This window comes from Psammomys obesus, unplaced genomic scaffold (assembly GCF_907164565.1).
Source record: "Psammomys obesus unplaced genomic scaffold, mPsaObe1.curated_primary_1811, whole genome shotgun sequence".
Classification (NCBI taxonomy): domain Eukaryota; kingdom Metazoa; phylum Chordata; class Mammalia; order Rodentia; family Muridae; genus Psammomys; species Psammomys obesus.
Window position 1 is genome coordinate 1,158,810 of NW_026592710.1, and position 67,323 is coordinate 1,226,132.

The window sequence follows — 67,323 nt, forward strand, 5'->3', positions numbered from 1 at the left end:
GACGGAATCCCCTGGCATCTGCCTCCCTGCTCTCCCTCTGTTGCCAGTGCTAGTCTGTTTTCCTCAGTGACCTCCTATGCCCTGTACATCTGGGAGCACGGGGTGCTTGGGTTCTCTGCAGGGACAGAGCACCCACCGTGACCCTCCTGTGGCTTTCCTCGTCCTGAGTGTCCCACTCCTCTGCACCCTATTTTCTGCACTTGTCCACTCCAGGCCCCACGCCCCCATCCCAGGTGCCCGCCCCAGGCCAGAACAGGAGTAATCTCAGTGTGTGGAGTCCAGCTGTCTGCGCTCTAAGGGGGCCCTGAGGGTACAGCCTGGTGCAACCAACCCTTTGGGGCCTGTAGCCACACAGTGAGTGGGTCCTGCTGGGCCCAGCACTGACTCTCCTGTGGCACCACGAGCCCAGAGGCACTACAGCTGTCCTATCCTCTGCCACCACCCATGGTCTCTCCTGTGCCAGCCTGTCTCTGAGGGCCACGGGCTGGGTAGGCCCTGCTCTGGCCACCACGGCCACCTCACCTGCCTTCACCCTGTCTCTTTGGTCTTGCAGTGGGCTTCTCTATGTCCCAAGTCTACTTTTAGAAGCTCAGCCTTGTTAGGAGTCTCAAAGGTACCCGGCGCCGCGGGACGGTGTAACCCGCCGCCCCACCTGCATGCCAGGCCGCGCCATTAGCATCCGTGATTCTTGGTAGCATTTTGGAGACTGTCAGCTCATGTGACATGGATCATGACACGGTTCTGGGATCCCCTGGGCCATCCTCAGCCAGAGAGTGGCATTTATGGGGCAGATCCAGGATTCAGCCACAGCCAAGGTCCTGTCCTACTGGTCCTCTGCCCTTCCCCAAGACTGTAGCTCTCTCTCTGCACAGCCTTGTGGCTCCGTCCTGTGCGTCTCTCCCCTCTGCCTGTCTACACTGCCAGTTCTTGGCCCCTCTAGCTCTCTCCTCAGTATATACCAGGGTCTGAGTTGGGGTGGGGGTGGGGTGCCCAGCGGGCATTCTAGCTCGAATCCTGGATCTCCTTCTAAATGGCTCTCCAACCACATTGACCAAATTGCACTGGATTTGGGATCTTGAATCAGGGAGCTGATTCAAGTGTGTTCGCAGAAGGGCCCCTGGCCGCCAGGCCCTGGGCTGCTCCAGCGCACGAGCACGGCCCATCTTGGGGGAATGGTGGATGTTGCTGGTGGGATGCAAGGGTATGTGGCATGTGAGGGCCCCTGTGACCTCTGCCATCGTAAGAGGCAGCCGCAGATCCCCTCCAGCAGGGATCTATGCAGAGGGGAATGCAGGAGGGCACTGGGCGGAAGCTGGCTGCGGCCTGACACCCGTCAGAGGTTGAGCCAGCTGAGGGCCAGAGTGCAAGCCAGCCTGGTGGGGTCAGCCTGGGGGAGTTCAAGGCAGTTTTCTAGAAAGGCAGCCCCCTAGGAGGCAGGAGGGGAAGGTGGGCAGTAAGGAGGCAGAGCCCAGGCCTTCCTGGCTGCTGCACAGGGCAGGGCGAGTGTGCACCACGGTGATGACAGATCCCAGCTTTTATTTCTCCCCAGAGCTGGAGCTACAGTCCTCAGTTCCTCCAGGCTGGGACGAGAGGGTGGCCAGGGTGTAGGGACGGAGGTCGCCCTTGCGATAACACGGGGAAGGTTCTCCAGATTCCACCTCAAGTTTGGGAAGGGGTAGGTTTTAGTCTGGTAGAGTTGCCAGGAGACCCTGTTTCCTGTATGTAGCATTCCAACATGCTCTTAAGGGAGTCCATGGCACCACGGGCTCAGAATGCCACTCCTCCACTGCAGCCACACCTGGGCCAGGTGGGCCAGGCACCAGCTATGTGGGCTCCTTTTCTTGCAGGTCAAGCAGACTCTGGGTCTAAAAGGTCTCTTCCTCCGCGGCCCAAAGCCAGGCTCACTGGACAGTCATGCTGCTGGGCAGCCCCCGCCCCGGCCCTCCGTTAGCCAGAGGCTGCTGCGGCGCACGGCCAGTGCCCCAACCAAAAGCCAGAAGCCAAGTCGCAAGGGCTTCCCAGAGCTGGCCCTGGGCACACAGGACGCAGGCTCCGAGGGGGCAGCCGACGACGTGGCACCCCCTAACCCCAACCCAGCTCTGGAGGCCCCTGCTCAAGAGAGGTCAGGAAGCAACAGTCCCCGAGGTAAGGCAGCGGCAGGAGAAGCAACAGAAGAGAGAATCCCGGCACAGGTGCGGTCCCTGCATGCCCCCGAAGGCCCTGGGCCTGCAGGGATGGCCGCCACGTGCATGAAGTGTGTAGTGGGTTCCTGCACCGGTGTGGACCTTGAGGGCCTGCGAAGGGAGCAGCCACCCAGCCCTGGGCCTGTGGGCGGCCACACGGCCATCAGCCATCAGCCCAGGGCCCGGGTAGAGTCACTGGGGGGCCCTTGCTGCAGCCTGAGTTCTAGGGCTCGGGCGCAGGGTCCAGGCATCGGCTCTGTGTCCTTGGACTCCAGCAGCCCAGACAGCCCAGGCAGCCCCAAGGTGGCCCCCTGCCAGCCAGAGGGTGCTCACAGGCAGCAGGGGGCGCTGCAGGGAGAGATGAACGCCTTGTTCGTTCAAAAGCTGGAGGAGATCAGGAGTCATTCCCCCATGTTCTCCACGGGTAAGGCCTGCCATTCCTCCGCATCCTGTGCCTTATACACCTGGCATGCCTAGGCAGTCCATGCCTGCTGTGCTCTCTTGGCTCCGCTTCATTCGCTCCATCAGCTTAACCTGTGGCCTGTCTGCCTTGGACCCCTCCCGTCTGCCCAGATGGCCCTGCACTTCGGAGGGATGGGGGAAGAAGGGAGTTTGAGTTTGGCATTGTTTCTGAGAGCTGTATGCTGGGAACTCAAGGATACCCAGCCAGCCCTCAGGAAGGCCTTCCCTGGTGTCCTGCTGGCTGCCCTAATTGGCTTCTCTGATGACCTGAGCTCTGAAAAAGTTCCAGCTCTTAGCCCTGCCTCCCTCCAGGGCCAGATTCAAGAACTGCTCTGCCCCGCAGTCCCTTCAGGAGCCTGCTGTCAGTTGTGGTGGTTCCAAAGGTCTCCCCCTTGGAGGCTCCTCAGAGACCAGGGTAGAAGGTGCTTGGAGGTCAGGGCCTCAGAGCGCATGGTGCTTAGAGTAGCTGCTCCCAGGCGCCTGCGTAGCCCAAGGCACTTAGCCATTGTCTGACCACCCAGACAGTTCCTGGCCCACACCTTGTCAGCAGGAGTGTGAGGAAACTGGACTGAGCTGGTTTACCTGTGCTCTAGCCTGGGTGGGAGGGGGGCGTCTGCCTGCTTCCATTGTGCTCCTCCCGCTCCTGCCCAGCCTCATTGTCTGCCTGTCCATCTGCCAGCCTGCCCGACACTGACCATGTTCTCCTTTCTGTCCCTGCTCCCTGTGCTGCTCCCATAGTTAGGGACTGAGACCTGCCAGCGCCAGGTAACAGGCCCAGCGTCTGTGTGTCCCCTTGCTGCCCCAGTCCAAAGAGGGTCAGGCCTGGCCTGCCTGTTGCCCTATGGACCTGCGTGAGGCCCAGGCACCACTCCTCCAATGTTAGCGTGTGCGGGGGTGGGGGTACTCTGAGTGTGAATAAATGGAGAAGCCTAGTTGCTGGGATGCCCTGGGCTGGGTTGGCCCCTACACTTGAGGAACCAGCACTCGTTGATGAGATTCATATTTATATTCTCTCTCTCTCTGCCTCCCTCCCTCTTTCCTTCCCTCCTTCTTTGATTCCTACACTTGTTTTTAATCTGTCTCCCTGTCTCCGTCCCTCCCTCCGTCCCTCCCTCTCTGCTTCTTGCCTCTCATCCCTTTCCCCACAGATACTCGCCTCTTTCCCCTGCAGCGGCCCACCTCCCCCCTGTGCAGCCTGGAACCCATTGCTGAGGAACCAGCCCTGGGCCCTGGCCCCCCACTACAGGCAGCTGTCCCCACAGGTCCTTCTCAGCAAGGGCCCCAGGGCCCTGTAGAGCTGGAGGCCAAAGTGACCAGCGCCCAGCAGGCATCTCTGGGAGCTTTTGGAACCGTCCAGCTCAGGACTGGGGTCAGCAATAGGAATGACGAAGAGGCGCCCCCAAAACCACACAATGGTGGGATCCCCAGTGGGACACGTGAGGGGGCCTCTGGCAGACAGACAGATGGCAAGAACCCCTCCTGGGCCCTGGGCCACCTGCCGGTGGTCAGAAGGGCCAAGAGTGAGGGCCAGGTGCCCTCGGAGCCTTCTCCCACACCTGCGGTCTACTCAGATGCTACTGGCACAGACAGGTTGTGGCAACGGCTAGACCCAGGGAGTCATCGGGATAGCGTGTCCTCATCCTCCAGTGTGTCGTCCAGCGACACTGTCATAGACCTGTCACTGCCCAGCCTGGGCCTCCGCCACAGCCGGGACAGCATCCCAGGGCTCTGTCTCGGACGCCTGACCCCACGGCCCTGCTTGGCCTCAGCTGCCCGTCCCGACCTGCCTCCTGTGACCAAGAGCAAATCCAACCCCAACCTACGGGTTGCGGGTGGGCTGCCTCCTGCACCCGACGAGCTACAGCCCAGGCCTCTTGCCCCGCGGCCGACCGGCCCCCACCCGCGGCCACCCTGGCGTCACCTCACCCTGGTGGGCCTGCGGGACTGCCCAGTGTCTGCGAAGTCCAAGAGCCTGGGAGACCTCACAGCTGACGACTTCGCCCCCAGCTTTCAGGGCAGCGCCGGCAGCTTGAGCTGTGGCCTGGGCCCCCTGGGTGTGGTGCCTCAGGTGCTGGAGCCGGCAGTGCGGAGAGACACTCTCACAGAGCAGCTACGCTGGCTCACTGGCTTCCAGCAGGCCGGGGACATCACATCACCCACCAGCTTGGGCCCAGCTGGGGATGGGGCTGCAGGGGCAGCTGGCTTCCTGAGGCGTTCCTCCTCTCGAAGCCAGAGCCGTGTGCGTGCTATTGCCAGCCGGGCCCGCCAAGCTCAGGAGCGCCAGCAGCGGCTGAGGGGCCTGGGCTCACGGGGTCCCCCAGAGGAGGAGCGGGGCACCCCCGAGGGCGCCTGCTCTGTAGGCCATGAGGGCTGTGTCGATGTGCCAATGCCAAGCAAGGGAGCCCCTGAGCAGGCGTGTGGTGCTGCCGCTGATGGCCGGCTGCTGCTCAGGCTCTGACCCTTCCCTGTAACTGCCTGCACGGGAGGCTGGCCTCAATCCAGCCTTTGCTCAGGAAATGAAGCCACTGGGTCCCCAAAGCTGTTATGCCCCGCTCACTGTCAGCAGCACCCAGTAGCCTCCCCTTCAACCTTAGCTGTCCTCTTGTCTCTGACCCTGGGAAGCAAGGAACAGCATTCTCCACCAATCCCAGTGCGCATTCTCCACGTTTTAAACTATAGGTGTTTAACTTTTTAGACCCAAAACTTAATACAACAGTAAAATGATTCTGAGCCCTTTCCCACTGTTGTACCTGGTGTCTGGCCCTGTGATGTGTGCTGGGTGCTTTCTGCCACCTGCTGTGTGCTCATACCCAGAATGCCTGTGAAACACCCACAACTGCTAGGATGTTTGTCCCTGTCCCCTACCCCACTGTGTACCTAGCTTGTTTTGAACAAACAGCCCAGCAATTGTGTAAACATGGGAACACAACTCCAATAAACGCATCAGATCTGTTCTGTGTGGGCTCAGCTGCTGCCTGTTCCTTCTGGGCCACTCCCTGCTGCTGTTGCTGCTGCTGTGGCAATAGTTCTGTCCTCTAGGGCAGAGTGGAGTCTTCTGGGGTGCTCCTAGCCAACCTCAAGGGAGCATGCTTATGCCCCTGCCAAAGGCCTGCACGGTGGATGCTGCGCCCATGGAGCTTCCAGACAGGGGTTTCTGGGCCTGCTCATCTCCTGGAGAGCTGTGGTGCCACCATGGGTGAGACCTTATGTTCTCCTGGGACCTTTCAAACCTCTGTTGAGGGAGATGACTCCACCCAGCCCTGCCAGGAAAGGTGTGTCCCCGGGGAGGACTAGTCTGCTCTCACTGTTCTGGCATGGGCAGGGCTTCTATCAAACTATTTGAGCTCAGCAAGGCTGGGGAGGGGGTGCCTGCTTGTCTCCTCTTCCTTAACCTACTGTAAGCAGACACGAGGGCGCTGTGGCCTTCCTGCCTAGGGCCAGGGAGAGGGCTCCGCCTGAAGAATCGCAGTGCCAGCTTGGTAACCCATGTCTCACAGTGGGGTAGAGCCCATGTGCATGGCGGGGCCAAAGGCAACGGCAGGGTCATAGGCCTGACCTCACTCAGAATGAAGTATACTTTCTGAGAGGGGGATTGAGGTTGCAGGTTGGGGCTGTTGGTGGGAGGTGACAAGGACTGGCCACAGGCTGCTCTCCTCCCCATAGTAAAGGTAGCTGAGGAAGGGACATAGGCAGGCCCCCAGGGGAAAGACACGCTAGGCACACAGAGCCCTAGCACTAACCACCTTCTGCTCATCTCTTCTCAAGGCCCAGCTAAGGCAAATGGGAGATCAGGGGCCACTGTGACCCTGCCCAAGGTGGGCCTGGAGTTACCCAAGCCGGGGATGGAAACTAGACCATCTTCCCAGTTCAGACAGTTCTAAGACCCAGCCAGCCCTGCCAGCCTGAAGCTCAGGAAAAGCAGGCCTAATCAAGCAGGGCTTTCCCACCTGAGCTGGGACCAAGGAACACACCCCAGTCCAGGAATGGGGACTTCTAGACATTAGAGCCCTGGCTTGCGCCCAACAGCCACCCAAGCTGATGACTTGAGGTAGGCTGGAAGGGGGAAATGGGCCCTGGCCTCAAAGACTAACGTTTGTAGGACTACTGTGGCACCTGCTGCCCTCTGGTGGCTATGGGAGGGCCAGACCTCAGTTCTTCCTGTCTACAGGCACCACATAATGCCCGGTCCGCAAGGGAATGGCTGCCACCACACAAATCTTAGGTGTTACGACCCACCTGAGCATCCAGGGCAGATAAAGACATCAGGTAGGGCCTGAAATGGCCCCTGAAAACCCCTGGGGGCAGGGAAAATAGGTGGGTAAGTCTAGACGACCCTGGGTGTAGGCCCCAATCACATCGCTTTACCCAGGCTGTCACTTCATGGGCCCATACCTGTGTGTGCCCGGCCACTGGCGGTCTCGGTGGGGAAGAGGAAGGCAGAGCAGCAGCTGCCACCACGACAGGTAACACTCAGCCGACCTGCTTCTCTCCACCTGCCGGGCCAGCGTTGGCCTCAGGCACCAAGAACACGGCCCTGCTGTGGGAACTGGCGCGCAGGACCCCACCAGCACTCCTGGGAACACACCTACCTGTGTAGCTCTACATGCCCTCACTGCACGTCAGGTCAGGAAGGGCCAACAGCCTGGCTCTCCCAGCACTCCCAGATGCCAAGCCCCACGGCTTGATTCCACGGCCTGGAATCAAAGCCGCAGGAACAAACCCACACAGGTTGCCGGGCTCTGCCCAGCTCCCTCAAGAGCCCTTGAGGGTCCTCCATGACAAAGCTCCCTCTCCACCAGCTCTTGACACAGGAGTGCTGCTCAGCGTTCCGTGCTGTCCTGAGGAGCTGTGGGGCCGGGGGCTGGCTCAGCGCACAGACACGCTGACGCTTGCTCCCGAGTCAGGAAGCAGGGAGGGGGGAAACACTGAGACCCAGCGGCGATGGGACAGGACTGGCAGGTCAGCACTCAGTAGCTCCAGAGGTGCCTCAGGTGGTCAGTTGGGGCTGCCACAGTCCACTCAGGGCTGTGGGCATCTTCTCAGCAGCACAGAGAAAATGGATCTGGTCTCCGGGAGACCCGCTGTGTCAGGCACTTTTCTCACCAGATGAATGTGTGTATTTATATATATATATGTATATGTATATGTATATATATATAAAAGATTATTTAACAGTTAAATACATTCCAACACAAGTGCCCCACAGGACAAGGCTGGGTTGGGCGGCTCTGGTACACACACTGTCACAGAAGCACAGTATCAATGCTCTGGTGTGAACACGGGCCCCTCGCAGTAAATCACACTCCTGACGAGGGACAGGCAGGCAGAGCTGGCCTCTCAGTTGGTCGGAACCTCGTATTTGAAGATGACACTGAAGAGCTGGCCACCTAGCCGCTCAGCCAGCCAGGCGTTCTTCACCACTGCCAGCTTGAGACTCTCACAGCGCAGCGATGCATGATAGTTGGTGTGGATGGCGCGGCCCATCCCCTCGATGACCACCAGGTCGGCACCGCGCTCCCGCACCAGCACGGCCAGCCCCTTGTCTAGGCGGCTTCGGGGAAGGAGGGGACAGTGAGGTTAAGCAAGGGACCGGCTACAACCTGCACTGAACACCCTTGCATGGACACCAACCCCGTTCTCTTGCTGGATGGCATCTCTGCTCAGCAGCCCCTGCTAACTGAGGCCTCCCCGCAGTGGCCTTCCGCTGCCGCCAGGAACCCCACCTACAGCACTGCCAGGGTTTCCCAGTGCCCACGTTTCTGTCACCTCCTTTGTCTAGTACTGTGCAGCTCTTTGCAGGAAGCACTGAGAGGTGTGGCCAGGAAGATGGCTCAGTGGGTTTAGTAGCCTTGGCTGTCCTGGCCTCACTTTATAGACCGGACTGGCCTTGAACTCAGAGACCCGCCTGCTTCTGCCTGAGCGCTGGGATCAAGGGCGTGCACACCAGGCCCAACTTGGCTTTAGGCACTTTTCTACCAGCCTGATGACTTGAGTTTGTTCCGTAGAACCCACATGGTGAAAAGCAAAGGCAAGTCCTGCAAGTAGTCCTCTGGCCGTTACACAAGCTGCGGCCTCACACACACAGTAAGTAAACGACATGTAAATCAATGTTTAAAAAGCAGTGGAGGCCACTGACGGCCTGTGGAGACGATGGGGTGGCGCTCCCTGCTACAGGAATGCCCAAGGCCTAGAGCCTGCCTCAGCTGCCCATCTGCACTGCAGGCCACAGGAAGGAGTGGCTACATGGGCCACAAGCCAGCAAGCAGCGGCTTGGCTGGTTTGGCACAGAGCGGGAGGAAGGAAGCTGGGTTACCTGAGATCCAGGCACGGGGAGCTGGAACCGGTCTGCACCAGCAGCAGCCTATCTTCTCTGAGTGCCGAGCTGTAGAAAAGCAGGTGTTCAGGGCCCGGGAGAGGCCCTCTGAGAAGAACCCTCAGAACCCTTCTTTGCGAATCTCTCAGTAGCTGTCAGGCCCACCCCTGCATGAGCCCACATGGGTAGCCAGAACCTACCAGATGATAGGGTCCATGGCCGCAATGCGTTCTGCCACGATGAGGGACTCGCTGTACGTCACGTCATTCAGGGCAGGGCCTGAGTTGCATGCCAAGATGACCTATGGTGGGGGAGGGGCAGCAGCTCTTTAGAACAGGGCTGTGGCCAAAACTCACCACCGCGCCAACTGCTGGGCAGCAGGGCCCTGAACAATCCCAGAGCTCTGTGGCTTCTGAGAGGCGGGCTGTGCTTGGAGCAAGCTTTATTGCCTCCCATCCCATCCTCTGCCTGCCTCCTGAATCAGGAGAACCTTTCACGTATTCCCAAGTCTTGGAAATTGCCTCTCCAGGAAACAGGAAGCAGACGGAACCCAGACCTTAAACTACAGCCCACACCCAACAGGCCCAGGTGCTCCATGGCCTCACCTGCACTCACCTGCCACAAATGTAGGAGCTCTGACCACCGCCAGAAGCCCAGGGCGACGCCAACCCCACCAACAGCAGATAGCCCAGGGGAAGGGTCCCACCCACCCAGCCTTTTCACTCACCTCAGTCCCTCTAAAGAGTAGCTCCCTGACAAAGGGGAAGACTCCCAAAATGATGTCTATTCCACTGTTATCTGCGAAAATTAAGGCACATTTATGAGGGGGCCCCTGTAAGACAAAACCAGGACGTTCAGTTGGGAACAGATGCATTCAAGCGTTTCACACACCACTGTACTCTACACCACCAGCCCCCTTTGGGGGCTGGGTCAGGGCACAGGGTCTCAGAGTGGGGCAGGCAATGGGGACAGGCCAGGTGACCTGGCCAGTGGTCACTGCAAGAGGTCATGCAAGGAATGAGGACATCTTTTTTCCTGTGGCACTGAGGATGGAACCCAGAACCTCATACCCGAGTCACACCTGACTTTAGACTTTAGAGTCTCAGCTGGGAGCTTGTGAGCTCTGCATGCTGGGCTACAGGTCATACCTGTGTCCCGGGCCACTGGAGGGGAGGGGGTACTACACCAGGTCACAGGAAGCCTAATGCCTTCGGTGGCCACCCTCTTTGGCTAGGTCCAGACTCTGTGCTCCAACCCCCAAGGGCAGAAGAAGAGGCGCCTTACATACCTTTAACCTCTGGAGCCACTTGGTGTAGGAATCCACCAGCCAGGGCCGTTCTGTGAGGAGATAGAACTCTAGTCAGGAAAGCTGAGGCACAGAGTCAGTGCTTGTTTCAACAAGGGGAGGCTGTGCTCATCCCCTCAGCCCTCATGGTTAGCAGCACCCAGGGGTTGGCCCTGCCCTGGTGCCTAACTTCTGCAGAGCCAACCACCCACCCTCCCAGGGCACCAAGCATCCGTGGTGTCCATACCTTGCAATTTTCTCTTTGCTTCTTCAAACCCAAACTGGGGGTCCGATTCGAGGACACTGTGCAGAGAAGAAAACATTGAAATGAAGCAAGAAACACACACCACATTCCAGCCCAAAGCAGCTGGTAGGTGTCTCTGAGCTGGGCTGCGCCGGCCTGGCAGCACCTACACTCAGCTCAAGGCAGAGCAGCGGAAATCCCTTCAGTGTCAGAGCTCAGAGCTACGCAGAGCAGCAGAGGGCTCCTTCTGTGACTGGCAGCCTCAGCTACGTGGCCACACTGGGGCCTCCCATGGACAGCCGTGCTGAGAGTGGGGCGTAAACAAGCCTTTTCAATGTGGCCTCACGCCAGCCAAGTGGCATGGTCACCCAGCGAGGCTCAGGCCTAGGGTGACCCAGCGTGGAGATGGCAACTCGACAGCTGCTCCAGGAGAGGAGCCTTGATGCTTCTTAGAAACACGCTTGTCCCAGTGTGCAGCGGGTGCCAGCGCCTTTGCAAGGTGTCTTGGCCACAGCAGACGCTACATGTCAACAATCCCTGCTGTATTTAGTAACAATGAATTTGGACTTTCACCCTGAAAATGTCAGCTCTAAAGCTCAACTCTACCTCACCATGATCTGTGCCTGCCCAGAAAACCTCCAGTAGTACAAAGACCTGTGGCTCTGGGCCCTTGCCCATCACTGTTAATGCAGGGCCAACCCAAAACAAGCTGGGTGTGGGTCTAGACAGCCTGGTGGCAGAATGGCATCTGTCAGCCACAGAATGAACCAGTTCAGGCCACCTCAGGAGAGAAGGAAGGGACTCGGTGCGCAGGCCTCAGACACGTACTCAGACACGGCCTTGGCTCCCCAGTCGAACACGTTCCCGGCTAACAGCCCCTTCACCAGGGCCAGCTGCCGCTCTTCCCAGCCTAGGGAGTCCAGGGAGCGCGTCACACTCTGAAAGCACTTTAGCGCGAGGCCATTTTCTTTCTGCTTCACCTGTGGGGAAGACACACAAACATTGCTTTACTGGTGCTCACCCTGAAGTGTACTCTCTCCACTCCTTGTGGCCTCAAAGGTGGTCTCTGCAGGCCGGTGATAAAGAAGGCTCACTGAGGATGCAAGCCTGACTGCCCTGGGAGAAGGGGATGCTGGCTGTCACGCTCCTGAGAGGGCTGAGCCCCTGGAGCACCAGCTTACTTACTGGTTTGGGGCAGCCCTCATGTCTTCATGGTGTTGGGTGAGACACACTTTGACCCACAAGATTAAACGGAGTCAGGAGGGCACAAGGGCAGGCACCCCCAGAGACCCCTGTGCACTGGGTAGGTGGGAAAGGGACAAGAGGCCTGACAAGAAGGAGACAAGGGGCCTCTAGCTCCTAGCGAAGACCTGAGGAGTGCTAACACACGGGCCTACGGTGGCTGGCCCCCAGCTCCTGGCCCCCAGCTCCTGAGGACAGCTGTCTGCTGAGAACCAGGCAGTGTGGGCTCAGACCTCCTGGCTGTGGGCGCCCAAGCTGTGGTCCAAGCGGCTCACCTTGGAGTACGGGTCTGGGAAGTTGAACTCATTCAGACAATGCTCCCGTGTGTCCAGCAGGCTGCGCACAGTCAGGGTCCCGTAAGCACTGGGGACAAAAGCAGAATGGAGTGCAGCTGAAGAAGACAGGCCTCCCAGAGCCCAGGAGAGCCCAGTGAGAGTCCTGCCCCATCCACAGCACCTGGCTTCATCTCCCACCAGGCCGGTTGGTCCCCACGACAAGAGGGGACACCTCCGTGAGGAGCCCATAGGCAGAGGCTAGCCTGGTCATGGGACTCACAAGGGCTGCTGCCGCAGCGTCTGCAGCTTTCCCCAGTACTTCTGCCGGAACTTCTCTGCCCTCTCAGCTGCGTCTATGGATTCTGGCTGGCTGGCCACAGCTCGCTTCACCACCTGCCAACAGCAGAGGGTCAAAGAAGCTCTGCCCTGGCCCTGGGCAAATTCCTCCGAGGCAGGCACAGCTCTAGGCAGGCACAGGCTGGTGGGACCTTGCCCAGCTGTGCCGGAGCACATGTGTGCAGCTAGAACCACAGGAATGGTGAGAGCCTTTTGTGCTTCAGCTTTTAAAGACGACACCCACGACAAGCATCCTGCTGCTGCTCTGGGAGGCAGGAGACAGGAGGCTCTGACTTACATCCACCAAGAGGACATAAGGGTTCAGGCTGTGACCCTCACTCAGTGTATACCCAGATGTCTGAAAGAGGGTTGAACATCCTACTGTGGCCACAACCTTCCAGCGTGCCTGAGCTCAAAGTTTACCAGCTGCAGGCCGACGCCTCCCAGAAGCTGGCTCCCCCATACACAGTGCTGGCTTTGGGAAGGGTAGAAGATGCACAAGGGAAAAGTGGCCCAAAACAGGCTTTGTACTGAAGGCTTAGTCCCTGATGCAAGCAACATTCAGAGGGGGCCTTTGGAAGGCAAAAAGAGCTTGTCATTGACAGACTGAAGATACTGAGGCTGTTGGGAAGTAGAACAAGGGAGGTGGAGCCTGCCTGAGGGAGTGGTCACTAGGGGCTTGCCTTGAAGTGTGTGTGTGCATACATACATATTTATCAAGATCTTACTATGTAGCCCTGGTTGGCTTTGAACTCCCTATGGAGACCAGACTGGCCTCAGGCTCATGAAGATCTGCCTATCTCTGCCTCCTGAGTGCTGGGAGCAAAGTATGTACCACCACACCAGCCCTGGCCCCTCCCAACCCCTCCTCTGCTTCTTGGTGCCACAGAGAGAACAGCTTTGCTCAACTGTGCCCTGTCTCAGCAATGCTCTGCCTCACCACAGGTCTACAGGGGGCTTTGTGGTGAGGCAGGGCATAGGCTGAAATCTCTGAAGGTGTGAGCGAAAAGAAGCTCTTCCTACTCTGTCAGGTCCCTACACAGAGACAGAAAACAATGAACAGAGGAGAGGTCCCACAAGGCAACACATAATCCTTTTCATGCCAAAATCAGAACAGGTGCCTGGCTTGGTGGCACAGGCCTCTATAATCCCAGCACTCAGAAGCTGAGGAGAAGGAGCTTGAGTCGAGGCAAGCCTGGGCTACACAGTGAATTTCAACAGCCTGGGCTACAGAGTAAGACCCTTTCTCTAAAGACATGCCAAAAGCAAACAGGTGTGTGTGACGGTAGACGGTAAACGGTAACGGCGTGTGCTGCTCAGCAGAAGCTTCTCGCTAAAACACGCCCTCACCCCAACACACTCCTCCGGGACAGAAATATTCTTTACTTGCTAAGACCACAAGACTCTGGAAGGTATCCCTGCCCCTTTCCGCCTTCATTCCCCCGGTGGCCCTCACAGGCATGGAGCCGGGGAAGCGCTGCAGCAGCCCAGGTGCTTGGGCGACCACGTGGTCTCCACCAGCTACAGCTTGGAGCCTCACCCCGTCCAGGGCCTCCTCAAAGCATGTGAGCCAGTACTGGCGGGCCAGAGCGTCATCTGTCAGGTCCACCGTGTCAGGCACGTAGGAGGATGGGTCCAGAAGGAGGGGCAGGTTGACCAGTGGCCTCTCGAGCCGGTCCATCTCCAGGAGGTCAAACTAGGACAGAAAAGAGGTTGATGGAAACATTACTGTCAGAAAAGACCACAAGCCCGGTGTAAGCTCTGGCTTTCAACACGAATGAAATAGCTCCCACCTGCCTCGTTTTGGAGCCTCTTCTCGAAGCCACCAGCCAGACCTCCTGGATTCAGCCCACTGCTTGGCTGTGAAGTGGGTCTCCTCTTAAGAGCTTCAGATCGGCCCCATCTCTCCCTGACGCTCCCTCTGCTGCTCCGAACCAGCTCCTGCTGTTTTCCTCCCAACACTCAGCCTGAGCTACAGGTCTAGTTCTCAATCAGCCCTACTCCTGCTGCTCAGTGTGCGTGTGTGTGAGAATGTATGTATGTATCTGTACACATGCATTACAAAGCTAAGAGCCCAGTGCTCCTGAGGCTTTCAGTTCTGCCTGCCCAGCTCACTGCCCACTCATGCCCTGGCCTCCGTCCTGTCCAGCTGACAAGTCTGAACCGCACTACAGGGCTGCTCCTCATACTCTGGCCCTGAGGCAACCAGCAAGACAGGACGTTAGGCAGCCACATGTGCCCACAGGCACAGCAGCAAGCCTGTGAGTGTGTCTGCAGCCACGGCTTAAGGTGAGAGCAGCAGAAACAGCATATGCACAGCAGTGAGGCAAGGCCGAGCTATTTATGCCCAGCAGCAGCTCTGGGCCCGGAAACTATCAAAAGACAGAGGCAGCCTAAGTGTGACCTCTGCTCCAAGGCCAGCTCTCTGTGACCTCAGGTGTCTCTCAGCCACACCACAGCCCTGAAGTCAAGCCCCTTCAGCCAGGGGGTTTCAGCTGTAATGACTGAGCATGAATTCTGAGTTAAGGCTCACAGTACCACAGGGACAAATGCTTGTAAAACCCGGGAACACATACAGGTGGCAAGGTTTCAAGAAAGGCCTGGGAAATTCCAAAATGACCAGAAATGGGCAGGGGTTGCCGCTATTAACCATGGCTCCACCGAGCACCCCAGCCTTAGTGCTCTCTACACACAGGGATGCACAGCACTCCAGGCTCCGTGTTCCTGGTTAATACACAACCACATTCCCACTCCATAGGTCTTGCCATTGCCAAGGCATCAGTTGGCTTTCCTAGCAGAGACTCCCAGGCCTACTTCTATCTCTCTTGGCAATATAAGCCTCAACCGACTGCCCATTGCCTGCGTGTTGGCTGTCTCTGTGCCGTGTGACCAGCACAAGCTATGCAGCCCCAGCTGTGGAACAGGTGAGCCAGTGCCAATCACCTGCTCTATGAAGGGAAACGTGGCCACCTTCCAGGACAGACACAGGATGGTTTTGTGTGCCATCGTCTCCCTTCATTTTGGAATCCCCGTGGCAGGTCTCAGCCACTTGATGGATTAAAAACTAAGGGGGGAAGATGTTCACTTCTGAGCAGCAGCTCCCCGAGTAGCCTGGCCATTGACATGTACACAGAACATGTAGCATGTGCTTGCTGGGAGGCCTGGGCTCACGACAAGGTAGGCTGCACCCACAATGAAAAGCCACTTCCACCAGTGCTGACAACCTTGTCCTGACGGTGGTGGCCTCTTCCTGCCTCAGGTAGCGGCCTTCATGCCAGCTCTTTCCTAGACGTCCATGGTATCACTCCATGGCCAGTCATCAGACGGCCAAAAGCTGGTAAAATGGCAGCTACGTCACTGTGGGCATTCAGCCGCCACATGCCTGTCAGGAGACCACACCAAGAGGGCTCACTAAGCTAATGGTCTCCTAACTCCGCAGCTCCACAGTGCTCAGCCTGGCTCTGAGCAGGTAAGCCAAATGTCTACAGTCACGGTGGGTTTCACCCTATGTGGTAAGTTGAGAAACGGGTCTAGGACATTCCAGGGAGAACAGACTTAACAAGAAACTCAAAGCTGTCGGCAGCAAGCCGAGACCAAAGCCCTACTCTTCCCTTTTGCTGCTGGTTCGCCTGTAGCTGCCAGCTCAGTGCTAAGCACAGGCCACCAGCCTCTCAGGCCTCCTGCCTTCAACATAAAACCAGCGTGTACGCTGAGAGGCCACAGCGGAGACGGCCGGGCAGGCTGTGCCGGAAGGGCCTGCTACTCACTGTGCCGCTCCTCGCCCGCTGTGTCGGGCACAGCTCGGGCGACGTGCTCATCAGCCCGGAGCTGGCTGCGTAGTTCTCACCCCAGCTGTACTGGTTAGGATCTGGAAAAACGAGAAGCTGGTCACCGTGTCAGCCTCGCCCTTGATTCAAAGGGGAAAGTAGAGGAGGAAAAGGGATAAAATCACTGGTCTATTTACACGCTAAGGGGTTACCCGCTCTGCGACTTCTCATGCCCCACCCCCTGGTCCCCACTCTCCCACCCAGATGCCCGGAGCAGGGCACAGGCCACTTCCTGCACAGCCTGCCACTGCTCAGTGCAGTGACTCTACTCACTGTCTTGCTCGGCTCCTTTTAAAAACGCCCCGATGGCTCCCAGGTAGCCTTCATGTCTCAGAAAGAGCGCCTGGACTTCACCCTGCCCCAGCCCACAGGTAACTGGTCAGTGTCTGGTCAGATCCACTCTGGACCCACCACACCAGCGCACCAACTTCTGCCTGATACCCTGCCAATGGATGGTACCTGCATGCCACAGGGTGGCCTGCTGGCTGAGAAACCTAAGGGAAGACTGACTACATAAGGCCACCTTGACCTTACAACTACCTAATCCTGAGCGCCAATCTGGAGCACCCCGCCGGCCCAGATACCTCATGAAAGGACAGTCCCTGATTGCCCTTCATTCTAACAGGCTTACACTCAATGCACAGAATGCCTAAGTGACCAGGAGGAAGGTACAGTTGACCAGAAGGTCTGGGTGGGTAGGAGGGCCAGTGGCCTGTGGAGGTTTATCTTCCCAAGGAGCCTGGTGGCAAGGAACTGTGACTGTCCCATCCCAGAGCCTTACATGTGCCCCTTGGGCATGAAATGAATTTTGGCCAGCATGTCGCCATTTTGGGAGACCTTCAGGGGTATGTTGGAGCAAGGGGGAAGAGCTGACCCCACACCAGCACCCAGGGACAGGAAATGGCTGCGGTCACCTTGGAGAAGAAGTTAATGCTGTAGGTGATGGTACGCATGGTCACAGGGTGGCCCCGGATGAAGAAGCCCCCAAAGTAGACCCTGTCTAAGCCGTGAAGCTTGGCGTAGAGGCAGGCGAGCTGCCCAATGTCATTGCTGATCATGTGCAGCAGGCTCTTGGCCATGTCTTCTTTGGAGAACTCTGAGAGGGAAATGAAAACAAAGCCAGGTATGGGGTTATGTCAACGAGTGACAGACAGCTGGAGGAGGAAGGGCACAGAGCTATGGGATGGGAGGTAAGACTCAATTCTGAATGAACAAGTCTTTGTTTTCAAGAGAAAACAATGTCCTAACTGCTCTTCCTAGCTTATATTTTCTTGGGAGCAGGGGCTGAGGAAGTCATCTGGCATCATTCTGATGAATTAAAGCAGGATTCTGGGAGGGTGAGCCCCAAAGGCTAGCAAGAACAGTCTTAGGGGTTCTGTGAGACCTGTCTCTCCACACCAATGGGCAGAGTGAGGCCCTGGGCACTGAAACTGGCCAGGCCTGGGTCACTGTGAAGGGCAGATCTCAGCACTTACCTCTGTCAGCAGTGGCCGACTTCCCAAAACTGCTTGCGATGAGGTTGCCACTCAGCCCTAGGGTCTGGTGGGCCCCACCATAAATGTCCTGTACCAGCATGTCAACATTGGCATGCCGGCCTCTGGAGGCCAGTTGCAGCAGCTCATCAAACTTCTGTGGAGGCAGAGCAGAGCGGGGCAGTGAGGGGCCTGGCAGCTGGGAGACCCTCACCACCCTGGATATCAAAGAGGAGCCAGCTAGGTCAGATGTGAATGACCCTCCCCCAGCACAGGGGGAAAGGGCAGGGGTTGGCAAGCGGGATGCTCTACCACTGAGCTGGCAGAGCTCCAGTGGTTCCGAGCGCTTGTCCTTCAGAGGGCAAACAGCTCAGTCTCGGGAGTCTAAGCCCTCTCTCGAGAGCCAGGACAGAGGCTGGGGAGCAGCTTTTGCAGACTTGCAGCGAGGGCCTTCTGCACGAAGCGGAGGCTCTGCAGAGAATACCTTTGTCTTGGTGAGCAGAGCCCCGAGCCCCCAGAAGGTGCCTCCTCCAATGGAGCTTCCACCAACCCACTCGAACCGGTCCTCTGTCTCCACCTGAGGAAGAGCAGGGCAGGTGTATCAGGCGCCGGGCTGCAGGCCACAGAGGCTGCTAGGGAGTTTCGGTCAGGGCCACCACGCCCTCCCCAGGAGCTTCTGCCGTACTCTTCCAATTGAGCCCAGGGCGGCACTGACGCAGCGTCAGACCCGTCCCTCTGCCCGTGGCGGCTGTGGCACAGCATGTACATAGCTAGCGGGTGTGGAGTCATTCGGCTCTCTTTCTGTGGACTCACCTTCACAATGGAGACTCCGGAGCCAATGTTGACCAGCAGGTAGGGGAAGATGTTGGGATGATTTATCTGAAATCGGAATTCTGGGTCTGAGTCTTTCTGGTACATGAAGGCCTCATGTGGGATGTTCTTCAGCACGAAGTTGCACCCCTTAATCAAGCAGGTCATTACATCCTCTTTGTCCACCCTGCAAATGAAGGAACTGAGTCACAAGAGTCAACCACGTGCACTTGCTGGGACACAGCACAGAGCAGCCAGACTGTGTCCACGTGGTCCTCGGCATGGCCAAGCTTTAGCTTCTATTCTTGACAGGCTTGACGCTTGCAATGACACCAAGGCAACACACACACACAGCAGCAGTGTGCAGGGCCTCCCCCCACAACAAGGTACCACAGGTGAGGTTCCACACACTTGAGGCGCAGCTTCTGCTCAATGAGGTCCTTGAACTTGTAGGCTCCGCCCCCGGTGGCCTGGATGACCTTGGTCTCAGTATTAACAAGGTGGTCTCTGATGAAGTCCAGGCAGGCCTCCATGTAGGCATTCTCAAACTTGATGAAGTGCAGGCGTGCTGTGATCTCCTCCTGAACTGAGACCTCATAGGGAGGCTCGTGGTCCTGCTCCATGTCCTGGAAAGAGTTCAAAAGTCTTCAAGAGGCAAGGAGGGCCCTGAGCAGCCTGGCCAGCATATCAGGCATTCACTGCCTGTGACATGCAAAATACCTGATGTGAGCTTGGGCCAAGGCAGACACAGCAGACAGGGGAAAGAGGCCTCGGTAGCCCAGACCCTTAGAGAAGGGCACTGAACAAGGAACAGCGGAAGGGGAGGTGAGCCCTCCAAGGGTAGGAAAACTACACACAAGTCAGGGAAGAGCAATCATCTCCAGGAACACAGTGCTGACATGTGTCAACAGCAGGGGACAACAAACGAAAGTGACAGCATGAGGTCCGAGGCCAGAGGGAAGCAGCCACCCTGACTACCTCCACTGGCACACCATCCTACCCACCTCGTGGGGCTCACCTTTCCTGGGTGGTCAAACGACCTCACTTTGGCCACTTTGTGTTGTACAGTGGAATAGTATGCCAACTTGGTCAATGATCCACCTACAAGGAGAAGACAAAAACCAGGCAAAGTTCAGAAGAGGACAAAGGAGACCTTGACTCCACCTCCTGTGAGCTCGCAGGAGGCCCTCTCATGCTTCCACAAATAGCCTTCTCCTTGAACACTGAGTCTGTGGACTTAGTGCTATGTGAACTTAAGATCCCAGTGGGCACAGATGAGCACAGATACAAATCACCCTGTGGGAGCATTTTTTCTTCACAGGTTCTATGGCCCTGCAGATTCTTAACTGATCTGAGTTCAAGGTTTCCCTTCCCATAGTCACAAAGCCCTAAAGCAGAAAGGGAGCCAATCTGCCTCCAAGTGCACTCAGCTGTTGCCAGCTTTTAAGAAAATTTAGTTTTTAAGGGCTGAGGAGGGGCTCAGTTGATAAAGCATTAGCCTTGCAACTGTGAGGGGCTGAATTCAGACCCCCAAAACCCATGGGGTGGTAGTATTTGCTTATTATCCCAGTGATCACAAAATGGGAGGAAAAGGCAGACAAATGTCTAGGGCTCCCTTACCAGCCAGTCTTGCCTACTTGGTAAAGCTCCAGGCCAATTAGAGACAAAAGGCGGAAGGGCCTGAACAGCCTGAGGTCATTCTCTGACCACTTCTCTCCAAATACTCAGTTACACAGCCAGGCCTGCTGGTACAGACCCATAATCCCAGGTAACTGGAGGCAGAGGCAGGAGGATCACAAGTATAAGGCTAGCTCAGGCAGCTGAGTGAGCTCCTGCCTCACAGTGAAAAATAAAATGTGGGCTGAGGGACAGAGGACAAGTTGAAAATGTGTATACTTATACATGGAATTTTTTTTTCCAGCCATAAGAAGAATGAAGTATGTCATTTGCAGGAAAATGGAAACAAATGGAGATGATTGTATGAGACACATTAAGGCAGTCTCAGAAAGACAAATTTGTACTCCTCTTATTTATGATTCCTAGGTTTTACATAAGTACTATAACATATATGTACATATGCAGACAACATGAGAGAAGTAACACCATCTACAGAGACAAAGGCCAATGAAAGGCAGGAGGGGCATAAGGGGGAACATGTGGGGAAGTATCATATACAAGATATATGTACGAGGAGTTGAAAGTCATTCTACACCAGCGGGCTCGGATGCAGCTCTGCCGCACTGGCCTGCACATGCGGGGTCCAGCACTGAACACCAACCACGCAGTCTCAAGCCCCAACCCTGACAGGCTCCAAGTAAACTGACTGACCACACCTGACCTCCCATCTTAACACAGCAGGCGGGCAACACACGGCAGCGCCGAGACACCAGGGTCAGAGCGTGGGCCTTGGCCTCCAGGACTCTCCGGGCTGATGGAGGAGCCAACACGCCAGAAGCAGCCAGAGGAGGTCAAAGGCTCACACCAGGCCCAGGCTCTTTTCTTTGCTGACTTTTAAAGATTTTATTTTTATGTCTTTTTTAATTTTTGAGATTTCCTTTTAACTTTATGTGTATGTCTTTTTTTAGTTTAGTTTATGTCTTGCCTAAATAAATGCCTGGGCACCATATCCATGCAGTGTGGAGGCCAGAAGAAGGCACCTGATCCCCGTGTAAATGGAGTTACAGACGGTTGCTAGCCACCGTACGTGCTTGGAACTGAACCTGGGTCCCTTTAAAGAACAGTCAGTGCTCTGTCTATCCATTTCCTTCAGTGTTTGAGGCAGGGTCTCACTATGTAGCCTTGACTGTCCTGGAACTCACTATGTAGCCCAAGCTGGCCTTGAACCTGGAGATCCACCTGCTTCTGCCTCCCAAGTGCTGGGATTAAGGGTGTGCATCAATCACACACCTGGAGTCAGGCAGGCTCTTGACACCTTCCCAGAGCCCTGCACCCGAAGAACGCTGCACACAGCCAGCCTCTGTTCTCCAGGAATGGCATAAAGCCTCTGTCCACGTGAGCCATACACTCCAGGGAAATCTGCCCAGAGTTCCAAATGGCAGGGACAAGCCCCTGCAGGCAGAAAAGGCACTTTCCAGCTTGTAGTTGCAGCTGCCCTCAAGTGACACCTGGGGAACTGGAATCTCAGCACACCACTGCTGCACCTCTCAGAGGCCTGACCAGGCAGCAGGCTCTAGGTAGCACAGTAAGATGGCTAAGTTATCTCCAAGCGTTAGCTGTGAGGAATCCTCCAGGACTACTAGAGAGCAGACACTCAAATTTACAGACATGCAGACCAGGATGCCTGGAGGCCAGAGCTCTCCCCTCAGTGAAACTGACACACTGAAGTCTGTCCTGTCCCAGCAAGATGACTATCATGGAGCCTTGCTTTGTCAGGGCACAGAGAGGCGTGTTTGTTTTAGTGAGTGTATGAGCTTACTCTCATCCCTGGCCGTAGTCCCAAGCCTCCTGATCCCTCTTTCCTGCCCTCAATCCTAGCTTGTCTTCAGGCTTGTCTGATTCTAGATGCTTGTCTAATTCACCTCTGAGGATGCACTGTTTCCTAGAGGACAAGACTGTGCAAATGGACAGAGACATATTTTAAGCAATTCATCAGAAATTAGTGGGAGCCGGTGAGATGGGTCAGGGAGGAACAGTGCTTGCTGTCAATGTGAGGACTTAAATTTGATCCCCAGGACCCACCCGGTGGAAGAAGACTCCCATCAAGCTGTCCTCTGACTTTCACATGCATACCACAGCATCAGGGAAGGGCAAGACAGCCCAGCATTTACTACTTCCAGTCTCTTCGGACCTGTGTGCCCTTCCCATTGCCTGTGTGTCCAGAAGTGAATCAACCCGGCTGACATCGGTGTCCCCATCCAAGAAAGGAAAGGACCTGGCCAACAACACAGAACAGCTGAGGCTGCCTGGATCCAGAGACATAGTGAGCAGAGAGGAAACAGGAGAAGTCTGTTTTTAACCACACTGACAAGTTTTGTAGGTGTCTGAGCTGTTGACCCCATCTGGAGTTGTGATCTCCCATCAGAAGGTGGAGGGGAGGATGGGGGGGGGGTCTGTCCACAGGGACAATAAGCATGTCCTACATTCAGATCCTGGACGCAGGCTGGCGGAAGCGAAACCAACACTGAACATACCCCTGCAGTGCCCTTTCATCAAGGTGGCCTGTGTCTGGTCTCAGTGCCTTTGGTGTGACGGCACCCCTCCACTACAGCTCATGCCTTACGGCTATTGGTTAAATGGTCTCTGGGAGCCACATAGATTATCCAAGGTGAACCCTATTTTCTCAACTGCCTGATGGATGTTTAAAAATCAATTTCAATTGCTTTCAAGACATATTTAATTTTGCTCTCTTCCCAACGAACCAGTGAAAGAGCACAGGACAAAGCACAAAACCTAGCCCTGCAGTGAAGGTTTCAGAAGCCTAGGAACAGCTACCTTAGAGCCTTTGGAGAAGTCGGGTAGTGGCCAGCCCCCACCGCTGGGCCCGCAAGCTCTCCACTCCCAGCCCAACACACAGCCAGTCATTAAGTCATCTCAAGTGTTACTCGAAAATGCTGGTACCTACGCCCCATCAGCAGCCTACACTGACCCCTTGATAAAGTCGGGGCGCAGAGCAGGCCATCGTTGCTTTATCCACTGTCCATTCCCCACAAGAAAAAGCACCTCAGAGAGACAACCCAAAAGCACGCGGGCAATGAACATATTCAACAGAGAATCTTGCCGGCAGCACGCTCACACATTCACAGAGGTAAGTCCAAGACAGCGGATGCTGCCCTGCTTGCTGTGTGGGGCCGCATGGACCACGCTGCCATCAAAAGGCACACAGGCAAAACGCCAGCAAGCAGATGGGTGCAAGGCTCCCCAATGATAGGATGCACAGCAGAGTGCTTGGGGGTTAGGCAGCTGCCGTCCTAGCTCTGCTATCTACAGATCGAAAGACCCCGGAGAAAACTAGCCGTTTTTCTGTGTCTTGGTCTCCACGTCTGAACACAGGGGCTATGACAGAACCTCCCCGCGGACTTGTTAGGGGCAGGAGGCAGCCCAACGCGGGCCTGTAGAGGGTTGGCAGGGAGGTCAACCACCAGGCACGCGGGAGGCGGCGGCCGTAGGAGACAGTTGCGGGCGCCCAAAGCCACGGAGCACGCTGAGCTCCAGGCCCCAGTCTCGATCGCTGCCTGGGAAGCGGGAGCGCCGGCGGACTGTGCCGCAGGGCCATGCCCGGCCAAACCTCCGGGGATTCTGAGCAAACTAGGACCCCCGAGACAATTCGCCCTTCCCGTTCCCCCACGAACCCCTCACAATCGGCCGGCGCTGCGCGGACTACGAGGCCCGACGTGCCCCGCTCCACCCGCGCGGCGCCTACCGGGAGCTGAAGTCCGAAAGCCGGCTCGATCCCACAACTCGACGCTGCACACACTACAAGTCCCAGGCGGCTGTGCGGCGACCCGTGAGGCTGTGCGCATGGCCCGTGCCCCCGCCCTTCGTCCTTCCCGCCACCCCCGCTGGTTGCCCGCGCCCGCTGCTCTGGCCGCCCGCTCGGATACCGAGTGCGTGGCTACCTATATCAATGGCGAAGCGCTTGGCGTTCTCCAGGTTGCGGAAGATCTCGTCGGGGGGCAGCGTGATGCTCTTGTCCAGACTGTCCCCGCCACTCCCGCCGCCACTCGCTCCACGCTCCGCCATTTTGAAAGTGCCCGGCCAGCCTCATCAGCCATGGAGATATATGCGCATATAATTGACTGCTAAACGATCGCGTGCATAAATTATGCTAATAAGACACCGCCCCCTCCGCCTGTGCTGGAGCTCGTGCCCCGTGACCATCCCAGCCGAGTGTCCTAGAAGCGGGACTGCGGGAGGAAGGGCTGTTTTCTCCAAACTACCAATACAAAGCTTCTGGAATGTCGTTCTTTCTCTGAGCTGGCTAGTTGTGTTGAGCCTGCGGATCCCGCTTTCAGACCGCCTGGGTCTGGCGCCCTCCTCCTGTGAGGTTGGTTCTGCGGTGATTCCTGCTAGGGTGACCCAGCATCCTGGTTTTCCACAGACGTAGGACCTTCAATGCTAACACTCCCATGTGAATTGGAGTGGTTTTAAGGACCCTACACTCGAAGAGTGCCCAGCCAAGGGGGAGGGGATATGTGGGGGAGGTATGTGTCTGCGGGGGGGGGGATGGGCACTGTAAAGGCAATCTGCAGGAAGAACAGGGGGAAAGGAGGAAAGGGTTCCTGGAAGAGGGGCCAGGGCTCCAAAGCAGAGGTGATCTGGAATGACTGCTGACTCAAGTCCCTTGAGAGCAAGCGCTGTGTCCCCAAGAAGCCCATCTTGTAACTTAATATCTGCTCTCCGGTTCTGCCTGTAGGCGGCCGCTTGCACACTGGCAAGCTCCTGGAGCACAGGGTTGAGGCACAGGCTCAGCAGCCTTGTATTTGGATCCATTCAGGGAGGAGGCAGCCTTTTCCGTGCCTGCCGACAGGGTGGACATGCTCCTGGTGGGAGAGCCTGCCCCAGGGTGGCAGGGCTCCTCCTGAGAGTGACACAGCAGCTCGGCCCTGTCAGTGGGGTATGCCTGGCCTGTGTTTAGAGGGGCACTCGGAAAGGGCAGTTGGCCTCCTCCCCTATTCACAAATGTGCTGCTCCTGTGGTGAGCAACATGAGTAGAGACGGAGGTTCTGTGTCCTTGCTTGTTCTATCTGGGGGCTCAGCAGGGTCCTCTTCACGTGGCCACTGGCAGAGGAGATGGAAAGGGATGAGAGGAGGCCTTGATGAGAACTGCCGAGGGGGAAAGGCCAGGGTCAGGGCGACTTGTAGACACACACAGCGCCTTCCCCCTCCTTGCTCCATGGATGTTGCCTTTGGGGCACCGGGAAACTGTGGTTCTGGGGCCCTGTGATCTCGACCAGCCTGCCATGGAGCCCTGTCTGAGACAATGGCCATACCTACCAGGTTCACTGAATAGAATGGGTGGGCCACCCGGTGGGAGGGAGGGCGTTTCCGAATTAGCTGGACAGGTGCACAAGGGTGGCAGAAGCTGGGCAGGCACTGTCTCAGGCTTTACGGCCAAGGCTTGCTGCGGTAGGAGAGCCGCTGCGGCTTAGGCTTCCTCTCAGCGGCAGGAGGGCTGCAGTTGTCCCGACCCCTCCCTTCGGAGGCAGCTCTGTGTGCCTCTCCTCTTCACCTCCTGCCGCTGGCCTCCCCTTTTCTCTGTCAGAGAACCGCCAGCAAGCACCCTCCTGATCCCTCTCCGTGAACGTTCCACCCCCATCATGGGGCAGGGTGCCCCATGGCTGCCAAGGACAGGGGACACGCACGCACAGAGGGCTGGAAGTTTTATTAGAAGCCTTCAGAGCAGCCTGTGGTCTCCCACATGAGGAAGCATTGAAATTCTAAGTACAAAACTGTGCCCACACGCACCCACCCACGCAAAGGAATCCTTTAAGGATCATCATGGAGACCCTACCCTCCCAGACAGCCCACTATGAGCGTGTATCAGACAGCTAAGGCCACGTGGACCTTTAGGTGAGGTCCCATTGGCCTATGTCCACGCAGGCTGAGTGCTTTCCTATGAGGAAACACCTGTTGTTCCGCCTTCACAAAAGGCAAGTGTGCCCAGGGCACGGCCCGCCTGCAGGGTGCTGGCCCAGCAGCAGCGGGCCCCGAAGAAAGTCCTCTACGGGCTGGGGTGAGCCACCCCTGACTACAAATGTCATAGAACTCCCGGTGACAGGGAACTTCCCAGAAGTCACTTGCTGAAATGCAAACACAAAACAACCCCACAGGGTCGGACGCGCGGCAGAGGGCGGGCCCCGACTGTCCCTGAATGACAACTCTGCACACACATTCTCTGAAGAATGAGCCTCCTGCTGGCCAGCCAGCCTGGGGAGGGAGCCTTCGCAAGAAGGTGCGGCCAACCTGGGGCTGAGCGGCGGCTGGGGAGAGAGGAGCGAGAGGAGCGCGCCCCTCCTCCGCTCCGCTCCGGGCCCCGCGGGGTCACCAGGGCCGCCAGAGGCCGCAGGCGGGTTGGCGCGAGGTGGAGACGGCGGCGGCGGCCTTCGCGGAGGAGCGCGCCGGCAGGGGCGCGGCGCCGGGCGCCTGGGGCTCCTTGGCCGGCGCGGCGGGAGCGGGGGGCCGCTGGAAGTGGTACAGCAGCTTCATCTGCGTGTCGCTGGCGGCGTGCAGGGTCAGGAACTGCACGGCCTCCTGCAGGCACCACGAGTAGCCCTCGCTGAAGTCCTGGTGCAGGCTCTTGGGGCCGGCGGCCGCGGCGAACGCTGTGAGGAAAGGCGGGCGGCGTGAGTGGGGCGCGCGCGGGGCGCGCGGCGGGAGCGGGGCGCGCGGGGCGGCGGGGCGGGCGCGGGGCTCACCTTTGCTGTGCTTCAGGTAGCTGACGGCCATCTCCAGGATGTCGGCCTTCTCCAGCTTGGAGTTGGGCTGGTGCCGCGCGAACTCCTGCTCCAGCAGCAGCTTCAGCTGCTCTATGCTGCTGTTGATGCGGTCCCGGCGCATCTTCTCCACCACCGGCTTGCGCAGCTGCGGGAGGAGAGGCGTCAGGCGGGCGGCGGACGCCGGAGGCCCCGGGGGAACGGGACGGCGAGCGCTGGGCGCGCGGCACTTACTCGGTTTTTCTCCTTGGGGCTGAGCATCTCCACCGCCACGGTGCTTGGGGCCATGCCTGGCGCTCTGGAGGCGATGGGGAACGGAGCGGAGCGGGCAAAGCCAGGCGTCCCGGGCTGGCGCGGCCCCGAGCCCCGCGCGCCAGCCCTATATAGGCGCGGGCAGTGGCCCGGCGCCTGGGGTCCGGGCGCCGCGGCCGTTCCCACACTCGGCGGCCAATGGCGGCGCCGGCCGCACAAAGGCGCCGGCCCATTAGCGCACGCTAAATTGCCTGTGAATTGGCGCGGGCACAATGGTCGCTCCCCGAGGAGCAGGTGGGCCGCGCGGCACAATGTCCGGGCTGTGGGAACGCGCTCGCCCTCATTAGCATCCCGGGGCCTGATGCTGAGAGCCCCGCGCCTCAATATGCTGCCTTTTCCCAGGCCGCAGGGAGGTGGGGAGGGCAGGAAGGAGTGCCCCCTCCTACTCCCCAGCGGCTCCCCACCGCTGGCTGGCAGAGGCCACAGGCGCAGAAAAATGAGTTTTACAATTAACAGACAGCGGCTTCCAGAGGAGTGGGTTCTCTCCCCAGCTGGGACCTGTTGCCCACGGGCATAGTGGGTTAAAGTAGGCCACACTCCCCCCAAAAGGTGCCGCTGTCATGCTGTCTACAGGTAGAGGGTGAGAGAGACACGTAGGATTTAAGACAGAGGTTCCGTATTGCCAGCTCCCAAACTGTCCCTTGGGAGGAGTGGCTTCTCCAGAGCTAGAAATGGCTAGATATTACTCAGCGTGTGGAGCCTGCCCGGCGTACTTCCGGGCTACCTGAACTTGCTGTGGCTGGTGGCCAGTACGAAGCCCCTGCCCAGGAAGCCTGCGGGAACCCCTGTGCCCACCCGGATCTGCACTGCTTGGGCCAGCGGGTACCACAGCACGTCTTCATGCTGCCAGGAAGCCTTAGCTGTCCTTAACTCCTCTCGCAGCCACCCCCACCCTGTGTGTGAGTGTACGCGCCCACGAGAGTGCACCAGCACCTGTGTGCTCCTGCTTTCCTCAGCACTGGCTGTGTGTATACCAGGTGCAGACCGGAGACTAGGATACAGGGTGAATGCTGTGCCAGCACGGATGGGTCCCTCTGGGTGATGCCAGGCCACCTTACTAGTCCCACCTGGACCCCTGGGAGATGGCCCTGGCATCGCCCCTCCATCTGGAACCTGTACTGTTTCTCCCATACTCTGCAGGGGCTGAGGGAGGGCATGAGGCCTGTGCTTCCTCCCAGGAACAACCTAAGACCTAGCCAGGTCTAGGAAGGAGGCTGGCATCACAACACTGCAGCCAAGAGCTGGAACCAGGTTCTCCGGACAGATGTCAGCTGTGTCTGAGCTCAGGAATTGAGAGCCCCACTGCTGTAAGTGGGCTTTTTGCCAGGCCCAGCTCCGTAAGTTCTTAGCACAAGGGCTCGTTGGTTACCACGGATGGAACCATCTGGGACAGTGCGGAAGGCTTGGCTCTGAGACAGGACAGGATGTTCTGTCCAGGGCAAGATAGGGTACCTGTATTCACCTCCCCAAGACCTCATCACACCCCTCACCTGAGCTGGAGGCTCCTCTCCTAGGAGGGAGGCTGAGGCTGTATGCCAGGCCTCTGCTTCTACAGTCCTGAGGACTTCGCAGGGGCTGCTGTGGACTGTGTGGTGGGTAGGCAGCACCCCAGACTACAAGGCTGAGGAGTCCCTGATGTCGCTCGGTAGAGTCTTGTTTGCAGCCTAAAAGAAGTTCATGCAGTGGTTGTCATGGATCTCAAATCCCAGGGAGGGGCCAGGGTAACCTGTCCTGGGAGCCCCAGCGCCCCCGGGCTCAGGAGCACGCAGGTGACCTGGGGGCCGAGGGGATGCAGAACAGGGAGGGCCTGAAACCATTCACCTGGAAACGGGGTCTGAGCCTATGTGTGTGCTGACTATTAGTGCTTGGCAACAGGCGTCAAGGACCCAAGACTGCTCCTAGGTGTGCGGGTCATCAAGCACAGACTTGCTTCCCAAGACTTTGGTGGGGACTGTTGGCTAAGGCTGGTGCCCTCTTCTCCCAGGACCCTCCCCTGATCCAGCACCTCACCCAAGTGAGACACGTGTCAGGAAATGTGGTCCAACCTCCATCCCACCCCAACTGCTCGCCCACCCGCGGTGGGTTAGGAGAGCGGCCTCCCAGAGGTGAGGGTGGTGGGTGGGCCACGGGGAGGCCCCCCACCCCCGCTCCTCCTCACCACCCTCCTGGACCCGAGCAGCTTTGATCCAATTTTCAGTTGTGGGAAATATGAAATGAATGGTGTTAAATCCCAGCCGGATGAAAGGCTGGTTGCCTCCCCGAGTGCGGGCCAGATGGCAGCCCAGGCGGCCTCTGAGGCACACGCCTGGCCTTTGTGGGCCGTTTAACACTGTGAATGGGGCCAAAGTGTGGGAAACTCGCTGGGCTCCTGGCTCACACCATCGGACTTGAGTAGCTGCAAAGGGGGAGGGGCAAAGGCTCTAGCTGGCGGGCTTTGCAGGGGCACTGTGAGGTGGGGGAAGGGAGTTGGGCTCCTCCTGCCAGCTCAGCAGGGCAGGCTAGGATAGGTGTCCCCAGTTTGCCTTTTAGAGCACCCAACCTAAGAACTCAGTAAGTCTGGGGGAGGGGCAGCAGTTGAGGTTGGGCAGGGTCTGGAGTTGGCAAGGCCTTTCAATTGAGTAATCATACTGTTTTGTAGATTGTATGTGCAGACTGAGTCTGCTGTGGCCGTGCTGAAAGTCACAGGCAGGCTGAGGATCTCCTCCGATGAGAAAGGGCCTTGGGGAGGCTGCTTCCAGTCCCTGAAGGAGGGCTCCTACAGGATGGGAGTACAGCACTGTGGTAAACTGTTTGGAGAGCAGACAAAAATTAAACGAAATTATTTTATAATTCAGAAATTCTGCTTCCATGCCTATGCTCATAAAAGTTATAAGCATACTCAACATTTTCGTACTGGCGCTCACAGCTGTGCCACACACAGTAGCCAAGGAGCCACAGCCATCCAAGTGTTCACAGACCAACGAGCAGAAAAAGAACAGGTGAAACATCCGTACAGTGGAAGATCGATCGCTTCATAGGTGGACCTTGCGGCCTTGTGCTAAGGAGACAAACCAGCCTCAAAGGCTAGACTCTCCACGACTCCAACTATGGGAGGAACTAGAGTTGGCAAATGCATGGGCCGAAAATGCAACAGTGACTGTCAAGAGCTGGGGTGGGAGGGACACGGGTGGCAGTGCCTAATGGGGACAGTTCTGGCTCAGGAGATGAGCACGGGTGGTGGTGACAGCTGCTCAGTGTCGCAGGTGTATTTAACAAGTGCGAACAGAAGTGGGAGAATTTTTGTCATGTACATTTGGCCACAGTTGGGAGGTTGTCTAGAGAAGAGCATAGAGATTGTGCGGCCGTGGAGGACCACTGGGCCCTAGAAGAGGCAGCACCCCAGCCTGCTGCCCCAGCTTCCACAGCGTTTACAGTGGACGAGACGAGGGGTGGGGTGGGTCTGGAGCGAGGATGCACTCGAAAGGGAAAGAGCAGCCCGTTCTCTTCTTCCCTTCTCCGGTGCCCTCACTTGGGGCCAGTGAGTGGAAAGTGTGCTTTGAGTGGCAGAAAGCCACTCCGCTGGGAACTGGCGGCAAGGAAGTGACCTTATCTGTGATTGTGGTGACAGTCTCCCCAAGTCATGACCGAGGCAAGTTTGTCCCGTGCTGAGCCCGGTCCAGCCTTCTGCTGCCAGGAGATGCCTCCTTTTCCCTAGTCAGCCATCCGGAAGGACAGCTGGCTATGGCGGGAGCCTGACTTGGGAGAGAGGAGCACTAGGAGCTGCTGAGTCTGCCTTGGAGGACTGTGCTGCCTGCGGTGCTCCAGGCAGGGTCTGCAGGGGGGTGTACCCAACTAAGGGTATCCCTGCTAAATGCTTCCTAGGCCAGCTGGGAGGACAGAGTTTCTATCTCCAGTTCACAGGCCGGCAGTGGAAGTCAGGAGACTTCCTGGCTCAAAACTGCCAAACGCTTTCTAAGCAGTTTGTCGTAAATTCCCAGCTCAGACTTGACTCCAAGGCACCCTCTCCTGCTTGTGCGCTGACCAGCACAGAGAACAAGATGGAGGTCCAGGCTGGGATTTTTCTTCTTTTCAACTGAGACGGGGAATTACTGTGTAGCTCAGGCTGGCCTCCAATCTGAGATTCTCCTGCCTCACCCTCACAGACATGTGCTGCCACACCTAGCTAAGGCTGGAGTCCAAACCCTCAACAGTTGCTTGCTTTCCTGAGCCTTAAAGGGAGGTGGAGGCAGCTCCAGGAGAGACGCGTCAGCGGAGCAGAGGGTGCTGATTTGAGCGATGGCTGGGGGACAGTCCCCAGGAACGGATGGGCACTTTGGGGGCAGATAGATGCTATCGTGCCATAGTCTGACATTTGGGTGTATACTTTGAGTGTGAGGAAAGTAACATGCCCATCAGCGGAGCCAATGCTCCAGGTGGCAGGCAACCAGATGACTGATGAGGGACAGAGGGTGGGCTGTCAGCATGGCACACGATCAACGCCTGCCTTTTGTCAGCATTTAGGTGTCTGTGTCCCCCGTGGGGCTGGGAGGAAAGCCATAGGGCTCTCCCTGGCCAGTGCCCTGAATCTTCCCCTTTCCCAAGAGCTGGACCGAGGCACTATGTCCAAGAAGGCATCGTTCTTTCCCACGGCATCTCGTCTCTCAGTCGGCAGACCAGAGTGCAGGGGCTGAGCAGAGGCTAGCGTGGCCTCACACGGTGGGCAGAGGAGCTCTGGAAGAGAGACCCTAACCTGTAGGAGGGATTTAGGGGCTGTAGTTTGGGTCCACCATGGAGTTACAGTGAAGACAGGAAACCTGACCAGGAGGCGCACAGGACAAGGCAGGAGGTGTATAGAGAATCCCCAAATGTCAGCATGGTGTGGAACATGACTTTGGTTAGTTTTCTTATTGACATTTTCATCTTACATCCATCTGTCTATCTATTTACCTATCTCTCATGTGTGTGTCTCTGTGTGTGTCTGTGTGTGTTGAGGTCAGGACAACTTGAAGAAGTCAGTTTTCTCCTTGTGATATGGCTTCCCGGGATCAAACTCAAATCGACAGGCTGGCAGCCAGGGCCTAAGCCACTGAGCCCTCTCCCTGACCCCTCTGTCAGTATTTCCCAAAGAGGACATTTGCCACTGTATGGTTTATAAAGTGCTTCCACATGGACACATGCACACCCTGTCACGAGAGCCACCTTTCTGCTCCTTCAGGCCCAGCAAACACATCGGTATGTACATCTGCACATCTGTGTGCTCACGCCTGTGTGTCCATGCACAAACGCCCACACCTGTGTGCTCGAGTATGTTACATGTTTAGTTGCACTAGCCTGGGCCCGCTGCTCTGCCCTCTCGGCTGCCCTGGTGAGCCAAGCAGCTCGGGCGCTCCGGGCGTGCAGAGCACAGAGAAGGGCCAGGCACCAGCAGGCAGGGTTCTGTGAGCTAAGGTTTGTTAGGGTCCCACCTATTGCACAGAAGAGGAAATCAAACCTTCATGGGGGGCAGGCCAGCCTCCTTGCTTCTGTGTGGCAGCCTCTCTACCAGGGTTCTCCAGCTGTGGGTTCCTCAGCTACTGAAATCGTCTTCCTGGAGCCTCTGCTTCCCCTTTCCACACCTGCCCTGAACCTCCAGGCCTTGAGAGCCACAGGCAGCAACCCTGAGGTGCTGGCCGTGCTCTGTTCCATGGGGTGAGAGGCTGTGACACTCTGCTTTTCGGGCTGACTCCACAGTCTGATCCTCAGGTTCAAAGTTCTCTGTGTGTGCACCACCCTCACCTTGTAGACTTACCCCTGCCCCCTGCGGCATTTCGGTGACGTGCTCCGGGAGCAGCTCGACTCTGCCGGTTTTTCCACAGAAGGATTACTTCAGGGCAGTTCCAAAGAGCAGGCTGACAAGGACTGACAAAGGACCTGGGCCAGGTCAAGGCCTGGCTCTGCCCTTGACTTTTACACAGGTGAGCACATCTTGATCTTTCTAGAGACTCAGTTTACCTGTCTGTAAGATGGACCCATAGGACGAGGCTTCCCTGGGTCTTGAGGAACTGACTCCAGGTTGTGGACCTTGCTGAGGTACCCCTACTGAGATTCAGCCCAGAAGGAGCATCTGCAGCCAGGGTGGCCTGCCACCCATGCCCAAATAGGTGCCCCAGAACCCGCACTGTACATCGTGCTAAGCCCGGGCGACCAAATCAAGGGACAGCTCCTCCCTCCCACCTCTGTGAGAACATCCTCAGAAGGGCTGGCGCGTACTGGCTAGGGCGGAGGGGCTGAGCTCCAGACTCCGGAGCAAGTCCCTCCTCCACACAGTGAGTCTGATGGTGGACCTAGCGCGGGGGTCACAAGCCTGGCACACTGCTGGGTGACTTGGGCCACTTCTGGATCCTTTTGTACAAGCTGCTCCCAGATGTCCTCTCTACTTTTCACCTCAGTGTGCCTCAATCTCTTTTGCTTACCCACTGGCCCCTGAGGGCTCTGGGGATTGATGGTGGCTGGCCTGGAGATACTCCCTTTCCAAAACCTCCTTTCTCATCTGACTAAGGTGGGGCCTGGGGCTGGAGAGTGTACCCCAACAACCTCAGGGAAGTGCTCTGTGAAGACACAAGGCCCGGCCGCAGCCCCTCTGTTCCCACTGGGCCTGGAAACTCCAGGTCTGCTGAGCTGTGGTCAGGTGTCCCCACCGGTGAGAGCTCTGTGTGCTGCCAGGCATTTGTGTGCCTCAGAGGTGAGGCCCCGAGGCCCCTGGAACTTGATGCACTGCAGCCCTAGGCAGGGGTCCCTTCCCCGGAGCTTCCAAAGCAGATTCTGCCCACCTCAACCTGCCTTAGGTGGCCAAAGGGGGAGGGGGCTCAGGACAACGAGGTGGGTGGTGGGAAAACTGGGGCGGATGCTCTCCGGGCAGCACGAGGGTCTATCTGGCTCACGTGGCCACGTTCTATCCACCAGCCACCATGGACCAGAGTGGTGCTGGGGTCGCAGGCCCAAGCTGCTTCGTAACTGTGGTGCAGAGGCAGTTCCTTCCCAACTCCTGAAAAGCAGATGAGCCCTTTATTGCTCTATTATAACATGGAGCCAGATGGTCTTTTGGGAGCTGCCCTCCTCAATCCCCCCGCCGCCGCCCTCGTTCATTCAGAAGCAGGCCCCGGCACTAATGCCGCGGGCTGGGCACGCTTCCCGTGCGGCCGCTGCCACCACAGTGTGGGAACTGTGGTCTAGAGGAGCACGGTGACACAGCCAAGGAGGCAGGCCGTCAGGCCTAGGCCAGAGGCCGTGTTCCACCCTCGGCTCAGTCTTGAGACAAGATATGGAACCCTCCCCAGACACCATCCTTGTCTCATCCCCAGCTATGCAGCCCATTGCACCACATTTAACACACACTTCTGCCTCAGTTTTCTTATCTGCAAAGTGGGGGTAATGGTGGGTTCCCTCAGTTGGTTTAGGGGGTCAGAGGCAGGTAGCTGGCAAGTGTGGAGTATCAGGGCCCCATTGCCCTCCAAGAATGGTATTTGCATTCTGAAGCAACCAACATCCAAATAAGAATGTTCTGTCATCTGACACAGGTGTGAGGCTGAAACATCGGGGTAGCTGATGATATCTTGTGTGCGGCCATCCCTCACCTGTGCCTACCTTGATGCAGACCAGAGGACGGTCAGGGAGGCACCACCACCCAGACTAGAGTAGTCCTGCAGCCTTTACAGGAAACAGCTGTCCTCACTCCCACTCCAAGGACTTTTTACTTTTTCACTCTCATGAGGTTGGCATGTGGACTTCCACTGGAGGACCAGCTGCTTTACACCAAGTGGCATTGCCTCCAGAGGTCCAGCACCATCATACCCATTGGACAAGTAGACAAACTAAGGCACAGAGGAGTTCAAGGCCAAACTGCCAGATGGTGGCTCAGGTTGGAGTGGAAGGGCCTGGGGTTGAGGCAGGAAGGGGAAGCCTTGGGCCTTGGCAGAAAGGACACAGGAGGTTCCTGAAGCTCTTTTCCTAGGGTGTGGGGTTGCCCCCAGTCCTGGCCTCCAGCATTAGAAGTTCCTGTTGCCCATCTCCAGCTAGAGGATGGAGCCCCTCAGATTTTCAGGGTCACAGGGACCGCCTGAAGAAACATGGGCCACCCTGCTTCCAGAGGGGAACATAATCTAGCAGCTAGTGAGTAGTTAGTGTACTCATAATCTAGTGAGTAGCAGCTGTAAAGAAGCAAGAAGGCCTTTGGGCGATGACAGCTGATCACACCCAAACATAGGCAGAAGACCAAGGGCCTGTCAGGGATTGGGGGGCCTGGGCAATGCCTGGGATGGCCTCCATAGCAGAGCAAGTCCCCAGGATGCCGTAGAATGGGGACTCTAGGGCCCTGATGGGAGGTCTCTTCTGCCACCTTGGCTAGCAGAATATTGACACACACGCCACTACCACCCCACCACCACCCTGCTGGTAATATGTGAGCTGGGCAGGACCCAAACTCAGTCAGACTGTGTCTCTGGGAGACTCTACCATCTAGGGAGATACAGATAGGACTCAGCCATAACCCAGTGAATACTTCATCCTGACCCATCAATACACCTCTCTTTCTTTCCTCCATTTTGTTTGTTTGTATTTTTTTTCAAGACAGAATTTCTCTGTGTAGCCCAGTTGTCCTGGAACTCGCTCTGTAGACCAGGCTGGCCTCCAAACGCAGACATCCCCCGCCTCTGCCTCCTGAGGACTGGGATTAAAGGTGTATGCCACCACACCTGGCTCCTAGTCCCTCTCTTGATGTCCAACTCCAACTCCCTCTTGGGGCCTGAGGTGCTCCGAGGCTCCCAGCTCATGTTCCCATTGGGCAGCCAGGACCAGCTCTGAGAGACAGGGCTTCTGGGCCAGTGTGAGGCTCTCCATAACCAGCATAGAGGACCCACACCCGAGGCCCTCTGTCCGGCACCCCCAACAGCACTGGGTGAGTGGGGTCTCCTGGGCCCTGGAGCACAGATGCAGACAATGGTAGAGGGAGCTTTGCCAGCTCCTCCAGCTTCCAGCACAGGAGGATGCAGGGCAGACTGGCCATCTCCCACAGAGCAGTGCCCACTTACTCGCTTTGATAAGTGACCCCTAGGTGCCAGGTTCTGGAGCTTGGTCTCAGAGTGTGGAGTGGACAGATGAAGGGACTGGGCAAAAGAGGGGCCTCGAGCTGCTGCTCAGATCTGGAGGGCCTCCTCCCTTAGCCTCCTAGCCCACTCCCAGGACTGAGACTCCACCTGGAAATGCCCAAGTTGGTCTCATAGTTCCCTACTCTTTCCACAGGTGCCCTGAGCAGACGTTGGCATCTCCACCCTAAAGTCATTTTCTCAGGAGAGCAAGCAGCCCTGCCAGCCCCGCTTCCTGCTTCTCTGCAGGCGATGGGGAGAAGGGAGGCAGACATTTCTGTATTGCATGGAGCCCCGTATGTCTACCTGAGGCCACATGGTGGGGCCGAAGAGTGCCAAGGCAGCACCTAAGGCTGGTTCTGTCTTCTTTCTAGGGTGCATCCAACATACACACATACACACACACACACACACACACACACACACACACAGAGAGAGAGAGAGAGAGAGAGAGAGAGAGAGAGAGAGAAAGAGAGGACAGACAGACAGAAAGGCAGAGAGGAGAGAGATAGAGACGGAGAGAGGCAAGTAGACAGACGGAGAGAACATGAATGAATGAATAATTTGGGCGGGAGGCCCGCTCCGGGTGGGTTCCCACACCCTACTCCTGCCTTAGACATTCATCCCCCACAAAAGGCGCGTGCGCGGCAACAAACTCATTCGCCATGGGGCCGCCTGGGCTTTGTGAGCCAAGCTCCTGGCCCCAGAGGCCATCTGGGGAGCAGTCCTCAGGGCAGGCAGGGTGGGGGCTCCCCCACTAGGTGGCCTTTGAGGCCCCGGGCAGCGGCAACAGCTCCCTGGCAACCCCGGTGGATGTCAGCACATCTGGCCTTGAGTGCCCTGGAGTTCTCACAGCTCTTGTGTCACACTAAAAGTGTGAGGAGGGTACTCTAAAGGAGGCTTGCCTCCTGCCCTACCCATGGGTCTAACAGGGCTGTGAGTACAGAGTTCAAAGCCATGAGTTGCCACTATAGAGGTTGAACTGCCTGGGCCTCAGTTTTCTCATCTGTGGAATGGGGCTGATGGTGGCCCCAGCCCAGCTGTGTTCTGGGAAGCCTGGTAGACAGAGGAGACTTTAGAGTGGCCTTAGAATCAGGGCTGCTGGAGAGCTACTTTCCTGAGCCTGGCACTGCCAGGATCTTTGTTTGGTTTCCCGGTGGTTGACACATACTTGTGCTCTGGACTGGGGTGTAGTAGGTGAGTCAGGGAGAGTCCAGAGTGACAGGCGGACAGCCACATGTGATCCTCTCCAGGCCCCAACTCTGAGCGAGGCGGGGTCGTTCTGCTCAGCTTGTGTGCTGTATGTGTTAACAAAGTGTACCTCTCCCTGCCGAGCCTCTGGCTGTGGGCCTGCCTAGGGTGGAGAGAAGAGAGAGCTAGGACTCAGGTGGGTGCAAGGCCTCTGCTGCCCCTGGCAGCCTGTGCAGTGAGCCTGGGTGTTTCCAAGCCTGGGTGGCTGGGGGGGGGGGGGCAGGGGTACAGTGCTCAGGGGTCTTTCCTCTTAAGAACATTTCCTGGCCAGAGGGCTTCTGGGGCCAGAGCCTGGTGGACAGACCCTCATGGGGGTGTCCCTGCCCCCAACCTTCCTGGGGAGGGTCCTTGAGAGGCTGTCCTGCTGGCTAGAGATAATCCCAGCTTTTGAGAGGCTGTGAGAGGCTGGCCCGGGGACTTTCCCACAGCCCCACATAAAGGGCTGGGCGCCAGCTGCTCTCCCACAAAAGACGCCCGGCCATTCAGGGCCTCCAGGCAGGGGGGGCAGGCGAAGCGGCTACCACAGCCTACCTGGCCACCCTCACGCCAGACCAAGTGCACGGGGAGGCTCCTCCCTGTTGAGCGGTGAGAGTCCAGCATGTCCCTAGAGCTGGGGACCTCACCACAGCTTTATAGATCTACACAGGTCGCCACCCCTCCCTTTTGCCCAAGACTGGCACCGTTCCTGGGCTCCGTCACTCATCCAAAAGGACTCCCAGGAAGGCCCTGCACACTCTTGCCATTCTGCCTGGCACAGTGCCTCTGCTCTTGCCTCTGCCATCACTGGGCTGCCCTGTCTCTCTCCTCCTGCCACACGTGCTGCCTAGAGCCACACGGGCTGGCACGCTTCCTTGCTCCCTGGCTTGCCCACACTGTTCTCACTCCCAACATTCACTTTGACCCTACCCTCTCAGCAACCCAACCTGCCACTCAGGGTGAGGGACAGGGGCATGGTGCTCATGTCTGGACAAGGCCTTCTCTGCACACCTCAGGCACCTTGTCTGGTAGGAGGAGCATAAACACCCCATCTCTGGGCAAGGGGAAGAGACTCTCAACTTTGCCTGCTCAGAAATACCACGCTGGGTATAGCGGTGCACTTGTAATCTCAGCAGTCAGGAGGCAGGAATATCGGGAGTTTAACGTTATCCTTGGCAACAGTGAGTCCAAAGCCAGCTTGGCCCACGTGACCAAAAACCAAAAGCAAAAACCAGACAAAAAAAGAAGGGAGCAATTCCCCAAGTCACAGAGATGCTGAGGGGAGGAGAGAGGGCCCCCCTTCCTCTAGGAGCTAGCTACCTGACCAACACTAGGGCGACTTTTTACCGTAAGGACTAGCCTGGCAGAGGGATATGGTTTCCTGAAGAAAGTGACCACTGGAATGTTGAGCATGTGGTAGAGGAGGCTAGGGACCTCTGGGAATGATGGTTTTGACATTTCTAGGGCTATTCCTGAAGTCATTAAAAAATTGATTAATCAGCCAGGTGTGGTGGCACACACCTATAATCTCAGCAGAGGCAGGCAGATCTCTGTGAGTTTGAGGTCAGCCTGGTCTACAAAGTGAATCCAGGACAGCCAAGGCTACACAGAGAAACCCTATCTCGAAAAACCAAAAAAATAAAAACAAAAATATTAAGTGTGTATGTCCATGTCCTCAGACAAGTTGTATGGTCAGATGGACAACAAGAGGGCACTTGTCCTTCGACTTTCCAGTAGGAAGCTGGGGCCAGGGCAGAAGCTGCTGGTGACACTCATCTCTGAAATCCTGCTGCACTGTGCAAGGCAGTCACAACTTTCTTGGGGGCATGGAAGGTAAGATCTGAGGGCAAGGAGCCCAGTATCGGGACTTCCGCGCAGCCCAGGACATTGTCTCTGCTGATCTCCACCCCTCACTGCTGAAGGAGAATGGCCCAGCCCCTCTGTGGGAAGGTTCATGGTCTGTTGTCCAATCCCAGATCCCCATTGGCTCCTGGGCGTGGGAAAGCACGAGAGCCCACACCAACCTCTCACCCCCACCGCCGAAAAGGCACAGTAGCTTCCCGTTCTGGGTATTTACGGAGTCTCAGACTCCAGGAGTGAAGCGTGAGCCTGGTGCTTGCAGTGCAGGTCCATCAGGGACCCGGAGGCAGCCTGGGATCTCCTGATGGAGGTTTGTGGGGTGGGGCAGCAGTAGCCCCGCCAGAGCCGCAGACAGGGAGGCTGCATCCTTGGACACCTCAGCCTGGTGGGGGTGGTGGCTGGCTGTGGCCCCCGCCTTGGTTCACACACCTCTGGCCCCCTCCTCTTACTTACATAGAAGAGGGGATCGGGAAAGGAAGGTCAGAGCCGCCCTGGCTTTCTTTCTGCACCAAGCTCTAACCTCGCTGACAGGAGATCCCTGCTGTCACCCAAGTGCAGCGTGCTGGAGCAGCCCCTGTCCACAGGGGACAGGATGGAGATCTGGTGGCTGTGGCACCAGGCCCTTGGAATCAGAGGTGAAGGCCAAGGTTGCTGCCGTGGCTCTTTCTGTGGCTGGACTCTGTCCTGCTGTCCTGACTGGCTTCAGCGCAGGCCTGCACCGTGGTCAGGTGAGGGATAGCTGCCCTGACAGTGGCCCTGAACCACCACAGTCTTCATATTGGAGAAAGGGTGCAGGGGCACTGGATTTCTGTGTTGCAAAGGCTGTACCCTGTCTGGCTTGTCCATGGCGGGCGGGTGAGGCCATCATTTCATGGGAGATGGATGTGTGAGGAGCAGCTTCGTGACCTTCCCAGCCAGACCAGAGCTGGGTCCTGCTTCTTCCAGGCTATCTCGGGCCCCATGTTTTATTCAGGAACAAGGCTGGGGGACGAGTGCCGTACGTCATGCCGTGCACCGAGCGTTCCAGCAGTGTGGGGCTGCATCTGGGCCTCCCTCGGGTAATGGCAGGTGTGTGTATGTGTGCACACAGCACATACTTCAGAGCAGGCACAGCTGGGCACTGGTCAGCGGTCTTCAGAGTCATGTGTCATCTGTGCCGAGGCTGACGTCAACCTGAGGTCCCGAGGACCCACTTAGGCCAGAGGCCTTGGTACCCCCCGGGCTGGGCCTGTGCTGAGGGCTTGCTGGGCTCTTGTCCTGCTGGCTTCGTCATTGATTCTGTGGTTAAAGCACAGTCCACTTCTTTGAGTCCAAATGACTGGAAAGTCCCTTGGGGATGCCTTCGGCCATGCTTGCTCCTCCCCCTGTGAGCTGCACCAGTAGCCATGGTGGGTATTCACTCCTTGTGCTGTCATCCTCCTCATCGCCCCAGGGGTAAAGCACATCCCCCTCATCTCAGGGGGGAACACCACCTGTCCATGGAGCCACATGACATTTGGAAGTCAAGTGGAGGTGGCAGGGGGCTCTCTGCTTCAGTCAGAGCTGCTCTTTGACTCCTTGCCTCCTTTTCTTTATTCCTTGGTAGGTGCTAATTCCTCTCAATTCCCTGACCCTGTCCAGCATCTGTGATCATGAAGACCAGTATCTGAGAGGGGAGCCCTGCGCTTTCCCTTCTCCCCATGGTGGGAGAAATGTGGCATCCTTCTTTTCCTTCCTTATTTCCTTCTTTCCCTCCCTCCCTCCCTCCCTCCTTCCTTCCTTCCTTCCCTTCTTTCTGTTTCCAAGAAAGGGTTTCTCTGTGTAGCCCTGACTGTCCTTGAACTTGCTCTGTAGACCAGACTGGCCTTGAGTTCAGAGGTCTGCTAGCCTTTGCCTCCCAAGTGCTGGAATTAAAAGCCTGTATTACCATGGCTCTGGTAGGGTTATGGCATTCTTAAGTAAACACAGCCGCTACAGTGCCAAACCTCTCCTGCTGTGAGGCGGAAAGGTGAAGAGAGTAGCCAGGCTTGGGTTTTGCTGCCCTCTAGTGGTTTCTGCATCCACCTATTTATAGCCCAAAGGAAAGACATCCCCCACCCCCCATCCCCCACCTCCCCGCTTCCCCACCCCCGCAGGGTTTCCCACACAAGGCCTGAGCTCCAGGTTCCCAAGCGGACATTGGGTGCTTTCAGCGGCTACCAGCGGTCACACTTCAGCACTAGGCTGAGGAGGGAGGAAATGGTTCTTTCCCAGGTTCTGGGAAAGTTGACTGGGGTAGATGGAAATTCAAAGAAGTCAGTCACCTATCTGGGGAATTCCCTGGCCCTGTGGAGACCCCACAGCACCCAGCATGACCTGGCAGAGGCTCACGGAAGCCTTTGTGTCTTCACATAGAGAGAGACCTTGAATAGTCCCTGGCTACCTTGTGTGTCCTTGAGCCTCCTGTATCCATGTGGTTTGAGCCGCTCCCCTGGGTGCCCCACTTCACCTACACATTTTGGCACTCCACCTATTAGCATGTGTGTCTTCAGGGAGAGGCCAGCCTGAGAGCCTCCTGTGGCCCATATGCAGCACACAGTAGGCACTTTACAAATGGGTTATAAACAGAGCAGGGCTGTTGGTACCTGAGAAGCCCAGGACTGAGGCGAGGCCCAGTTGGCTCAGGAACCTTTTATTTTTCTCACATAGAACAGTACCTGGGATAGGGGACCTGCCTGACCTTGTTGGGGCTTCTGTCTTGGGGTGAGGCTTTTCTAGCCATGCAGATGGCTAGAGAAACAATCTCTATCCAATTTAGCAGCAGGTTGGAAGTTGGATGGCTGGTTCATAGTCCCCAGAACCTGTCTGCCACTCGTGTGTGTGTGTGTGTGTGTGTGTGTGTGTGTGTGTGTGTGTGTGTGTGTGTGTTGGGGGCAGGGATTGACAGCATTTCTTGTTTGGGCACAGTCTGAGGAGCAGTATCTGAGGACTTTGGGGTGACACAGGATTGAGGCCTGAAGTCCATCACGGGTCGCTGAGGGACAGCCAAGCCCACATCTGCTTGGCACCCAGGGTTCTCAGCTGAAGTCCACCCTGCACGGATGCTCAGAGGCTGCTGCCTGGGGCTGCTGTCGCATCCTCACAGGGCTTATTCTCTCAGGGCACATGTGGGACGGGCTAGGGTCTGGCTGGCTGGGCGAGCAGCTGTCATATACCATAGCTTCCAGTCAGGAATTCCAAGATTCCAAGGTGTGTCCTGGTCCATGACGTCAGTCCACAGGGGATATGTTCAGCAGGGCCTACCCTGACGATTCTGAAGGGCAGAGCCCACTACGGAGAGAGGGTGCTGAGAGACCCTGGAAGCTGCCCCGCAGCTGGACTGAAGCTGGTGAGACCTAGGCCACCTCTAGCCCAGCTGACTGAGCACAGGACTCTCCTGGAACACTGGCCGCATGCCTTCTGTCTCTGCACTGCCCTGGTGCCATGATTTCTACCGGCGTGGTGATCCTAGATTTTGCTGCTCCGAGGCCATGGAGGTCTGGACAATATGCCCCCATGAGGATGGACTGAGTCCAGAGTTAGCTAGCACGTTACTGAAGCCTCTGGGCTGCCCCATGAATGCTGAGTGTTTGGGAGGGTGGGAGTGTGAATGAGTGAGGGCCTGATGAAGTGAATTCACTCGTGAGAAAATGATTGTGTGAATAACTTGAATGAGTTATTGTTGTGGGAGGGGATGCTTTCCTTCAGACACAGGAAAGCCCCCTACTAAGGCCTTGCTCCACGTCAATATTTTTACATATTCAGTATTTTCTCTGTAAAATTATGTTCCATGATCCTGTTTATGTAAGAAAGAAAACCTCTTGTGGTGGAAAATAAGCTCTTATTTTGACTTTGAGAAGAACCCTCAGCCTAGCAGGCAGCAGGAAGTGCAGCTGTCAGAGCTTTCGCCCTTGCCCTCCCCTAGCTTCCCTTTTGTGCCTGAGGAAACTGCCTGTGAGCTAAGCTGAGCCAGGGGCCAAGGCCCACGTCTTCTTTCCTCTTTTCTTTTCCTCTTTTTGTCTTTGCTGGTAAATTGTGAGACAGTCTGGACAGCTGTCGGGCACCCTTGTGAAGGTGGTCTTGCCAGTGTTGACTGGGTCACGTAAAGACAGATCTGCCACATCAGGGTCCTTCCTGGTTTATTTTTCTTTTAAATATGGTGCTAGAAAGATGGCTTAGCTGTTAGGAATGCATACTGCTCCTGCAGGAGATCTGGGAGTCCACAACTACCTGCAACTCCAGCTCCAGAAGATCTGAGGCCACGACACCCAGGTGTGCATATCTGCACATAGACACATGCACAGATACGTGCTTAAAAATAATAACAAGTTTTTAAGACATGTAAGGATTTTATTTATTTTGAGATAGAGTCTTACTACATAGCCCAGCCTGGCCTGAGATTCTTTTTCCTCCTGGCTCAGACGCCTGAAGGATGGGGCCATAGCAGTGTTTTTTGTTTGTTTGTTTGTTTTTGTTGTTGTTGTTGTTGTTGTTTCCCCCCTGATGTAGGGTATCTCTGTGTAGCCTTGGCTGTCATGGACTCCCTTTGTAGACCAGGCTATCCTTGAGCTCACAGAGGTCCACCTGCCTCTGCTACTCTGAGCATTCATAAGTTTTTGACACACGAGTGCAAAGCACATTTCCCATTATTTTCAAAAAATGTTTTTGTTTGTTTGTTTTTGTTTTTGAGACAGGGTTTCCCTGTGCAGCCTTGGCTGTCCTGGACTAGATCCACCTGCCTCTGCTTCCCAAAGTGCTGGGATTACGGGCGTGTGCCACCAGGCCTGGGGACTTTATTATTTTTGAAAAATAACAGATACTTGGTTGTTTCCGCTTTCCAGTTATTGGGAATCACAGGGATATGAATGTCCATGTACCCGTCCTGGAGATGGCCTCTGGGTGTAAAGGCTAGACAGGAATCCCCAAGCCCAGGGCTAAAGGGTGGTGAGGAGGAAGAAGCCTGCCTACCTGTGGAAGCAGGCTATGCGGCAGCTGGCCCTAACTGCTGACTGGGCCCTGGCCGGGAAAAGCATGGCCTCTTGGGTCTTCCTGGTGGTTCAGGATTCACAGGGCTATGAGTGTTCATCCTTTGCTTGCAAATTATTTTCTGGTAAAAGGGACAATGTCTGGCAGAGACGTTCAAGCCACGAAGAAGTGAAAGTAGAAACGATGAGCTGTGGTGCTCTCCATGAGCTCCCTGGGGAACAGTTTTGAGGGCACTGATGAGAAGATTCACACTCACTCTTCAGGTGTCAGCCATGGCGCTCCCCATCCTTGTGTGTGTGTGGGGAGGGGTGTGGGAGTGGGTGTACATGTTCATAGAATCAAACTTAAAAGTTCTTTACTGGTATTAATTGAGCTGTTTCCCTAGCTCCTGGGAACAGGGCTTCAGAATTTATACTCTGAGCCCAATGTCCAGACTGTTTAGAGATGGGAATTTTTTCAATTTCTACCCTACTTTTTGAGACAAGGTTTCTCATTAAATCTGAAGGTTGCTGTTCTAGCAGGAATGTCTGGCCATTGAACCCCCTGGATCTGATCTCTGACCCTTCAGTACTGGAATTACAGACGCGTGCCACCATGCCCAGCGAGAACTAGTGAGCCAAACTCAGATCCAGCCGGTTCTCCACTCTCTGTCTCTCCAGCCCTGCTTCTGGTACCTGTAAATGTTCGTGCACATACCTGTGTTTAGCTTGGTTATGTGCCTGGGAATTGGCATGCTGGTCACACGGATGGCATGAGTCTAACTGTAAGATTTCACCACACCGTTGTCCAAAGTGGCTGCACCATGTCTCACCTCACCAAGAGTCCCTGTGAGTTCTCATTGCCCCTCATCCTCAGGGCACTGGGTTGGGGCAGGGTCTTCTGATGGTGGGAAGGCCCCTGTGGTGGTCTTAACCTGAATTTTCCTCATCTCTAACTGTGCAGAGTCTCTTGTATTCTTCAGTAAAGTTGGATTTTAAAAAAGAGTTATTTATGTACATGCGTGTTCCATTTGTGTGTATGCCTGTATGGCAGAAGAGGGCATTGGATCCCATTGTAAATGGTTATGAGTCACCACATGGTTGCTGGGAATTGAACTCAGGACCTCTGAAGAGCAACCAGTGCTCTTAACCACCGAGCCACCTCTCCTGCCTGGATTCTTTTCTTTCTTTTTTTTTTTATGTTAAGAAAAATGAGACTGAGCCAGGCGGCGGTGCATGCCTTTAGTCCCAGCGCTTGGGAGGCGAAGGCAGGAACGTCTGAAGCCAGCCTGGTCTACAGACCCATTTCCAGGCCAGCAAAGAAAGAAAGGAAAAAGAGAAAAAGACAGAAAGAAAAGCAGACATACGAGGCTGTTGGGACTGGAGAGATGGCTGAAGCTCTTAAGGGAACTGGCTGCTACTACAGAGGACTGGGGTCTGAGCCCCAGCACCACATAATGGCTCACAACCCTCTGTAATTGTACCAGGGGAACAATTTTCTGGACTCTGTGGGCATCAAGCACTTGTGTGGTGCACATACGTACATGCAGGCAAAACACCCACATATATAAAATAAAAATAAATAAAATCTTACCCCCCAAAAAAGGGAAAAACTAGGTTGTTTGTTGTTACAGTTTAGAGTCTAAATGCTAACCGAAGGCACAGCTTGGAACCATACTGGGGAGAGGTGAACCTGGGGGAGCCTCGTGGGAGGAAGTTAGTCCTAAGAAAGTCCAGGAGACACACTGTCCCTTTCTCTTTGCTTCTCATGTGTCAAACCTCCTTCATCATGAATTCAGCCTTCATGCTCAGTCTCAGGAGAGCTTCAAAGCCATAGGGACCTTGGTACTAGACAGAGTTTCTTTTTTAAAAGTTTATTATCTCGGGGTTGGAGATTTAGCTCAGTGGTAGAGCGCTTGCCTAGCAAGCACAAGGCCCTGCGTTTGGTCCTCAGCTCTGGAAAAAAAAAAAAAAAGTTGATTATCTCTGTCATTTTGTTACCATCATAGAAAACTGAATAGCATGTTGGTCTTCCCATTGCATGATATGAATTTAAAGCATGTTTTGGAAATGAGATTTGTGTACTGTGTGGGTTTTTCTTGATATGTGGCTTGCTTCTCATTTCCTCCATAACCCGCTCTCAAGTGCAGACGTCCTCTGTCCTCGCAAAGCTTCTCTCGTTCCTGCACTGGTTGTTTTCTATCGACTCAGAGCGTTTGCCTGCTCAAGGTCACACCTTCTGCGTTTCCTCTGGGTTTGCAGGCTTTCACAGCCAGAGCTATGGCACACCCAGCCACAGAGTCCACCACTGCAGCTACAGGTGTAGAACACGCCACTGGTGCCTTTGCTTTCATGACTGGTTTTACTGCTTTATTTTGACAGGAAGTCTCACTGTGGAGCTCAGGCTGGCCTGAGACCTTTTATAGGCTCCTCCCCACAATGCTGGGATTATAAACTCAGTTTGCTAATATTTTAAAGATTTATCTTATCATTTATTTATGTGTGTGGGTGTGTGCACATGAGTGAATGGGCCTGTGGAAGCCAGAAGAGGGCATCAGATTCTGTGGAGCTGAAGTTAACAGGTGGTGAGAGCTGCCCAGTATGGGCGCTGGGAACCAAACTCGGGTCTGCTGCAAGAGCACACGTGGTCTTAAGTGCTGTGTACATTTCCCGTCTTAGAAGGCTGCCTTCACAGATAGCCAGCTCTCTGAATAAAGCACAGCTTCCTGTCCCTGCACACTGGCCTTTATTGTGACAGGAAGCATGAGGTCTAATATCCTGCATCCAGTCACATTTTTCTGCTCTGTGGATGACTAGTAATTTCCAGACAAATGCTAGACAACATTTGACTACTGCAAGGCATCATGAGCTGCTCAGCTCTTCCCTGCCCCAGGCCTCTGTGCAGAGATCACAATACCCCACCAATACTAACCCGTGACTCTTCTCTTGAAAGGCGTGCCTTGCTCAAGGTTTAAAAACAGTTGATTCAGGCTTCCTCAGTTTCAAAGTAACCGCTTCTCTTTTACTCCTTTCTTTTGCTTTGGGAGACAGGGTCTCTTTGTGTGTGTGTGTGTGTGTGTGTGTTTGGCTTGGGGGTTCTCTATGTAGCTCAAGCGTCCTCCTGTCTGCACCAAGAGCACTGGGACAGATGTGTGCCAACATACCAGATTCTGCCAGTTCTCTTTGCATGAACACATGGACTGTTTCTAGTGTCCCCACCATTCCCAGGGCAGCCATGGGCATCGCTGCACATACTCCCTGTTCTTGGCTCTCTCCTTCCGGATCAAACTGGGAGTGGACTTAAACAGCCTCCTTACCTACTTACAAGCAATTTTCCAGACAGGTTTCCCCACTGGGCAGCTCAACACAGTAGGGCTGTCCACTGAGCTCATGATCTACAGTCCTCCTAGCCTTCATGGGGTGGCCAGTGTTGGCCTTCAGGATGCTCCTTCCAGGGAGTGCTCTGCCACTCCTTCCCAAGGCGAGCACCCTTGCCTCTCTCCACCCGTCTTCACAGATGCCCCTTTCCCTCTCTGTAAAGGGCAGGTGCTGCCCGTGCTTGCCTAGTTTGGAGCCCAGGGTCTCCTGCGTTCCCAGAAACTTCCTTAGATCAATGACATGGGGCTCTTTCCTGGGTCCAATTCCCTCCCAAAGGTCAGGGGTTCCAATGATCCAGGAAACGGAAGAACTGTCCCCACTGGTCCCTCTTCTGTGGCTGTGTCCTTGAGCTGTCCCAGGAGTAGTATTGGGCCAAAGCTCAGCTCTGCCACTGTGACCTGGGCCAGGGAGCCACTGTGTGTGGTGAGAGACTGAAGGACTCGGGCTTCTTGTGAAGGCTGGGAGGATGCAGACAGGCTGGCTGGAGCATCCTTGCTACTACAGCCAGAGGAGCATTACGGAGGAATAGACAGGCGAGAGAGGCCAGTGGAGTCTCTGGGATAGCAAGCAGACAGGATGCAGGGAGTCAAGGGGGCTGTGAGGATGGAGCTGGACGCAAAGAGGCGCTGGAGGAGTGGACACAGACTGTGGATGGGCAAGGAGCCGGCGCTGCAAAGGTGGAGGACAGGGGAGAGTGTGGAGCTCTTGTGCCCCTCTGACCTGCCTAGACACCAGTGTGGAGAGAGGGTATATTTATGGGCCCAAGAAGGGGCAGTGTGGCTGGAAGGAGTAGACTTCAAGGACTTCCACGGAGGTGGTTCCTGGAACCTGGGCCAGCAGGAAGTGGCCAGAAAGGCCAGATGTGGACAGTTGGCTTTGGCCCTGGTTCCTGATTCCAGGGGGTCCCAGAGGAAAGTGGCCAAAGCTAAATAGGAGCAGGGGAGATGAGAGGGCTACTGTAAACACCAGACTGAGCTATGGCAAGGTGTCTGGGATAGCAGCCTGGACCTTGGGGCCAAAGAGTCTGAGTAGAGACCAAGAGCGGTTGTCACGTGCTTCTGCCTCGGCGTCTGCACCCTGGAAAGCCCCAGGTGGCTGACTGTGTCAGCATCTTCCTGACTGACCAGCAGACCATAGGTCTCTGTTCTCTTTTTGGCTGCTGGCCTCCCTGTCCAGTCCACCCCCTCCCCCCACATCTGGAGTGGCAGTCACCACCCGGATCTCAATCAGCCCAGCGCTGCTCCGTTTCTGGTGGTTAGCTTCCTTCCTTCTTGCCTCTCAGCAGCTCCCTCCCGGACAGCCTTAGAGTCTGTTCCTCGGAGCTTCTCTGTCCTCTGTCCACACAATACACAGCTCTCTCTGCACAGAGTGTGTCTGTGGCCATGGCTGTGCTAATGGCACCTGGCACGCCTCACCAACAGTGGACCTGATGGTTCAACTTGTGCCCTTAACAGAGAATGCCCTTCCGATATGTCTTCTTCATCCTTCAGAAGTCCATCTGTCATGGACATCCCGCAGGAGCCTTGAGCACTGGGCCACGGAAGTCTGGCTTTTAGAATGGTTTCCCTCACTGGGGAAGCTTGGGGCATGGTGGACGAGTGAGAACACTGGTGACTCAGGTGACTCAGACCTCACCTGCCTCTTCTAGGACTGAGACCAAACTGTTCCCACAGCTTCACTTCCCACCCTCCACACAGCAGAAAGAAGAACTAGCATGGGGAAATCCCAGATGCTGGAGCCTGTTCCAGGAGGGCCACAGCAGGGACGGCAGCTCCTGCAGAGGTCAGTCCTCAAGAGGACGGCTGGGTGGCAGGGAGAGGATTTAGGGAGAATCCGTGGCTTGGGTCTTCCGCCTCTGTGGAGAGCTTTGTCATGGACGTCTGTGTCTGTGATCAGATCTCCTCTGCCTTAGATTCCCAACTGCAACTGGGAGAAGAGCTGTGCCCAGGGTACCCTTCCCAACCCCCGGAGTGGGTAATCGGCCAGCAGGAGGCCTCGGGGCCTCTGGGGTTAGGGTCTGGGTCGAAGAGCTGAAAGGATTTCAGTGGTTATAGATGGGCAGTGCTGGCTGACTGCAGTGCCAGGAGCTTTGTAATGGGATGTCCCTGTCCCGGGTTTGCTTTCACTTCCTGTGGCTTTTACTTACTGCAGGGGCACACAGGTGGCTGTAACATACAGCAGACTCTCTTTTTTTTTTTTTTTTTTTTTGTCCCTTTGGGATGGAATTCTGGAGCGCTGGCTAGTTTCATGCCGACTTGATACAAGTTAGACTCATCCGAAAGGAGGGAACTTCAATTGAGGAAATGCCTCCATAAGATCTGGCCAAAGGGCATTTTCTTAGTGACTGATGGGGAGGGCCCAGCCCATTGCATTTGGAGCAGTGCCATCCCTGGGCTGTGGTCCTGGGTTCTGTAAGAAAGCAGCTGAGCAAGCATAGGGAGCAAGCCAGTAATCAGCACTCCTCCACGGCCTCTGCATCAGCTCCTGCCTCCAGGTTCCAGCCCTGCCTGAGTTCCTCCCTGACTCCCTCCAGCGATGGACTACAATGTGGGAGTGTGAGCCGAATAAACCCTTTTCTCCCCAACTTGCTTTGGTCACGGTGCTTCATCACAGAGATAGTAACCCAAACTTGGACAACTAGTCAGGACCGAGAAAGAGCTATCAGGGGTGGGTCAAGGCCATGTTCCTCCAGACTGGCTAATGCTGGGAACAATTGCAGGCTGGGTTGGCAAAAGCAAGCAAGAGGACTTCCTGGAGGCAGCCCACTTGGTTCTGTTGTTTTGTTTTGTTTTGCACAGCTGGCAAATGAGTGTATCCCTGGTTTAGGCAAAGCCCCAGGGATCTTCCCTCAAGACTGCTTGTTGTTGCTACACTGCCTTTCCATGCCTGTCTCAGATACCTGAGGTGGAATAGAGACTCCCTCATGCCTATTGCTCCAGACCTGCTACTCTCTCTCCTGTGAACTCTTGTGAAGATGATCTTCTAATTCCTCGTGATGATTTCTGAACTGATTCAAGTAACTTCTACCCTCTTGCAAATTAGCTAAAAGCTCTGGGAAGCTCTTCACCAAGAAGGAAAACAAAATTGAAACAAATAATCAGGAATTATTTCTTCTAGGTTTAGTGCAGGGATAAGGCCCAGGTGTACACCATGATGAAAGAGACCATATGAATATAGAAACAAAGAAGAAAAGGTTAGCAATACAAAACAAGACAGACATGTGTTTCTTAGGAAAACCTTGACGTAAAAAACTTTCGCTTTGAACACATAATGTACATTTGAAATAAGAAAAAAAACCCTTCTGCTTTGAACTCATAATGAGCTTCTAGCTAAAACCACTGCTTTCAACGTATAATAAAAATGCGCAGGTGTACATAGTTATACTGAAGGAACTTACCTACAATCAGTAGTTCTACCGCAGCTCATCTCTGTGTAATGATTGTATCAATTCTTGAATGAACCTTTGTCTTAGATGGTGTAAAACCCAGGGCAGAAAACTCCAGGTGATTGGAGTTTTCCTCCATTCACCACCCACCAAATGTGTGTCCATCTGTCTGATTGTCTGTATGTAAGTCTACATGAATACATATGTACGAGTGTGTAAATATGTCTATGTTCACGTGCATGAACAATGGGGCCCACTTGAATGTGTGTATGAGTGTGTGCATGTCTGATTCTTTGCATGTATGTACGTATGAACTGATACTATTCAAGGTGTGGGGATGCATGATTCTCTCTCTCTTTGGCTCATAAAGAGTTAATGTGCTTTGAGCCTCAGAGCCTCGGAGCCCTTGCTGGGGCTCTGTTGTTCATCCCTGAGTAAAAGAGCCAGAAGTTTCTCCATAGTGTAAGTAATTAAGTCGTAAACCCTGAGAAAAAAGTCTGAAGAATAATTAATCCTCCTACTCTGTGTACATCTCCTGTCTTTCCCCCTACGTGTTGAAGCTGGACTTTGACAGGCTCACAGTGTTCTAGGTGTGGTCAGGACTTTTTTTTTTATGAGGAAAAGAGTCCTAGAGCTGGGCTGCCAGCCCAACCTGTGAGGTGGCTGGGTGGAGCAACGTGTGTGGTAAATTTTAACCGTCAGAGACGGGAGACAGAGCACAGTGCAGGTCAAAGGATCTTGAGGCGCTTGATTTGCTCTGTTCCTTTGGAGCGGCTCGGTCCTCTCTGGAGCCTAGGTCTATAGTAGACCCCACCTCCAGGCTTACTGAGCTCAGTACCATGAGGCCCAGCACTCTACCCCCTAGTACTTGAAGGCCCCGTCCTCATCCACAAAAGGGAAATAAGACTGCTCAGCTGTTCCCTCTCAGGGAACAGGCAGGGAGGCCCACAGCCTGCAGGAAGATGACAAGGAGCTTTGCCTCTCCCTTAGATGATTAGGCTTGGCTCCTGTCCCTGGGGCCCCACATGCTCAGAAGCTCAGTCGTGAGTATTCTGAAGAACTGGGCAGTGAGTGGGTGATGCTGGGAACAGCTTTGGCATGGGAGGTGATAGAAGCTTCTGGGGGCTGGAGGGTCTTGTGAGGGGTAGGTTGGGAGGTGTGTCAGTGGATCAAGTTCTGGGTTCTCTGAGGCTGAGGTTCCTATGTCAGTCTGTCAGAAAACTTCGGTGACCTGGGTGACATAGCCCTGCACAGGGTATCTATACAGACTGGGACAATATAAAGGAGAACTTGTTGGTGTCCCTGTCAAGTGTGTCTGTGGTTGGCTGAGGCTCCGTCTGGTCTTCTGGGCCTGGCCCTCCCAGCCTCACTCCCCCCAACCGCTTGCAGAGCTCATCATTTCTCTTTCATTTCCACTTTTTGCTGATGGGGCTGATGCGAGCTGGTGAGGATCAGAGCCCAGGGGGCTCCTGGCCCCTAGTGTCTTGATGAAGAAAATGAAACCTCCTCCAGGATGGGGGTCTTCACCGTGGAGGGTGGCCCCTACAGACAGCACCTTCAGGCTGGTGAGTTCCTGAGCCCATTACCGTCCCCAAGCTCTGTCCTCCCCGGCCCAACTCCAGCTGCAGATCACCCCAGACATTTCCTGTCCCCAGACCTTGGCTCGGTCTGGATAGCTAGCTCACAGGCTCTTCGTTCCTGGATCTCCAGATCTCTGGAGACGACTGAGGGCACCCTCAGGCTGGGAGGCTACAGGCAGGCCAGCTCTGGGGCTCGACTCACAGATACCCGCTGTGGCTCAAGAGCAGGTGGTGGTCCTGTAGGGATGGTGGCCCTTGGCAGGCCCTGGCCCCTGAAGAGTCTCTGGGCAGGCCCTGCAGCAACAGGCAGATCATACACAGTCCTTGAGGGATAAGTTCTGTCCCCAGGGAAGATGGAGTCAGGGCAGGCTAACAGGAGCCAGAGTTTCCTGTTTGCTCAAGTAATCTGTCACCAGACCCCCTCAAGATTCTGAAGAGCCTGCTCCCAGCCCCTGCTGGCAGCCCCTGAGTCCAGCCCCAGCTGACCCTGCTGTGCCAGGTCTGACACTGTCAGACAATGAGGGCAGAAGAGAGGTTAGGCAGGCCCAGGCTCTAAGCCTGTCCTATGAAGACACTGCCGCTGAGAGGCTGCTTCCCCCGTGCAAGGAGCAGAGCACGAACTGAGAACTGAGGCCCTGGGCCAGCCTGGGGGAGGGGGCGGAGGGATGGAGGGAAGATCCTCCCCTCCCACACTCATCCCTCCCAGGTGTCCTGTGTCTCCTTCTGAACTTCCTGCCCTGCATCTCTGCCCAGCCCGTGTGCAGAGAGAAGGAGTACCCTGTGGGCAGCGAGTGCTGCCCTATGTGCTACCCAGGTAGGAGTCAGTGCCGTGTCAGGGAGAGGCTCCTGTCCTGAGCCTTCTGGCCTCTGGGTCCTCAGGCCAGGGTGGTCCGTGGCAGCGTGCATTTCTCAGCCTCTGGGACCTTTGAAGCTGCAATGCCGGGGGTGAGCCTGGGGGATAGGACAGGCCCAGTGTAACCAGAGGCTGAGGCTGAAAGAGGCTGGGGTCAGAGCCTGGGTGACTTAGGAGGCCCATAAGGGCACATAGAAAGCAGTGGGGCCTTTGTTGGGGCCGGTGATATTCCTACTGGGGGACTAGGTGAGGGCGCAGGGCAGGCTTCCTCAGGCCGCCTCCACCACTGAGGAACTGTGGGCCCTGGCTGCAGGTTACCATGTGAAGCACCCCTGCAGTGAGCAGACAGGCACAGTGTGTGCCCCCTGCCCCCCGCAGACTTACACCGCCCATGCAAATGGCCTGAGCAAGTGTCTGCCCTGTGGAGTCTGTGATCCAGGTAGGCGTTCCTGCAGATGTGGGGTGCACTGGGGCGCTTGAGTTCAGGCATGGGTTCTAGAAGAGGGCCCTGAACCTGGGGAAACTCACTGAGCTGCAGGACTGATCTTCCCACTACTGGGAGCAGGGTCTCAGGGTGTCCACTCCTGTTTTGGCTAATGAGGTTCTCACCCCACTGTCTGCTTCTTCTTCTCCCCTTCAGCCAGGTTGGTGTGGGTGAGGACCTGCTCTCCCATGCATCGGTCTCTGGCTTGGGAAGGGTTCTCATGTGGAGTTGAGCATTGCTGGGGATTAATGCGCTCCTTACTTTTTCCATTCATATGAACGAATTCATGAAAGGGTCACCTGCTCCTGTTGGCTGCCTGGGCCTGGACAGTGAGGTGGCCAGCACTGCTGCTCCCATCAGAGCCCCACACTGTCCAGACACCATCCTAGGTGACCCCGTGTGTGTCACAGTGCCTGTCCTGACATGGCATCACTCCTCCCACAAGGGGACCGTGTGCTTACACACAGTGGGTGCAAAGGCATGTCTTCACTCCCACGGAGGACGACCTGTGTCTGCCACAGTGTGTAAATGGAGATGGTCTCACCCGCACAGAGGGTGAGCCTCTATACCCACACACAGTGCCCTCATGGGGGCAGCCTCACTCCTGTTCACACACTTCCTAAAAACAGTCGGCGCACACCTAGAAAGAGACAGCAGGCGGCTCCTTCCCATTGATGAGGACACAGACGCCAAGAGCCACCATGGCACTGTACTGGATGGCCCAGCCCACCAACTCCACACTCCCAGGGCCATGGGCACAGAGGTGGGGAGTCCTGCTTCCTGGAACAGGAGAAAACAGAAGCAAGGAGGATTCAGACTTGGCCAGAATCCAGGCTCCGGGCTCCCAACCACGCTGTGACCCAGTCAGTCCCAGACCAAGGAAGGCCTGTGCTCAGAACCGTTGGGCCTTGCCTGGCTCCCCTTATAGGACAAACCTGGTACCCCATGTGGTTGCTCAGCCTTGAGCCTCCATCAAAGGAGCAGGTGTACACATTGCGTACACTGGGACAGCTGGAGGCTGGGTGTCCCCACAAGTCCCTTGCTGGTGCTCCCATTGCCCTGTCTCTGATGGCAGACATGGGCCTGGTGACCTGGCAGGAGTGCTCCAGCCGGAATGACACTGTGTGCAGGTGCAGCCCAGGCTACTTCTGTGAGACCCAGGAGGGGGCCCACTGCTCCATGTGCTTGCCACACACCACCTGCCCTCCCGGACACAGGGTGCAGAGGAGAGGTAAGCCAGCTGCAGGTGGCTCCTGGGTGGCTTCCCTTGTTCCAGTGCCCCTGCTGCCTGCTGTCTAGAACTCCTCCAGCTTAGGAACAGAGCAGAAAGCATGGCAGCGGGGTGGGCAAGACAAGCCAGGGAATCTGGAAGATTGAGGGCAGAGAAAAGCCTTGCTGTTGAGACTCAGGAAGAGGGCAGAAGGCAGAGGGGAAGGCGAGCAGGAGCAGCACCAATGGCTGCCACTTCTGGTCTAACCTCGGCTGTGTGGCCTCAGCTCGGACATCTAGCAGGGAGCCCGACTTGTCGCGTAAACTGTGTCCAGCCCCATTACTCAGCTGGATGTGACTGAGGTCTGCCTCTGCCTTCCGTCTGGCATCCGACCAGGGCACCCAAAAGCGTTTGTGGGGTGAAGGTGGAAGGAACCCTGGGTAATTACATCAGGCCCTTTCCATGTCCATATGTCCTAAAACTGCCCAACCCCTTGTCACGCATTCTCAGGGTGCTGTCTTCCAGCCACAGAGCACTGTGTGCCGGAAGGCTCCAGAACAGGCAGCTTCCTGCAAGCCTGAGCCACGTTCCTCTGCCTGTCCTTCTCCACCTCCCAGGTACTTACAGCCAGGACACTGTGTGTGCCAACTGCCCAACAGGGAGCTTTTCACCAGGAGGGACACAGGAGGAATGTCTGCCCTGGACCAAGTAGGTGACCTGCACCCTGTGGAAGGAAGCACTTGTTCCCCTGGGAGATGAGTGCCCAAACCCAGCTGAGCTGCACCCTGGGTGGGCTGCGCTCAGAAGCCCCAGTGCAGAGAACATGGGGCTTTAGCCAGGACGGTACAGGCTGTGGCCAGTTCCCACCAGAGATGTGGGGCTTCCTGTGCTTCTGGAGCTGGAATGGGCACTGTAAGATGATTGTCTTAGTTAGGGTTTCTGTTGCTGTGAAGCGACACCATGACCATGGCAACTGTGATAAAGGAAAACATTTATTTGCAGCTGGCTTAGAGTTCAGAGGTGCAGTCCATTATCACCATGGGGGGGGGGAGCACGGCAGTGTGCAGGAAGACACGTTACTGGAGATGAAGTTTGGATTGGCAGGCAGCAAGAAGAGAGGGTGACACTGGGCCTGGCACATCAGAAACCTCAAAGCCCAGTGACACACTTCCTCTAACAAGGCCATACTCCAAAAGGTGTTCCTAATAGTGCATATGAGCCTATGGGGGCCATTTTCATTCAAACCACCACAATTGTGTCCTCAGGTGAGGTCCCTTCTCCACCTGAGTCAGGACCCCTTCAATGTGGGTCCCAGACCCTAGAGCCAACCTGAGAACTCAGGGTCTCTGATAAGAACTCTGAGGATAGCTAGGCTTCCTTGGGTGGCCAGGTGTGGCTTCCCGAGGGAAGGGAGCAGCAATCCATCCTCCCTGTCCTCAACTCTCTTCACTGCCAGTTCAGTCCCCAGCCTTGGCCCTAGCACCCCCTCCCTGTCCTCCCTCCTTTCCTCTTTCCTTCCTTCCCTCCTTTTTTCTCCCTCCTTTCCTCCCCTCATCCCTCCCTTCTTCCTTCCTCCCCTCCTTCCTTTCTTCCCTCCCTCCCTTTCCCTCCTTCCTTCCTTTCTTCCTTCCTTCTCTCCCTCTCTCTCTCCCTCTTTCCCTCTCTCTCTCCTTCCCTCCCTCCTTCCTTCCTTCCCTCCCTCCCTCCTTTCTTCCTACCCTCCCTCCCTCTCTCCCTCCTTCATTCTCTCCCTTCTTCCCTCCCTCCTTTCTTCCCTCCCTCTCCTTCCTTCTTTTCCTCCCTTCCTCCTTCCTTCCCTCCCTCTCTCCCTCCTTCCCTTTTTCTCTCCTTCCCTCCCTCCCTCTCTCCCTCTTTCCCTCTCTTCCTTCTTCTCTCCCTCTTTCATTCTTCCCTCCCTCCTTTCTTCCCTATCTTCCTTTTCCCTCCTTCCCTCCTTTCTTCCTATCCTCCCTCTCTCTCTTCTTCCCTCCCTACTTCCTTCCCTCCCTCCTCCCCTCTCTCCCTTCTTCCTTCCCTCCCTTCTTTCTCTCCCCCTTTCTCTCCTTTCTTTCCCTTCCTCTCTTCCTCCCTTCCTTCCTCTTTTCTTCTTTGCTAATGTTTCTACCCTGCTCCTTCACTTCTCTTCCTTATCTCTTATTTCTTTCCTTTCTCTGTTTCCCCATAAAGGGCTTAAAAACTGTGACAAAGCCTGAGTCCTGTCTCAGAGCTGTTGACCAACCAATTAGCCCTGAACTGCATGGACCTTGCCCCAGCCCTACATTGCTCAGGCTGATGACCTATCCCCACAGCCCATGTCATGTCCCATGACTGCTCTCTCCTAGGTGCAAATCATGGATTGAGAAAGAAGCGGAACATGGGACCAGCAGCACAGATGCCATTTGCTCCATTTCCTGGAGCTTCATTTTACTCATCCTTGTGGGACTTGTGATAGCTGGGCTAGGAATCCTCATCATCATTTGTAGGCAAAGAAGGCTGCACACCAGTGAGCAACACCCCATTTCTTCTAAGGCTCCCAAGAGTGGCCCCAGGGTCTTCGCAGGGCTTGGCTCTCTCTGCACAGTGGCTAGTAGTAGAGGCTTTCCTCAGAGCTCAGCTGTCGGGTGGCCTCTCTGGAAGCCCTCACTTCTTCCTTCAGCCCCTCTACTTTTGCCCTCTCTTCCTTCTTTCCTTCCTTTCATTGTCAGTCTTCCTCCTCTCTCATCTCAGCTGGGGCCTGCTGAGCTCAGCACTAAAGACCAGCTTGCAGACCAACTCAGGTCTGGGAAGCTCTGGGCCAAGCTTCAGGGAAGCAAAGCCAACAAGGACCAGGCAGGCCACACTCTTGTCAGTGAGGAAGCTCACCGCTGGGTGCCCATGGTGTGGGAGGTCTCTTCCCTAGGTTCTGTGGTGGGCTGGGTAGACCATCCCCTCTTTGCTCATGGTAAACTGGTTTGCCAACTCTGTGAAGTAGGAGTGTGGTGGACTTTGGCCTCCAGGAAGGTCGGACCTGTTCTTTCCAGGTGGGCCTCTTGTGGGTCGTGACACATGTCCAAAGCCCACTTCCTCTTCTCTTAGTGTAGGTCAGACTCTGGAGGTAGATCACACAGTTGGAAGCCAGAATGTGGGTTCTCCATTGTTGTGTGCTCATCTCCCCCGGCCAGTCTTGCTTCAGCCTATCCATGACCTGATGTCTTTGTGTTACAGGCCCAGAGGCCAGGGAGCTGGAGCCTTTCCAGGTATCATTGCTAGGGGTGTTTGAATTAGGGAGGAGGCTCCAACTGGCTGAAGGACCCAACCCCATGGTCTATAGCTGGACTTCACATGTCCCTGAGACCCATGCAGTCCCCGCCTGGTGCCTGAGGGGCAGGGATTCACCCTGGGTTTCTCTGGCAGGGGGACAGACAGGAGAACACTGTCAGCTTTCCAGTCACTGAGGTGGGGCTTGCTGTGACTGAGGAGAAGCCAGCCTTCAACTGTGAGAATTCTGGGTGACAAGACACCTTGGATGCCCTGGTGGGAAGCTTCCATATGCCTCGGAGGCATGGAAGATACCCTGGCCTGCTCCCATGGGCCCCTCCACCCAAATCCTAAGTGCTGGGATGAAGGCACACAGCACTATGTCAAACCTCTTAAGGGATTTTGGGGATGAATTTTGGTCCTTATGATGTGCGGTTACACCATTCCCACATCTTCAAAGAAACTTTCTAAATTATCTGCAGTTTTTTTTTTTTCTACTTGACATGGGAAATAAATATTTTTGTTACATGCCCTGTCTCTGTACACATTTTGTGCCTCATCAAACATTCGTCTGACCTGTCATTGTGATGGTGGCTGTGCCACACGACCCTGTTCCTGTGTCGTGAGGTCACTTGGCGAGGGGCATTCGCTGGCAGGAGGAGCAATCACCCTCATGGATGTGAAGGTAACCGTGGGTTTTTCTTCCTACTCTGTGGCTTTGATTTCATCCCTGCCATCTTTCCTGGCCCCAGTGCTTCTATGGGCACCCTTCCCAACGAGATTCCTTGCACATTTCACATCATCCTTTGGAAGTGGCTGCTGTCAAGCTGAGCGCTGCATTCTAGGCTTCCCTGTCCCCCTGCCCCAGTACAGGAGTACTGGGACAGTTCAGCAGTACAGTACGTCCAGCAGTTCTTCTCCCAAGAACTGTTTGCATTTAGGAGTTGAGACTGCGGCTAAGTGTGCTCATTCTGAGGGTGCGCAGAGGTTGGCCTTGAGTGTAGCTTGACTGAGTTCAGAGGCAACTGCGAGCTCAGTCAAGGACACTCAGGTGCCTCTGTGGAGCATCTCCAGGGATAAGCAGTCCTGTCCTGAGCAAAGGCACAACCATCCCACGAGATATGTCCAGACGGAAGGAAAAAAGGGAATGAAGTTCAGGAGAACCAACACTCCCCCTCTGCTCCCTGGCTGCTGTGAGCTGAGCCGCTGTGCTCTGCTGTACAAATCCATGTGGACCCCTGCCATACTGCAGGCCCAGGAGCAACTGAGCCAGTGACCACAGACACTGCTGAAACAGAGCCTTCTCCTTGAAATAGTTCCCCCAGGTACTTGCACAACAACAAAAAGTCTCCTTGTTGCTACATCACAGCTCAGCATATCTATCATTTTATCTCCTTCTTAGTCACTCTTCTATTGTTGTGAAGAGACACCATGGGCAAAGCAACTCTTATAAAAGAAAGGGCTTTCTCACAGTTTCAGAGGGTTAATCCATTATCATCATGACAGGAATCAGAGGCGTGGCCCTGGAGGAATAGCTGAGAACTTTGAATCCTTATCTACAAGCAGCAGGTAGACACACACACACAAACCCACACACAGAGGGGGCGGAGGAAGACGGAGAGAGGCAGGCCCTGTGGCCTTTTGAAACCTCTAAACCCCAGCGACCTGCCTCCTCCAATACGGCCACATCTCCGAATTTCCCCAAACAGCTCTGCTAACTGGGGGCCAAGCATTCAAACCAGCACAATCTCTGTGTCCATCTTTCTCGTCTGTGCATCTGTCATCCATCCGTCTCCTCTCGTTATCATCTATCTTTAACGTTTCATGCGTCTCTCTTCTTTATCCGGTATAACCTTGCTGCTCACCGCTCATCAGCCTGTGGCACACAGAGAGGAAGCAGTATGTTAAGGAAGTTGAGTGAGGAGGCAGATATGGACACTTTATACAAATTTGCTGTTTCAGGTGGGCTGCAGCTAGACTGCAGAATGAGAGAGCATGAATGTCTCACAGGACACCGGAACATGAACCTGGTGATCATGTAACACCCGGAGCCTCTGTCCTCCAGGGAGCCATGCCAAGCTGGGTGTGTGTTCACACGCACGAATGCAGCCTTCCTGACCTCACTGATCTGTGAGGTGCAGATGCAGACAGGTCAGATGCAGCCTGTGCAGACAGGCCAGATGCAGCCACTGACCTGTCTGGTCTGTTTTCTTCAGAGAGTCTCCCAGCAAACTAAAGGAGACAAAACCAGTGGCTTGTAACATGGGACCTTATGTGGGGACTTGGTGCCACCAGCAGACAGAGAGCACTTGATGCCCCTGGTGTGAGCTTGAGGTAAATTCACTTTTCTCTGGATCACTTTCTAAACTCTTCATTCTGATCTGAATTGCAGGGTTCAGTTTTCTGCCCCTTAGGCCCATATTTTGCCCAGTAAAATGTCCACTGTATTGTTGTAGATCTGTAGGCCTCTGGCTTTGCTCTGACTACATCTAGGGCCTGGTCTCCAAACACAACACTGAGGTTGCCCTAGAATTTTGAATTAACAAAGTAGATGTCAGAATCACTGGGAGGTGGGGGACTGACTGTTAAATAAGATTTGGGCGCAGTGGGGCCTGAGCGCTGCTTTTGGTGTTCGCAGAATGGGTGGGCCTACAACTTCAGGAGCAGAGACATGAGCCTGGGATCGATGCCTTCTGTTCTGCCATAGCAGAGCCCTCTTCTCTCTGCCCTCTGCCCTCCTGTAGCAGGACAGGGCATGCATGCTCAACCAGCGTAGACAGAGTTCACAGCCACTGGAATAAACTGAGGCCTGGGGCAGATGTGTAGCACCGTGTTCCTGGCTGTCTGAGGCCAAGGAAGACACTGGGGATGCCCAGTCTGGATCAACACTGGAGCCACGGGTCCCCAGAACCAGTACCTTCAAGCCCAGCTTCTCTTCTTCATGTGTGGTGTGACTCTTTCCTGGGAGATGTGAGGAAATGTCTCATTACCTACATAGGGCTCTGAAGGCCTTTGCCCTGCAGGCCCACCTCTGCTGTAATGGGGCCTCGGAGGTGCTGCCTCTGGAGTGTTCTGGGAATGAGGTGTGATCCACAGAGGCTGGGGTGAGGGGATGGCACCGAATGCCCAGAGGGCAGCACAGCGGCCAGTGGGAAGGAAAGGAAAGTGCTGAGGTTCATCTGAGGCCTGGGAATTGGGAAGGGCAGGACTCACTAACATGGAGTCTGCAGATAGCCATACTTGGAAAAGGGACAGAGCTCCAGTGAGCCCTGCACATTCACCTTTGTAGTCCTGACCGGAGGTTGGAGTTGAAGTAGAGAACAGAGTTATGCATGCTTCAGCAGTTGCTGTGGTCCCGCCAGACCCATGACTGCCTCTCCTGTGACATGACCTGACAGACTAAAACTCTGCTTTCTCTTTTGACTGGCTCAAGCTTTAGGCTCTCTTTTCTCATAATATGAGAGTTCTGAGGTAATTCCAGTCCCCGAGGACCCACTGCTTCAATAGTCTGAGAGTCAGTGTGAAGAACAAAATGTTTAGAATATCTTCCTCTCTGCCAGGCTAGTCACAGCTACACCGCAGGCCAACGGCCCCTAGAGCCCAAGAGCTAAGACTGGCCCATATAGCACAGAGCCTGTAAAACCATCTACACCAACCAACCCAGGCCAGGTCTTCAGCTTGTGACCCAGGGTCCCTGTGCGTCAACCAGGATTATTCTCTGTACCATAGAGTCTGGGAGGCCATCTATAACAGCCAAGCCTAGGCCTGCTCAATGGGCCTTGTCTGGCCATTTCCATGGAAACCACCTGAAGGCTCTCACCTGTAGGTACCTTGCTTCTTCTGCTTGCTGATCAACCCTGGGGCTTCCCCAGGTGGCCATTTGTGGCATGGGGGCAGGGGCTGTAGCAAGCCTTCTTCTCAATGGTGGTTTCCCCTGATCTGGGGCCTGCCACACTGCACCATGGTAGTTCCTGCACTGTGAGACAGGCCACAGGACTGGGCCTGTCTCTCTGGGTCAGTGGATGGCTAGAGGGACAGGGCAACCTTTGGCCACAGGGCTGGGTTTCAGCCTAGTTCTCTTCTTCATGGATTGTGTGACTTTTGCTTAGAAGAGATCAGCAAATGTCTAGTTACCCCAGAGAGGGCACTGAAGACAGACCAAAAAAGCCTGATACTCCCTAGATCTAGCTTTGAGAACCAGTGAATTTTTTTTGTCATGCACAAAGCCTGAATAACTCAAAGGCAGCTTTATTAGTGAAAAGCCCACCCCAACTTGAGTGACAGCTCAGGAAAACCATGCCCACGGAGCTCCCTGCTCTACTTGTAAGCATCTTGGCTGGCCAATGAACCTCCTCTCCCCAGCACTGGCCACTGCTTTTATCATCTTAGGGAGGGGTCATGTGAACCTTTTTAGGGTTTTAGGATCATCCTAGGCCATCTAAATTTCCTTTACTTCCCTGGCCTCCTCTCCTCCCTCCAGGAGGGGTTGCTTTATTTGGGAGGACAGCAGCAGAGGGTACACAGGTGTCCTATGCAGGCACGTGGGCTCCTGAGCTCAGAGCAGCTGCCGTGTGTGACCACAGGGAGATCTGTGCTGTGGGTGGAGGAGAGCCAGCGTGAGGGGAATCACGGTTAAGCGTGCTGTGGGTGGAGGAGAGCCAGCATGAGGGGAATCATGGTTAAGCGTGCTGGCTGTGGCGCACAGGCCTGCATTCACACAGCATTCTCCCGACTCAGGGGCATAGACTCCTCCACCCCAGAGCCTCCCTCCTGCACATCAGACTGGTTTTCTCACTTCTTGATGATGCGGGGAGAACCTGGGTGTGGTGGTTTGAATGGGAATGGTCCCCATGGGCTCATCTATTTGCACGCTTAGTCCCCAGTTGAACTGTTGGGAAGGGTTAGGAGCTGTGGCCTTGCTGGAGGAGGTGTGTCACGGGGGGGGCGGGCTTTGCGGTCTCAGAAGGTCCACACCAGGCCCAGCGTCTGTCGCTCCCTCTCTCCCTGCTGCTGTGTGTCATGGAGGTCTTCCCCTGCCCTGACGATGGTGGGCTAATCCTCTAACACTGTGAGCAGGGCCCCAATTAAAGCTTCCTTTTTGTAAGACTTGCCTCGGTCAGCGTGTCTCCTCACAGCCATAGAAAGGTAACTAAGATACTAGGTTGGCACGTGGGGGTCCAAACTGTGTCACTGTGTCACAGTGCTCCCGGCTGCTGCCTGTGGAGTGAGCCCTGAGGGTGACCTCTAGCTGCACTCTTCCTTGATCAGGATCTACCACTCCAGGAGGAACTCCTTTCCCTGTCTAGTTTTGTTTTTGTCTTTTTGAGGGTTTCTCTGTATAGCCCTGGCTGGCCTTGACTCAGAGATCTGCCTGCTTCTGTCTCCTGAGCGCTGGGATTAAAGGCGTATGCCACTACCCTGCCCTTTCCACATCTATTGTCTAGGCAAGAGGACTCAGACAGCATGGAGAGGTGGCCACAATTTGAGGTTCCCAGGTCCTTGCTGTGTCCGTGTATGAGCACATGGGGCCAAGCTGAGGCTTCCCCACAACAGGTCTCCCCTCCAACAGCCCCTGCTCCCTGTGCCCGGCAGACCCTCCCCGGGGTGGCGTGGGGCCTCGGAGGTGCTGCCTTGGAAATGCTCCAGGAGTGTGGGGTGGCCCACAGAGGCTGGCGGGAAGGAAAGCGGCAAGGCTCAGCTTTGACCTGGGCAGTCCTAAGGGCAGGACTCACAGAGTGGGTGGAGTGTGCAGAGTGCCATGGCCAAGGCCTGGGGTGTCACTTCCAGATAACACCACCAAAGCAAGCTGGTTAGACAGATGAGCCAGCATTGGAGACTTGTAGGTTCAGCAAGAGACTCTCGACCCTATAAATAAAGTGTCAGTTGACTGAAGACAGACAGAGCCAACTTCAGCCTCCAAGACGGACACACATGGGCACACACATGCAGGCACGCCATGCACACACATGCAAAAAGACGCCTGAGATTCAGTCAACCTGCCAGGGACAGGTGGTGCCCAAGACCACGCCCTGCCAAGGAGCAGGAAAGATGGCACAGTGACCTGTAACGCGTGCACATTTCTATGTTCAGGGCCCTCCTACCGTTGCCTCCTTTGTGTCTCCTCTCTGTGGTGACATTTTTGCCTCAAATCTTGTTGACCTGATGACAAGCAGAGCAAGTCTCCAAGGATTTGGAAACAATGGAGCATTCCAAGGAAATGTGTGTATGCGACAGCGGCCACGTTCACGGAGGCTGAGCCCAGGGAGGTCTCAGATAGATGGGGCATGGCCACATCCAAGGAGGCTGAACTCAGGGAGGTTTTTACAGATAAGGGCATGTCCTGAAGCAATAACCTCTGCCCGTAAGGATTCCTAACGAGGGTGCCACCAGACTGGCACTGAACACACAGGGGCTGGACAGTTCCCACTGCGGGGCTTTCCATACAAGGCTGGGCACTGGCCAAGTGTCTGTGGTAATGCCAAGTGAGGGGAGAGCCCCTCCTTTACAAAAAAAATTGTTTACACAGTATTCTGCCTGCATGTGGGCCTGCACACCAGAAGAGGGCGCCAGATCTCATTACAGATGGTTGTGAGCTACCATGTGGTTGCTGGGAGTTGAACTCAGGACCTTTGGAAGAGCAGACAGCACTCTTAACCTCTGAGCCATCTCTCTGAGCCATTCCTTCTTAACCTTCTTCTTGACACTGCTGACTCTGTGTTATTCTGACAACTTCACATCCAGGAAACTTTATAGGAGCCTGCAACCAAGGACTCACAGCTATCACGAGGGCAGCAAAGCCCCTCCTCCGTCCTGGAGTCCAGGTGGCAGGCTACAGGCCTCTTTTTCTCTCCATGCCTCCTAGGCCCCACATCAGACTTCTTCTCCTCCTGTCTACTTGGTCTGATCAATCTGCTTCGGGCAGAACCCAAAATCCTGGCTTCTTGGCTGGACACCCTAAAATTGGTCTTTCCTTGTGGCCGCCTCCCCAGAGGGCAACTGAAGGGTTCCAACGGGCCTACATGGTGCTGGTGGGCTTTGCCCTACCCCATTCCCTCTTTCTTGCTAAATGGTTAGAATACATTCCCAAAGCAAGCCACCCAGGTCTGTTTCCTTATTTGACTACTTCCTTATGCCTGGCTAAAGCTTCAGGGTCCAACTATGAAAACACCAAGGTCCAGCAATCAACACTGTACAACCAGGATTTACCAACTTATCCTAACCCAGACTCCATCCTTTTTCCTTAAAAACTGCCCCTGCAGTCACAGCTGCTGTTGTCTGTGTCTCTCCCCACAACCCCCACAATAAGAAATCTCCTTTGTGCTGGGAATCTGGTGTCTGAGACCCCCTTCAACACCCAAGTGTCCTCATGAGCCCTCAGAGCTCTGCACTGCATTCCTCTTTCATTTGTCCCTGAGGATAAGAAGGAGATGGAGGGTGGGCCAGGCTAGCAGGAGCCAGAAGTGTCCTTCCTGTTTGCTCAAGCAGGCTAACCAGCGCTCAGACTCCCCTAGGATTCTGAAGAGTCTGTTCCCAGGCCCTGCTGGGAGCCTCTGTGTAACGGAAGTTTCGGTTTCTTTGTATGTTATGAAAATATGCTTTTCGTTTTCGTGGGATTTTAGTTTGGGCTACAGTTTGTCCACTCCTGGTAATTGTCACGTGTGGGGTGTGATCTTTGCCAGCTGGTGACAGCCTTCCACATCTAGGACTCTGAGAGTATAAATAAGAGGCTGAGAAAGAGACTGTGTGGCGTTCTGGAGAGGTATTCTCTGTGGTTTTCGGTGTTGGCGTGTGGCGTGGAGCAGATTGGAGAGACCAGAGACCAGGGATGGTGTGGCAGTTTGGAGCAGGCAGACAAAGAGAAACGCTTTGGGGTGCAGTGGCATGGAGGCTGTTGGCTGCATCTGTGGTTGATGGAGATTGGTACAGAGCCCTAAAAACAGCAGGGATGGATTAAGGGGTCTGGGCCCCTCTCCCCACTAACCTTTTCTCTCTCCTACTTAAGGTTGGGGGGGTTGGTGGAAGGGAGATAGAGGACTAAACACCCCAAATAAAGGAGAATTTAAACAACCAAACAATAACAAAATGCTACAGGTAGCTTTCAGCCGGCTCTGAGTCCAGCCCTAGCTGACTCTGCAGCCTCCCAGGTTGCTGTCAGGCAGTGAGGAGAGAAGAGAGATGAAGCAGGCCTGGGCCCTTGAGACAGGAGATACTTAGAATAAACATCACAGTGCAGTGTCTGGATTGAAGCCAGACAGCGGGGTAGAGAAATCAGCTTGAATGAACAAGGGGAAACTGTACATAGCCCACAAGAACATTATGTCAACACACATGGCATGATCTCACTCTGGGACACTAACATATGAGTGGTCACCACTGGCTCGGGGCTGAGGAAGACAGAGTCACGCTTTCACCACCATCTTGACTAAGGGCAGCCGTGTGCTGGCAGGGCCTCTGCTATGGGCTGGAGAAGGCAATAGTCGTAGGGCTTACCACCATTTGGACTAAGCACAACCACATGGTTTATAGACTTCCTGCCCTGTCTTAAAAGCCAGGTTTGGAGGAGACAGGACTTAAAACAGTGCGTGGTTACTATATTAGAGCTGCACCTCCGCGTGCTCATGTACGTGCGGGAACGGACCTTGCTGAGAGCCAAACTTTGTAATAAAAAATAATCCACTTGCTACTATTGATTTTAGAGAGATTAATTGTTTACACTGTTAGAGCTCGGTTTTGCCTTCCGAAGACTATGGTTTTGCTGTGAGTCTCTGCTTTTAAAAAAGGCTCTTTATTATGATATTGCAAAAACACAGTTGAGAGATGTTAAGCTTCTTTTTTAAAGTTTTTACAGCATTAAAAAGGTTGAAAATCACTGGCTTAAAAGTATGTCTCTTCTTAC

The 67,323-nt window shown here is 55.4% G+C and overlaps 4 protein-coding genes and 1 long non-coding RNA gene across 9 annotated transcripts in view; 3 read left to right on the forward strand and 2 right to left on the reverse strand.

Annotated features, from left to right (window-relative positions):
* The window catches only part of Plch2 (phospholipase C eta 2), a 35,181-nt gene extending 29,579 nt beyond the window's left edge, over positions 1 to 5,602 (forward strand). The window contains exons 21-22 of the mRNA XM_055615286.1: positions 1,848 to 2,145; positions 3,794 to 5,602. Coding sequence (XP_055471261.1) covers positions 1,848 to 2,145; positions 3,794 to 5,103 — 1,608 coding nt within the window. The 3' untranslated portion in view covers positions 5,104 to 5,602. The remainder of the gene's footprint in view (positions 1 to 1,847; positions 2,146 to 3,793) is intronic.
* Positions 5,603 to 7,745: 2,143 nt separating this feature from the next.
* Pank4 (pantothenate kinase 4 (inactive)) lies at positions 7,746 to 24,346 on the reverse strand. 3 transcript variants are annotated; one of them, XM_055615256.1, is made up of 19 exons: positions 24,026 to 24,343; positions 19,468 to 19,550; positions 18,840 to 19,075; positions 18,453 to 18,636; positions 18,124 to 18,216; positions 17,643 to 17,796; positions 17,082 to 17,263; positions 16,441 to 16,522; positions 16,108 to 16,208; positions 13,881 to 14,036; positions 12,285 to 12,397; positions 12,005 to 12,092; positions 11,316 to 11,467; positions 10,491 to 10,546; positions 10,247 to 10,296; positions 9,686 to 9,790; positions 9,159 to 9,259; positions 8,959 to 9,027; positions 7,746 to 8,196 (listed from the first exon to the last, which is right to left on the reverse strand). In XM_055615256.1, exons 1-19 carry the CDS (start codon positions 24,147 to 24,149, stop codon positions 7,983 to 7,985), a joined length of 2,343 nt encoding a protein of 780 aa, XP_055471231.1. In that variant the 5' UTR covers positions 24,150 to 24,343; the 3' UTR covers positions 7,746 to 7,982. The 3 variants fall into 3 exon arrangements, with proteins under 3 accessions (XP_055471231.1, XP_055471232.1, XP_055471233.1); XM_055615257.1 differs by having other exon boundaries at positions 18,861 to 19,075; positions 24,026 to 24,342; XM_055615258.1 differs by lacking the exons at positions 7,746 to 8,196; positions 8,959 to 9,027; positions 9,159 to 9,259 and having other exon boundaries at positions 9,686 to 9,756; positions 24,026 to 24,346.
* Positions 24,347 to 25,778: 1,432 nt separating this feature from the next.
* On the reverse strand, positions 25,779 to 27,707 carry Hes5 (hes family bHLH transcription factor 5). The gene is made up of 3 exons (XM_055615213.1): positions 27,077 to 27,707; positions 26,825 to 26,990; positions 25,779 to 26,731 (listed from the first exon to the last, which is right to left on the reverse strand). The coding sequence occupies exons 1-3, from the start codon at positions 27,128 to 27,130 to the stop codon at positions 26,451 to 26,453; spliced, it is 501 nt and encodes a 166-aa protein (XP_055471188.1). The 5' UTR covers positions 27,131 to 27,707; the 3' UTR covers positions 25,779 to 26,450.
* Positions 27,654 to 29,962, forward strand: LOC129682711 (uncharacterized). The gene is made up of 3 exons (XR_008721027.1): positions 27,654 to 28,461; positions 29,139 to 29,259; positions 29,793 to 29,962. It is a non-coding gene; the product is annotated as an uncharacterized LOC129682711 (long non-coding RNA).
* Positions 29,963 to 51,754: 21,792 nt separating this feature from the next.
* Tnfrsf14 (TNF receptor superfamily member 14) lies at positions 51,755 to 58,955 on the forward strand. 3 transcript variants are annotated; one of them, XM_055615283.1, is made up of 8 exons: positions 51,758 to 52,628; positions 53,350 to 53,457; positions 53,810 to 53,935; positions 55,056 to 55,211; positions 55,808 to 55,898; positions 57,533 to 57,693; positions 58,395 to 58,426; positions 58,584 to 58,955. In XM_055615283.1, the coding sequence occupies exons 1-8, from the start codon at positions 52,577 to 52,579 to the stop codon at positions 58,680 to 58,682; spliced, it is 825 nt and encodes a 274-aa protein (XP_055471258.1). In that variant the 5' UTR covers positions 51,758 to 52,576; the 3' UTR covers positions 58,683 to 58,955. The 3 variants fall into 3 exon arrangements, with proteins under 3 accessions (XP_055471260.1, XP_055471259.1, XP_055471258.1); XM_055615285.1 differs by lacking the exon at positions 57,533 to 57,693 and having other exon boundaries at positions 51,755 to 52,628; XM_055615284.1 differs by lacking the exon at positions 53,350 to 53,457 and having other exon boundaries at positions 51,757 to 52,628.
* Positions 58,956 to 67,323: the final 8,368 nt, after the last annotated feature.

Excerpts from the sequence above, each read along its gene's own strand:
- Pank4 (XM_055615256.1), bottom strand. The coding sequence starts at position 24,149 with ATGGCGGAGCGTGGAGCGAGTGGCGGCGGGAGTGGCGGGGACAGTCTG. Across the intron at positions 16,209-16,440 it reads AAAAGGAGCCGAGCAAGACA|ATCCTAACCAGTACAGCTGG; the intron begins GTGAGTAGAGTC and ends TCGTTTTTCCAG. Across the intron at positions 12,398-13,880 it reads TTGAGGAGGCCCTGGACGGG|GTGGTGAAGCGAGCTGTGGC; the intron begins GTGAGGCTCCAA and ends TGCTGTTGGCAG.
- Tnfrsf14 (XM_055615283.1), top strand. The coding sequence starts at position 52,577 with ATGGGGGTCTTCACCGTGGAGGGTGGCCCCTACAGACAGCACCTTCAG. Across the intron at positions 55,899-57,532 it reads GAATGTCTGCCCTGGACCAA|GTGCAAATCATGGATTGAGA; the intron begins GTAGGTGACCTG and ends GCTCTCTCCTAG. Across the intron at positions 58,427-58,583 it reads GGGAGCTGGAGCCTTTCCAG|GGGGACAGACAGGAGAACAC; the intron begins GTATCATTGCTA and ends TTTCTCTGGCAG.
- Hes5 (XM_055615213.1), bottom strand. The coding sequence starts at position 27,130 with ATGGCCCCAAGCACCGTGGCGGTGGAGATGCTCAGCCCCAAGGAGAAA. Across the intron at positions 26,991-27,076 it reads GCCCCAAGGAGAAAAACCGA|CTGCGCAAGCCGGTGGTGGA; the intron begins GTAAGTGCCGCG and ends CTCCTCCCGCAG. Across the intron at positions 26,732-26,824 it reads CTACCTGAAGCACAGCAAAG|CGTTCGCCGCGGCCGCCGGC; the intron begins GTGAGCCCCGCG and ends CTTTCCTCACAG.